The sequence below is a fragment of the Oreochromis niloticus genome, linkage group LG3 (genome assembly GCF_001858045.2).
Source record: "Oreochromis niloticus isolate F11D_XX linkage group LG3, O_niloticus_UMD_NMBU, whole genome shotgun sequence".
NCBI classification, from domain to species: Eukaryota; Metazoa; Chordata; class Actinopteri; order Cichliformes; family Cichlidae; genus Oreochromis; species Oreochromis niloticus.
In genome coordinates, this window is record NC_031967.2 from 8,701,739 (window position 1) to 8,773,827 (window position 72,089).

The following is a 72,089-nucleotide window of genomic DNA, read 5'->3' on the forward strand; positions in this document are numbered from 1 at the left end:
TATATACACATATATATATATATACATACATATACATATATATATATATATATATATATATATATATATATATATATATATATATAATATATATATACGTACGTAGGTATGTGTATACATATGTGTATATATATATATATGTATATACGTACGTACGTATGTGTATACATATGTGTATATATATAGATATAGAGATATGTGACTATTGACTAGCAAAGTTTGAGAGTCAGAGAAGAAAGCTAGATCATGCAGGGCTCGTCTTTACTATTTATATGGCTCATCATAAAACCTTTAGGCCAGAATTGTGCACATAGGTGGAAAGAATGTGTCATGAGTGACAGAGAGAGATGCCAGCTAGTTTCTTGTTAAGTAAGTTAGGGTAGGAAAAAAATTGAAATGATCTCCAATGGAGACTGACAGTTTGCAAGAACATTGTAAAGTGGGGTGAGCAGGCCTGCCCAAGAAAAAGGAGAAGGATCAAGTTAGAAAAAGAATGGGATAACATGGAGGCACGTGGGCCAGATGAGGTATGGGGACGCTGGGCGAGTGGCAGAGCTGCAGAGGAAGACAGTGATGTAGTGGAACCGTGTGGGGTGGGTGGGGGTGAGAGAAGAGTAGAGGAATAATGGATGAGGACAATAGAAGTGCATTAGAGAAGGAGGTGGTGCTCGTCTCTGTGGACACGAACACATGAAAACACTGGAATGGGACTGACAGATGCCTACAACTGTATATACATGCACTTGTTTTGTGTTTAGGTTTAACCTGTGATGATCGGGGTGATTTTTTCTTTCGAGCATGCACATCTTAGCTTTTAAACGGAAAAGCAGATGTTCTACATGGTTTATTGCAGTTTTCTATTAGTCTGTGGTTTTAAGACGTGAGCAAAAACAGTGTGTTTTTGGTTCAGCGAGGGAGCACCCACAGACCAGCCAGAAGATCTTAGAGTTGTTGTCTGCTAGTAAAAGACGTTTCCAGTAAGGAGTTTAGTCCGCGAAAGTTTAAAGAATGCTGGAAAACAGTACCGTCACCCACCCATCTTCCCCTGCAGATATTCTGTAGCCGTGGCCTCGCACGCATCCGCACACACGAGTCCGCGCAGCCGTACGTCCACACCCACACATGCTCTCATCTGGCCCTTGCAGAAGCCTGTCACTGTGAGTGGCCCTCTGCCATGGGAGGATAAACTACCTGTCATGACGACGACTTTCTGTGGAATTCATATCAGAGGCAAAACAAAGGAGGTGCCGAGGTCACGGGGCATCACTCTTAAATTATTCATCCTCTGCTTCCTCCTTCCGTCTCCTCTCTGCCTGTCGCCCACTTTGTTCTGCCAGCTCACAACAAGGGCAACTGTCAGCCTCTTTTCTCTCTCAAATTTTTGGGTATACAAAGTAAATAAATATTATGGTAAGTAAAGAAAATGCTGCTTGTGAAAAGTTACTCATTGAGTGTTTTTAAGCGCATGTTTATGTGTAAGTTAATCATATTGCAGGGTTTGGTTAGGGCACCGCTCGTCCCAAACTTCTGAATGTCAGCATCATGAAATTTTAAAATCTGCTTTCCCTCCCACTCCTTGTTTGGTCCCCTCGCGTGCATAATTGATTAGCGTCCTGGCAGCTGCACTTGCAGAGCGTGTTTATCTGCGATGGCACCGAGCTTTGAGAACTTGTTTGAGAACTTACTCAAGGCAGCCTGTAAAGTCTTATCATCTTTTTTTCCCTCCAATTGCAGAAACAGTTGGTTACTCTGGGTTTGACCGATGCCTGGGACCAGAAGTTGGCTGACTTCTCTGGGGTGTCAGCCAAGAGCAAAGGAAAGCTTCACCTTGGTGGCGTCCTCCACTGGGCTACCCTGGAGCTGGCTGCTCAGGCAGGGAAAGAAGACGCTGACCTACAGGAGGAGCACATTGATCGGCCTAAATTGTTCTACGCCGATCACCCCTTCATTCTCTTCGTCAGAGACAGCGCCACGGGAGCCCTGCTGCTGATGGGAGCTCTGGACCACGCGGAGGGAGAGCCCTTACACGATGAACTGTAGCACCCTCCTGTCGCGTTATCCTTCTTTTCTCATCTTCGGTGTTTCTTTTCTTTTCGCGTCCCCCTCTCAAAGACTGCACACTGGTTTCTGAGTGGAGACATTGTCATTCACTGTTGCACACAATCACATCAGACTACGTCTGGCTGTCAGACTCTGACACCGCGTAGTGTCACACTGACTGACACTGACACCGACACCGCCATACTCGACAGAGTCACACACGCACAGTATCACCAACATGGCATATAGAACAAAAATACTGTATGAGACATTACTAAAGTTGACGGATACACCAAAAACACTAACTTTGAGCGACTACTTGCCTCCCCCCCACACACACACACACACACGCACTCTCGCAATACAAGGACTCGATGATCAAGTCAACACAATACAAGATGACAAACCCCAACATGCTTGACAAGCACAAGTAGTTACACTGACACAACACAACCAACCGACAAAGAACTTTAACAAGCAGAAGCTCGCAGTGACACTTGAAACTCTGCTGTCAGGGCAGGTGCGCATTTGTGTGTTTGTGCGGTGACCGACACATCAAGGGTACCCCTGTGGCCAGTCTCTAGGCTGGCAGGGACCAATGGCGGGGTCCCCAGGGCTACGTCCAAGGAAGACTGATGGCTCAGCCAAGTGCTTATTGATGAGCCAGCTTAATGCTAATGACTGTAATGCGTTACAACGCTTGTCAACAACACGGAGAGGACGGGGAACCTTTTAATCTCTTAATGCCATCGGGGATCAATGACACCATTATGCTGTTGGAAACAAACGTAACTGACATGACTTGATGTAAATGTAACAAGTTTATATTTAGAAAGATTACAAAAACTCAATGACGTCTCCATGTTGAATATATTTTTGAAAATTTAGAACAATGTTGAATAAAGGGCTGTTTTGGGGGGGATTTTTTAAATTCTTTATTGTCAGTCTCACTTATCTGATCACTGATTCAAAACAAAAAGTGTCCTGTTGATATGTCAGATGTCTGTTACAGGTATTTTTTTCTCAACTTCCACCCTGAACTGAAAGGCCTTTCATGCGCTGCCAGGGTCTATGAAAGTAGATTTAAAGCCCCAAACTGAATCACTTACTGAATTTTAGTGGCAACACATGATAGACTTGCAGTGCATTGAAAGTGTAGCAGCGACTTTGTCAACACAGTCACAGAATGCTCCCCAACAACCTCAGGTAAAATGCGTTTCTTCCATTTCCACCGATAAATAATTGAGAAATCAAATCTATGGTTGAATAAAAGAAAAAGAAGGTCCCTGCTTGCCGTTCCTCTTAAAACATTGTTCGTGTTTTGGTGTCTTCGGTGTTTGAAGTGTTTTATTTAAAGCACACGAACATTTTAGGAGACTCTTGCGTTGCACCGGCCGCCCATCTGTCTGCACAAACAAAATACTTGATGTGTGATGGTTTTATCCCAGATGTGTTAAAAGCCTAGCGTCAAACACCGAAAATGTAAATGTGAGATGCATCTGTCTTGTTGCAGTGGTCTAGAGGCACACAGCTGGACTGTCTGATTCACAGCGTTCAACAAAATCCCTCTCAGGACCACTGTGCTATTCCATCCTTGTTCCTAAATTAGCCACCTGTACAGGTCTGCTCGGCAACAGTGCGCGGCGTGCATGTGTACTGTTCCTGTGAAGCCGTGCACCTATAACAATATCCTCTCTGCAGTGGCCGTCTGTGCAGCACAGATTTCTAAAGGGCACTATATAGCGGGTATACTTCATACTGAATAACCCGTGGACTCGATTCAGACAAGCCGATGATGGATCAGTGGTCGTCTGCTGTGAGCTCATCAATCCTGCTTATTCTAACACCGGCTCCCTGCTGGCTCACCTTCACATTTCATTCAGAGCACCTACAACCGCATGCATGTTCCACATCTGCTCACAGGTAGCCAGACATAATCAGATTTTTAAAGAAAAGGGTAAGAAAGCAGCTACTCGATGATGTGGAGCAGTAGCATTCAACCTAGCATAAATCAATGTAGTAATTCGTGATTTAAAGGGAGTTCTGCCAACTAATAATATTTATCCTCCCTTTATAAAGATGTTTTAGGATTTTCCATTTATTTAGTGTAGTTAGGACCTGATATTTACATCTCATTTAATGTAAATTTGGTGGTATGGCTCTATTTTGACTCACTCCTGTGTGTGAAATGCAGTAGGCAGGGACATGGAAAGTGGGAGGCATAAAGACCCCGATCATAGAAGTGATCCAGCATCAGTGACAATATATTGTACAACATGTGACACTGATTAATTCATACACGGGACGAAAGAAGCAGCTCAGGTGAAGGTGGGCTGCAGCGACTTGTAAAGGTGCAAGAACTGTGGGCAGGTAAAATCAGCTTAAATAGCACATATGCTCATACACAGTGGCCAAATGGATATGTAGAAGTGTGCTATCTAAACCATCACCTGGTGAGGGCTGGCAAGATGGAGTTAATGCTGTCTGAATTCATTCTGTGCCCCATTTCTGACTCGTTTTATTTTTCTAGCGCCCAATTATTATTTTTCTCAAAAGAATTTTCCAATGTTTTAAAGCAACAGTCCATGATAACTAGTTCAAGTTAAAAGCACCTGAAAGAAATGTTCAGTTGCCTCAAAGTAGTGTCTCTGGGAGCACTCTGGCAATACAGAGCAGCGATATTTTGGACAGGAAGTCAAGGCTAACTGCTTTATGAGCACTACTTGATAGCTTGACACCATTGCCGATGGTAGTCTCCTTTCAACCATTCCACCGTCACGTGACAGAAAAAGGTTTTGAGAACATTTAATGTTTAATCGCCTGTTTTTAAATAAAATATAATGTGCAAGAGCGGCACGAACTTCCTGTCTCCTCCACTGGCCTGCGCGATGGGTTCAACCGTCGGACAGTCCAAGTGGTAGAGAAGAGAGCGTTTAGAGCAAAAGAGCACTCACAGTAGAGCCATGCCAGTTATGGTGCAGTACTTACCCTTTAGAGAAAATCATAGAAGTGACTCTTTATAACTGTGGGTCAACTTTCTGATACCAATGTATCGCCTCGCTCTTGTTAAAAGCTTGAGATGGGTCATCAGTAAGAGGCAGGCATGTGCTACATGGAAAGAGGTTTATGTGGTGAGCTGGAAGGATGGCTTTCTGACATTCTGAAGAGACACACAGGTGGTCAACTTCACACCATTTATAGATTATTCACGTGGGGATTTAAAGGGAACTGATGGAATAAGTGATTGTGTATCAGTTTTAATAAAAGTTTACTTTGTTACACTTTGCTAGCACTGGGTTGGACTGAAGGTTGCCTTCAAAATGTCATTAGCTTCCTTAGCCCTAACCCCATGGGTTAGAGGTTTCTCTGCTCCGATTAAAGAATTAACTCTAAACTAGCACTGAACTTTAAGAACAAGTTATATATGACTTTCAGAAAAAAACAAAGGAGCTTATGGCATCTGGTATTCCAATTTTCGCATTCAAAATGACCAGAGCTTACCCTGCTTAACTTGGTGGTGAGGGTAATCTGGCCATAAGCTACTCTGTCGAGCAAAGACTGGCATGTTATTGACTCAAATGGTACACCGGGCCGTCTCTGCTCTCACTCAGAAACTCAACCCTCCCAATGTGCTCCAACCTTAACCCTAGCTGTAACCTCATGGCTCAGAGGATCCTCTGCTGTGAATAAAGAGTTAACTCTAAAGGCAACACTGAACTTTAAAAACAAGGCATGTATGACTTTCTTCATATATATATTAAAAAAAAAAGGACATCTGACAATCCGATTGGGGTCTCCCATCCAAGTACTAACCAGGCCCTACCCAGCTTAACTTTTAAGCTCTCAAGTCATCAGACATGGTCAGTGCTTCCTGCTATCAAGCAGCTCTTTAGGGTACAAACAGGCAATTAATGGATTCAGATAGTGAAAGTGGCTGTCTCTGTAAACCAGACCATTACCGTAACCCTAGCTGTAGGCTTAACCTAACGCTAACCCTGTCCCTTACACCATGGGTCAGAGGTTTCTCTGCTCTGACTAATAATTAACCCTATACCCAAAACTAAACTGTAGGAGCAAGACATGTATGACTTTCTAAAACAAAAAGAAACAATCAGAACAACTGTTTTTGGTCATCCATCAAAGCACTAACCAGGCCCTATCCAGCTTAGTTTCTGACATCAGATGAAATAGCGCATGCTCCAGGAGGTATGGCCATAAGCTGCTCCTTGCTTAACAGACTGGATATTTACAGATTCAAATGGCTGTCTCTGATCTCATTCAAAAGCCCAACCCACCCAACGTACTCCAACCCAAACACTAATTATGATGATCCAAGAACAACACCAGCAAAGGAATATCAGATGCACAAAGGGTGAGTAGGCAGGTGAGCTGATGCAGTCTGCTTTACAGGGAAGGATTCTAGGTCAAACGGATTAGCTTGAGAGAGACAGATAAGTAGATCTGACAAGAAACCCATGGAGGGAAGCTTCCTGTAAACACTTACTGTGCTGATTTTAACTCAAGAAGAGGTTTGGAAGTCTTTAGTCAACCCTCTGTGACTTTAGGCGGCTTGAGCTGAGCTGTTGAGGTTGCTAAACACTTCCACTTTCCAAAATTACCACTTACAGTTGACTGTGGAATATCTAGCAGGGAAAAATGACACGAACTGCCTTGTTGCAATTGTGGTTTTTACATTTGAAGTCAGAGAGCTCTATAGAACAGCCCATTCTTTCTCAACTGTTTGTGAAGACAGGCTGCATGGCTTGGAGCTTGATTTTTACACCTGTGCCATTGGGGCTAAAACACACTAATATGCCCTGACAGGCAGGTTGGAGTTTTACTGACCAATGGGGCTAAGCTAACCCGAACAGTCACTGCACTCTCCCTGCAGTATTCCAAGAGGAAGCTGTAAGTCAAGTCGAGCTTTTCTGTGTGTCAATATGTGAACTAGATGGTTTCATATAAAAATATGTCAAGTTTAAATATTGAAAAGTGGGATCTCCCTTTCAAATCACAAGCCTATAAAGTATTTTCAAGGCGAAATATAAAACAATAGCTTTACTCTGTCACTGTTGTCTGTTGTCTTTCTCACCAGGAGATAGTTAATCTGCCCGAAGCAGGCTGTCTGCGGCAGCCAATATTAATGTTATTGATCATTGTCAGCTCTTGTGTTTCTTCCAACCTCAGATCACACTGTGGCGTGCAGTTTCTTTGCTTTTTTCTTTCCAGTAAAAGCTTCTTTTTTCATTAGTCCCCTTCTCTGTTCTTCTCCCCAATAACCTGTCTACTTTATTGCACACAGTCCTTAGAAAGTGACAACTTGGGAAACTGAATCAAAGTTTCAATAAAGCCTGGACTGCGGCAGGCTTTGACAAGTAAGGTGGATGGAGTGGAGGAGTACAGAAAGAGACTGAAGAAGGACATATCGGTTCCAGAAAGATAAATAGTTCATGAAGCTGTTGACTCCACCATTTTATTACTTTTGTCTACGAATTTTCCGCCCGCCTGCAGCTCTTTCTGCCCACAAATTATTCATCGCACTTCCCACAGGCCTTAGCTGTCAATCCCAGGATTAGGGGTTTGTAGGGAAGATGGGAGCTGGAAGTTTGTCACGAGCTCAGGTGCACGCATACTCAGAAAGAGCTTGATAAAACTATAAAAGCTATTATAATACCATATAATCATTTCAGCTACACTCTGAAGTTAGACAAGACTACATTTTACTGTTTTTTTTAACCTGTTGAGGGAAAAGTTACGTTTCAGACAAACTCTAAAGGCACAATCAAAGAGAAACGCAAAATTAATAAATATATGGATAAGAGACTTCAATTCAATTCAATTTTATTTATATAGCACCAAACCACAACAACAGTCACCTCAAGGCTCTTTATATTGTAAGGTAGACCCTACAATAATACCTTGAGAGAAAAACCCAACAATCATATGACCCCCTATAAACAAGCACTTTGGCGACAGTGGGAAGGAAAAACTCCCTTTTAACAGGAAGAACCAGGCTCAGGGAGGAGCGGGGCCATCTGCTGCGACCGGTTGGGGTGAGAGAAGGAAGACAGGATAGAAGAAAAGCTGTGGAAGAGAGCCAGAGATTAATAACAAGTATGATTCAATGCAGAGAGGTCTATTTGCACAATTAAAAATGAAAGGGTTAAAGAATGCAATGGTGCATTTAATTGTATATTTTCTGAGTGATTTATTTGATTTTATTTTGTCATTTCAGGTGCTCCAGGACTTAACAGCATGACCGCAGTCACCAATAATTTGCTTCTGATGTGTTCCCCAGCAAATCTTTAAACAAGGATCACTCATAAAAAATGCATAAATATGGAACTCTGCGATAATGTTGGGAAGAAATGCATTTCTTATAGTTCATATTTTAGGAGTCAAAATGTTCATTTGTACAAAAGTAGCTCGCAGCTCAGTTTGAAAAGTTCGGACTGCTGTGACTGTTTTGACAGCGCGACTGTAATCTTTTTGCTGCATCTGTCATTGCATATTCAGTGCGTGCGTTTCCACTCACATGCTGTAAACCTCAGACAAATTGAAAGTGCAGAATGTTCACACTGGGTTGGTAAAGCCATCAACCTGGAAATGGAAACCTTGTCAGCGGTGAAGAATTGATGGTCATGGCTTCCCAGCCACCCACAGTGACTCTCTCTGCAGGATTAGAACAACATTATTCAGATTGCAGATGAACATTAGACTGGGATATCGCTCAAATCACGACATACCGTATGTGCTCTACCTCAATCCAGCCAGTGTTTGTGAACATGAACAGCTGTCATCCAAAGCCAGAAATAACAAACTTCCAGGACTTACCTGCTGCGTCGAGCAGACTCGCTGCCTCAGCGGTGCTTCATAACCAGTGAGTGGAAATCAGATTTTGTGAGCCGGCAGATGTTTGCTTTATGTTTTCTGTTAAAGCCAAAGGTGATTTTTGAATAGAGACAATACCAGTGTTCAACCAAACTTTTTTCCAGTATGTAAAAACGATTAATTTTTCCTTTTTCCCTTTCTCTGATGCACTGAGTATATGCAATATTGTAATATTGTATACAGTATATACAATAACTACTTCTTCCACATTATCACCCAACCTGTCAGTAATACAAATGCAAATCTCACTACAGAATAAAAAATAGAGATTTATTGTAGCTTTGTCCTGATTTGCAGTATACCAGCAGCTCATTGGGTCAAGACGGTGCGCACAGTATATACTTCTGTTTTTTTCTTCTTTTTTGTTTGTTTGTTTTTGGAGATGAAGGGAAAACAGGCAAAAAGTGTTTAGTACCCAATTCATCAAAGATTGCACTAATGTCTTTATGCAGAAGTAGTAAATCAAGGTACAGGCATCACCTTAGCATGACAAAAAACAACAACATTTAAATATTAACACAGAAAATTTCCTCTGCAACAAATATCATACCTAGCCCGAGTGCAGACCCCGACCTATGCTCTGACAACCCTCGCTAATATTTAACACAAGAAGGATGCAAATAGGGAGGGAATAGTATAGTATTTTCTATCTGGTCATTTTGTTTTCTCCACTCTTTTTAAATGTACTTTAGGAAGTTTGTAGTGCAATGGAAACATGTGCATCGTGCAGGCTTTTCTTATTTGCCCTGTTTGAAATCCATTTTATACTTTTAAATATAATTTTGAGTATAATTATTCTTTTTGATTTGGATTCATTCTCTCTTTTTTCACAATACTTTCTTTAAAATGTAACACATTTTACGCAGATGTAAAACATAAAAGTGAGATCAGAGGTCAAATGTGGCATGATAATTTTCTATATGCTGACAATACACAGCACACTTGTAAGAATCATAGTTTCTAAAGGATTTTAGTTTTCTAGCAATAAATCATTAAGTTGACCTTGAAGACCTTGGTGGATGTAAGCCTCACGATCATGAGCCCACTCTACGGTCTTATAAAGTTTTATCAGAATTATTTCAAAGATTTTTGAGCTCTTATAGTAGAATGATAACACACACACACACTACTAAACTTCCTTGGTGGAACCAATACCCTTTCTGTGACACCACAAGTAAAGATGTCACTGTTTTTCCGAGCTAAGCGAAGCTAATGCCAGCAAGGCTGATATGCATAGCTCTGTTCCTATTTAGGCTACATATAAGTGTAGGTTAATAATAGACATGGTCAGATAATTGGGTTTTTGTTCTAAATGTGCTCCATGCAAGAAGACTAGTGTAACTGTATCATACTTAACACATGAGACTATGTGAGTGTTTGACTCCACATCCTCAGTGTGATTTTCTTTTTCTGAAAAACCAGAATAAATGGCACAATCTATTTTTTAAGCAACAACTTGCACAGAAATGCCAGATGAAGCAAAAAGATACAAATTTAAAGTTATGTATGCAAATTTATTTTTATTATTATTATTCTTATTTTTTTGCCAGAAGGTAAAAAAAAAATGTTAAAAAAACTAATTTTGCCAGAAAAAAAATTCTGTCAATTATTTGATAGTTTAGGCTTTACAGAGTTAAGAAAACACTCTGACATCTTCTAATTTTCCTAATTTCACTCATATTTGTCCGTTTACAGCTTGGTCCTTTATTTTTTTAACCTAGCATAAATTATGCAAGCAATTTCAGTGAAGAGAAAGAGGCAGAGAAAAAAATGCCAGATTCGGAGAATATGGTGGCCAGGTTGAGATTGCAGGCATGTGCTCAGTGAACCTGCACAGTCACTGTTCTCTCATCAGTTGAATTAACAGAATTAATTATGACTCTCTGCCTGGGAACACTCTGCTGGCATTTACATGCGGTGACCCATAATCCCTTCTCTGCAGTGTTTATGCGTTTGTGTGTGTTCATGCACCTTACCCTTGAAAAGAACAGCTGCTAAGCATGGACAGTGATCACACACACACATACCTACAGTCACACAATGGCGCACGCACATTTTGCTGTACCTGCCTGTTAGCATTATTCGACAAGACAGCTCTCTGTGTAATTTGCATAGTGATATCATTTGGATAATATTGCAGCTAGCTTAGGCACCACCTGCTTCTGTGCTGAAATTGCTGGTGAAAAATGGAGGCCAGGTGGGAACAGGGGTGTGGGGCTTCACGGAGCTAGAATGCAACCTTCTCCAATTATGATATACATCGTTATAATTGGGGGATGCGTGTCTTTGGGTGTAATTGTGCAAATCCTTTTTTGCCATTTGACTGCAGTGTTTGCCCTTATGTGGTGACATCATAAACTGAATAAGCAGCTCTCTCACTCGTTCACTCGGCTCCATCGTGCATTCAGATTTTCTAAATTTGTACAGTTTCTGAAATAGTCCACTTTTTCTGCCCATAAAGTCCCATTGACTTTGACTGGAGAGCCAGTTGTCTCTCACCTCACTCTTAGGCAGAAATTGATAGACTGCTGAAACAACACCTACTAGCTCTGTAGCCGCCATTTTTACTTCCGTAAACAGAGCGCATTGTGTGTGACGTCTTCTTTTGCGCATGCGGGCCGCTTTGAGGGCCACGAACCGTTCACACTAGAGCGCGTTTGCTGTCACATTTTAATTGTAGTGTGAACAACCAGACAAAAAAAATCGGATTTGATCAAAAAATCAGAATTGAGCGTTAAGACCTGCAGTGTGAACGTAGCCGTAGTGGCCAGTGGCAGTATTACCACTTGCTCACCTCTCGCTTACATACTGTCGTGAGTTCAAGTATATCATGTACTTACATGATTTAGTTTTTGTACTGTAAACATTTTCCTGTGTACCAAATTATTCCATACTGCAGAGGAACAGCTTTACTATAACAGGTTAAATGTCCCTGAACTGTGGAAAAACTTGTATGACAGAAGTGATTACGACCACCGAGTGGTAGCACATTAGCTTCTATCTCAGGTACAGCACTCTTGTGGCCTGTTAAAGTAGCTGCCCAGTGTTTATGAGCCATCTCCCTTCAGCTTTCTTACCCAACATCTTTACCTCCAACTTTTTAGCTGTGCTAGAAACAAGCTAGAGCTCAAACTAACCCTAACCCTCAATTTCTTGCAGAAATGGCATAACTTAGCTGCTTTTGCTCTTTGCCGAACCGTTTCTGTAACTTCAGAGAGGAGGTCGCCATAACAAAACAGCAACTGGAAGAACCTCTTTGCCCTCACAGCTTTCACTGACCTCCCATCCCCCTCCTATCTAAATGTGGCTGCAGCGGAGTATGGAAACAACAGATAACAACTCAAGCCCTGTGAGATGTGTTATGGAGCTCTTAATGAAAGAGTTGTGCCCCATTGAGCCCTATAATGAATGTTCTGACATTGAAAATCCCAGGAGGAGCAGCTTAATTCCTGGGAGTAGGTTCAAGCAGCTAAACACACTTTCATAGAGAAAACAGTGACTAAATGATGCTTTAAAAAATTGGCATTGTGTAGTTAGTTTGGTATGCATGTATCTACGTGGCCCCATCAGAGAAAGGTGTTCCAACACTTTTGTTCCGGCTCTTTATGCAGCCTTGTCCAGCTTGTCTGATACCTGTTTAGCTTTTATCCTGACTAATGGAAATGTCAAAAACACTGTAGAAAAGCTGGACTGCCCATTCTCCTCAGAAGCCAAAAGATGTGAAGCCGAGATTGCTGCCAAGCCTCGTCAAAGACGCACGCACACCCTCACGCACACAGTCAGAGTGCTATGCGGTATTATAACTGATAAGAGCTTTTGTAGATTTTAGTAATGATGTCCCTGAATACCAAGTGAGCTGCATCTAAAGAGACCCACAGGAATTAATAAAAATGTCTCCAATTTCATGGCCGCAGTGGTTTCCTGCTTTTGAGAGATCACAAAAGAAAATCACTGAATGCCACAATTTAATTATGTATTTCAGGGTGTCTCTGGATGTATTGCTCCTTTTTGGAAATTCTGCATCCCCATTCTGGTCCCGCTCTTTGTCTTTCCCCATCTACCCTATTCTACGTCACGCTTTCATTTTTCTTTTACTTTCTCTCAGCGCTCATTTCCATTTCTTTTCCTCTTTTTTTTTCTTATTTCAAATTTCTCATTCAGCTCTCATCCCCTGTCCTTTCTGTCTTGCCTGCCCCCCTCCTTTTTTTGTACCCTTGTGTTCTCTTTTATATTGCCGCCTCTCTTCACCAGCGCTCTGATTCATTCCTCCTCTGCTTCACTTTTTTACATGGGCAGGTGGCAGAGCAGCTGGCCTACTATGGCCATGTGTCAGAGACAGTAATCACAGAGGAGATGTTTGACTCCGCTGTGCAATTTGGCAGAGTGCAGGGTGACCCCACCCAGAGCTGAGCAAGATGACCTGTTTGGATAGCCCCTCGGTTGCCCCAAGCACCGACTGGGAAAAGAGCATCAAGGACGGCTCACCTCACACCTCAACGGCCTCGCAGGTGGGCTCCTCAGTGGAAGAGACGGTTGGCTGTCAAATGACACGAGGCGGCAGATCTACAAAAGGTTGGCAGCTGTGTAAAATGAAAGAAGAAAATTTGTAGGTCACTTAAACCCTGCATTAATTGGAAACAGCACAAATACAACAAAAAGTTTTTGTATTGGACAGACTGAATCTTTCAAGATGCTTCTCTGAAAGGCTGTGTGGGCAGATGGTTCAGTTACTTCAGAATCTGCTTTTTCAGTCTATAATAGCAAAGTACTGAGAATTTAGTCATATGGTTTATATGAAATAATCATATGGTTGTTTAACGATTCAGAAAATCTAGACAGCTAGGAATAGATCCAGTATTTGGAAATCTGCATAATGCTTGTAATTTTCCTTTATACACCACCACAGAGGATTTGAAACCAAACTACAATTGCATTCTCAAAGTGCAGATTTTTAGTTTTTATTTAAGGCAGACCCGGGCTTTGTACAGCCAACAGGCCACATCAGGTCCTTCTTTTGTCCCTGACATCATGCAGTTTGCCCTCAGCTTCCTTGCTGGCTTACTGTTCTTTCTGATTTTGTGTGAAATCAAGTTCACTGTAAATGTTTTGCATCTTAAGTTTATAACCAACGTTAGATCGCGGGCGTCTTGCTATTTATTTACTAAAGTTCAAGGTAAAGCTGTGTTCTTAGTTTGCTGTCTTTACAATTTAAATTTAAAAGACTGAGCACACGGAGAAATACAAGAACTTGACTGAAGCAGAGCAGGAATGAATCTGAATGTTTGCTAGCAAAGCTCCAAAAGGAACAAGGACTTTTTTATTTACCGAGCTTTGCACATCCAGGGACGGAGCAGTCTAGACCAGCTTTGCGATTTCCCATAAAATCACAAAGAACAGTAAGCTATTCTCTGATGGGGAGTTTATCAAAGAGTGTCTGGTGGAATTATTTGAGAATGCATCCCTCAGTAACAAGATGGACCGAGCACATTGTTGTAAATCTGGAGTTTCAGTTAAAAAGTAAAGCGGAGAATTTTGGCTTTTTCTCCTTGGCTCTCGACGACACCTGTGATGACCATGACACACCTCAGTTACTCATCTGTATATGTAGGACAAGTTTGAGATGATGCAGGAGCTGGCAGCAATGCTCTGAATGAAAAGTATTACAACAGGAAGTGGTTCAATCACGGAGGCCGATTCCTTGGATGGGCTGGGGCTGAAATGGGACAAACTGGCAGCTGACGGCTGTCAAAATTTGACAGGGAGCATTTTTGGACTATATATAGCTCATACTTCATTGTTGTATTCCAAAGCTATTGTAACTTGCTGCTTCTAATGGCCTGGAGTGAATACATAATGCATACAGAAAAACTACACCACACTGCTTTGCATTGTAATTTCACTGTAATTGTAATTTTGACTTAAAATGAAAAAGGGGAAGTGATATTAGTCTTCAAAGCTTTGCTGGTGATAAGAAGATGAGACAAGAGTGAGAAAATACATGTAGACATAGACAGACTTCCAAAAGACCCCCTGCTTTGTTCTACCGCTGTGTTTGATGTTTCGACCAGAAGAGCTCACAAATTCTGCTTATAAGCAACAACTGAAACCAAACTTTGTGCCTACAAAAGAAATCAACACACCCTCAGGTAGTGAATGAAAATTGCTTTGAGAAGGGTGAAAGACAACAAATTTTGTAATGTAAGATGTTAATACGCTGCAATCAACTCTAATGCACTTCGGGTCAACTCCTCTTGGTCTGATTATTCTTGACAAAATAGACTAATAAATATGACAATATACAGTTTGTTCCAATACATAACGGCTGTCTCTCGAGTAAGTTCATCACTGTGAATAGACTCTAACTCTACCCTTATTTTGTGATGGTAGTTATTGTTCTGCACTACAGTCTCAGTGAGTTTGATGTAGCGACACTTGAACCTGTTCTCTACCTGCTGTAGTTTGTTTTTAAGAGTGCTTGAAGCTTGCAGCACATTTTCAGAGCAGGACAAGAACTACTGTCGCTGGCTGCAGGCCATGATGGAGAAGTTGGAGTCCATCCAACTGCTGAATTAGAGGTTCTTTGGGGATCACCACAATAGCAGCCTGGTCAGCCTAACACTGGGAAAAGTAAGACAGTCACTCACAGCTGGTCTAGTTAGTTGGAAGCAACTGAATGTTAAAAATAAGAGTGGGGAAATTGTCCACTAGTAAGTTAATTGCCTTCTACAATTATGATATGCATTGTTATATCTGGGGGATACTTGCCTTTGGGTGTAACTACGCAAACATTACTGCCATTTGACTTTAGTGTTTACACGTGCATGGTGAAATTATTATAACCAAATAATCAGCTTTCTCTTTTATCATTGTGCCAACCATGCAGGAGAAGATATTGGTTCTGTGGATCATTGCTTTTGTTAATTGTGCAAAAGTGCAATGACTCTGAGATAAAGGAAATAAATAAGGAGTTGTATGTGACGTGATACTTAGTCACTTGTGGGCTCTCCAGCACTGAATGCCAACACAGGTTGTGCAGTTCTCACACTTTTTTCTTTATGCACACACATGCAGCGTGTTAACGAAGATGCCCTGCTGTTCAGCTCGGCTCAGAGTACACTTTCAAGCCTTCTTACCTGGTTTCTACAGACTGACTTGTAATGCATTTCTCCTCCGACGAGCTACTGAAATAGGGCAAAAGAGTGATTAGCCAATGCACAACAGGTGTGCCACCCATCTGACATGATGCTGCCCCCTAAAACATCCAGCTCCACCTCTCCCATCTGCATCCAAGTAAAGGCTACACCCTGCCAACAGACTGTTTAATTTAGCAATAGCTATCACCAAAAAAGCAGCCTGGTCATAACTAACAAAAAGGGAAAAGCAAGACATACACGCGAGACCTAGCCAGTTAGCAGCATCAGATTAAAAAAAAAATACTCCCAGAGTAAATAAAGGTGGAATAAAGGTTAATATCCTGAACTCAAATCAGGGCTGTAGCACATGAAAAAGTGCAAACATGCTTATTTATTTCATATATTGTTGCTTATTGTCAGCAGTTTAGACTTGCAGCCATCCATTTTCCAGACAGCTGACAAAAGCTGGCTAAACAAAAACAACAACAGCTGATTATGAGCTAAGATTACGCCAGCTAATGTCAGGCTCAAATGTCCTTAAAATCACACTTTGCCTTTGATAAACAGTTAGATTACATTTTTTATATTGCATGAGAGTTTATTCACTAAGCATCAGAGCTGAACTGTAGATCCACTTCAAAGAAAGGTTTACTAATACCGGCTAACAGCAGCTAACAGTAGCTAGCAGAGGCTAGGGTGACCATATTTTGATTTCCAAAACAGAGGACACTTGGCTCGGTCATGAAGAACTTGCTTAAAGAAACATATTTAACATATTTAAACGATGCCTTCTCTGTGCAGTTAATGAATTGTGAAATAAAAAAAGTCATATAGGCTTTTACAAGTCAACAAGCGCAAAAAAAATAACTTCAAAGCCTCTGGAATTAAATAATGGTACAGAAATAATGCCTCATCTGCATAACAAAAACGACCAGTACTGGGTCGGTACGAGGGAAACTTCTTTTGCAGTTCGTCTGAAAAGATGCACTTGCGCTTTGGGATCTTTTAAACATCATTAGGTGCGTTGCTGCGCGCTGTCTGTCCCGTCTGTGAGCGCAGAACAAGTGCTCACAAAGCAGCAGCTCGGGGATGACGTCACACACATGGGTCCTCTGTCGGAAAACCCGGAGATTTTCATCAATCTCGAAATTCCCCCCGGACAGAATGTGAAAAGTGGACATGTCCGGGGAAAAGAGGACAGTTGGTCACCTTAGCAGAGGCTAACAGCGACACTAACAGCGACACTAACAGCAGAGCCAACAGAAAAGTTCAGGACACCCTGAAAACACAAGTGAGATTCACTGACTCATAGACTCCTTTTACAGCCTCTTGCCGAGTAAATAAAAGGTTGATGATTCGCACTCTGCATTGACAGCTGAGGTAAACGGTGGACAGTATGCACAGATATGCAAATTTGCCAAGGTGGATCCGTTATGCAGTCTAAATGGATTGTTTTTGATCTCTTTTGGCTGACTAAAACTTGTTTGACCTACAGCCACCATAGCTAGGAAGTATGCACCAGAACTGGGAAGATAACAAAACAGGAACTCAGTTCACTGCAATGTGCAATCTGCTGACACCTAGTGGTGAACATACTGTAACTTTAACAACGTCACTTTTAATCAGTTTCACTATAGCTACCTAAAAATTACCCGCTCATTCGTGCAAAACATTTCCTCTAGAAGAAGACAGAACATCACAATAATGGATATGGTGAAATCCTCTCTGACAAAGTGTCACATTGACAGCCAACAGTTGATCTGCCTCATGCGAAATGCCTATTTAGACTTTTTCTTTACATCGCAGCCAAAGAAACGCTCTGTGTTGTTCGCAAAGCTCGAAAGGTAAACGCTAACAGACAACTTGAATTGAAACACACGCAGAAGTAATCATACAGCGTACTGTTGCTTTGTGATGGTTCAATTCTCATGCTAATTATTTCAATCAGTGTGCAAAAATGCCACTGCTTTTCAAAGAAAAAACACACACTCAAAGCACAAATGCATGTTCATACAGAAACAGAAACTGCACACCCCCAATTACAACCTCCTCTACCTGACACCGCTCCATGTTTCCTGGATAATCAGACAAAGATTGGATAATCCTGACAGAAATCCTTTTCATTCCCTCAGCCCCCTGCAAATTCTCATTTTGCAATATCATTTTCAGTCAATACACCAACAATCAAATGCATTTCAAGGATTTAAAATTCCTAGACTGTCAAGTCTGGCCTGTGGGGGTAAACATTTTTTTTAAAGCTGTATTCTTAACTTTCCAGATTGACTAACAATGAAGTCACAATAATTTACTCTCTGTGACTGTGGAAAAGGAGAGTTAGAGCATAAATATGGATGTAAGTAGAGAACACAAGTTATACTATAGCTCCTGGGCATACAGCTTTCACTCCCATGCCAGAGTGAGTGGTAACAATCATGCAAAGCACTTTTGCTCTGAGCAGGGCTGAGCCTCAAACGCTGCTTACATCCCCTCATTTGAGGTTCCTAAAAAAGGTCAGCTGACCCACGAAAGCATGCGCATTGAAGCGCGCGCTAAAATCGTTTCGCGTACAGCACGATCAGGTTTGAGACGAAAACAGCGCCACAAGGTTTGAAGAATAACACGCAGGTTTCTTTGGCGCACACTTAACCTTCAGTGCTCTGAAACGGCTCATTATTTTACTGTTTTCCTCCATCGTTTTCTGTCCTTGTCTTGTTTATCTTCTCTGTTTAAAGGCTAATGGAGGGCTGCATGTTGCTGCCACTGGGTATGAAAGAGTGTTTTGATGATGGCCGGCTACCTGCTCTGTGCTGAGCCTGACTGTTCCTGCTGTTAGAACTGATAAATTTGAAGTGAACCGTGAAGCTGTTGTCTCACCAGTACGCTGGCCTTTAAAGTCCCTCATTATCCATTATGAGCTCCTACACCGTTCCCCTCTGCTTTCAACCACCTACTTGCTCTTGATTTATGACCGGTCGCTTTATACCTTTTCCTACATGAAGTTATTTCTCACCTTGCACACCTCTTTTTCAGATCCCAAGCGGCACATACTGAACATACACACACTTGTCCCGCTTAGGGATGCAGATTGAAATGTATTTAATCTCAGTGCAAAGAGCGGGTTATACATTTTATTCCAAGTGACTTAACAGCTGTTTTCCATGAGCTTTATAGACACAGAGAACCTATGAGTGCCACTCTCTCACTTTTTCTTGCCGTTCCCATTCTTGCACTTTGTAGGTACACAAACATCAGAGAGCAGTTCTCTCTCGAGATGAGATATATGATTTTACAGCATCTGCTGTGTTTTGAAAGGAAATCCTTTTTTCTGCATGATCTGCGTTATGTCACGCCTAAGCGTAATCCAGTGAAAGCCTCGATGCGGCTCTGTGATGTGGAATGTCTTGTATGTTATTTTTGAACAGATATTGTGTGTGCAAGTAGGTGGGCAACGTAGCGATGTATATCCCAATGGAAGGCCTACAGCACAGCCCTGAGGACGCCACAGAGGATAAGAAGCCAGTTCAGAGGATGTGTGTGTGGGTGCCTTTGTCTTTCCGTTCGCCTCCCTGGGGACGTTGTCTGAAAGGTCACACAGACTTTATCTTTTGATCTGTGATTCTCTGTTCAAAACACCATTGAAGCTCTAGCATCTGCTTCCTGACTCTGACTCTTGAGAGTTTTTATTTAATGAGGCACTGGGCTCGCCACCTCTCACCTTCAACTATCCACATTCTTCCTTTTCTTTTTCTTCTCTCCCTCTCTATGTACCTCCATCATCTCTTCAATTCCGTTTCTAAGCAATCTTTTTCAGTCCGTGCTTTTATTTTAACCTTCCATTGTGCGCCATTTCTAACGTCACTCCGGCCTTCTTCTTTACTGCCTTTGTCTCGACTTCTTACGTTTCCCTATTTTCACATTCCAAAGAAATACGCTTAATGGCCAGAAATTGATGAGGATGACGGACACATCTGTTTTTGTGCAAGAAGCGGCCTTCTGCTGTGCCAGTCTGTTGGATGAGCAGCTGCGGGAGCAAGAGGTAAAGTGTAGCCAGAGGTCGAGTACACTGCCAGTTTGATGCCGTATCAAAATTCTCCGAAGAGCTCCATGAACGGTGCAGCAAAGGGTGTAAAACATATTTAGTACATACCGATCTGGCATACCATTATGACCACTAACAGGTGAAGTGAATAACACTGATTATTTCTTCATCATAGCACCTGTTAGTGGATGGGATATATCAGGGAAAAAGTGAACATTTTGTCCTTAAAGTTGAAGCGTTAGAAGCAGGAAAAATGGGCAATTGTGAGTCTTCGTGCGAGTTTGACAAGGGCCAGATTGTGATGGCAAGATGACTGGGTCAGAACATCTCCAAAACTGCAGGGGTGTTCCCACTCTGCAGTGGTCATTATCTATCAAAGGTTGTCCAAGGAAGGAACGCTGGTGAACCAGTGACAGGGTCATGGGCAGGCAAGGTTCATTGTGGGAAATGAAGGCTAGCCCGTGTGTTCCTGTGTGTAGCTACTGTAGCTGAAATTGCCAAAAAATGTAACGTTGTTTCTGATGGAAAAGCGTCAGAATACACAGTGCATTGTAGTTTGTTGCATATGGAGCGTGGGTGGACAAAGAGCACATGAGCATCAGAACTGGATCACAGAGCAATGGAAGAAGGTGGTCTGGTCTAATGAATCATATTTTCTTTTACATTATGTGGATGTTTGGGTGCATTGCTTACCAGGGGAACACCTGGAACCAGGATGCACTGTTGAAAGAAGGCAAGTTGGCAAAGTCAGTGTGATGCTTTAAACAATGCTCTACTTGGAAACCTTGGCTCCTTCTATCCATGTGGATGTAACTTTGACATGCATCTACTGTAAGCATTGTTGGAGACCATAAACACCCTTTCATGGAAACAGTCTTCCCTGATGGCTGTGGCCTCTTTCAGCAGGATAATGGACCCTGCCACAAAGCTAAAATGGTTCAGGAATGATATGAGGAGCACAACAACAACCTCCAAATTCCCCAGATCTCAATCCAATCAAGCCTCATGAACAAACAGGTCCAATCCATGAGCAACTCACAACTTACAGCACTTAAAGGGTCTATTGCTAACATCTTGGTGCAGATACCACAGCACACCTTCAGGAGTCTACTAGAGTCCATGCCTCAGTGGGTTAGGGCTGTTTCAGCAGCAAAAGGAGGAACAACACAATATTAGACAGGAAATGCAAAAGGAAAGTCAGTTTGTAAGTTGCAGAAAACACTTCCCATCATCCTTAGTTTTGCAAATGATATGCAGCTTTAGCTGAGTTGAAGCTGCCTTCATTTTAACTTGTAGGTAAGCTATCACATTTCAGTGATAGGCTGCTTTAGACAGCTACCAAAGTGCATGCAGAGTGTGGCTTTCAGCTCGGGGCAGTGCGGCACAACACATGGCTTCGGCCAGCAAAGCATATTGGCTGGTGTAAAGCCACCACAGAAGCACAGTATGATGAATTATGGGCAAACTGAGAATATTGAGGCTTTATCCGCCGCGCTTTACAGCTCTGGGTTGGCTTAGCCAGCTAAACAGTCCATTTAACACTGTAGGGCCAACTCTGCCCAACAGCACCTGCTTGGATGTTGAATTTAGGCACTGCATGACTGATGACACTGGCTCACGGTCAAATCACATACACATGGCTCGGTGTCTACAGAATACCAGTGTATTCCTTACTTTTGGAACGTTTAGTGTGCATCAGTACAAAGATGCCAGGTAAAGTCTCAGGATGAGTACATAGAAGAAGCAGAAGCACCCTAGACTCTATCAGTGTGGTCGCTTTTATGTGAAGTGTAACGCAGAACTTGACATTTGGCATTTCTCAGACAGAAAACCTGTAGATTATTGTATATACAGGAACTTTATATAGGAACGAGTTTACAGAAAAGAGCGACGGATGGGGATGAATAAATCTTACTCTTTGCTGTTGACTTTACCGTCCAGTGCAGCGAGTGGGTAGGTCAACACTCTGTGTACTCACCTTTGAGGGATTTTGTGTGTGTGTGTGTGTGTGTGTGTGTGTGTGTGTGTGTGTGTGTGTGTGAGTGTGCTAATGGGATGGCCAGGACTGTCTTATGCTGGTTCAGTCAAACATGTCCTTGTTTATACTGTAGCAGCCCTCCAGTAAAGCATGTCCAGCTCAGCCCTGACCACTATGTGCCTTCCTTATTACCAGTTAACAATGCATTAAGTAACATTTAATTAAGCTTTTTATAGCCACCAAATCTGAACTGAGAACAATGTTTTCTTAAGATGATCTGGGATGTGTATTAAATAGGATTCCTCGCATTGTTTCTGCTTTTCATCCAGTAGCTGCAAACATTTAAAAAAAAAAGTGTTAATAATGTTAATAAATGCATTGTTATGTGATAATAAATGTTTATTGATGATATAACAGTTAAACATTTCATCATATAAATGCACATAAACACAATATGCCTTTACATGACATAGAAACACCTCATTATCTACTAAATAATGATGTTAGCAGGAAGTCTTACCTCTAGTTAAAGTTCTTTTTTAAGTTTCCATTTGCAAAACTTGATTGCAACATAAAAGCCAAAAGAATAAACATGGAAAAAATAGTGACAGCAGCACATCTTATAAAATGGAAAAATAACACAGCTTTTAAGCTTCCTTGTCCATTTAACCATCCTATTGCACTGGGACCATACGTGCACTTACGGCGAGCACTGCTAATCCTTGGTTGCCCATAGTGTGAACTGAAGGCATAACAGTGAACTCTGGATGCTAACAGCGATGCCTGTCACAGCGCTCAGTTTAAAACATGTCTGCCGCGCAGATCAGACAGACTTCTTTGCATATACATAGGCTTGTCCAACAATCCCCCCATGAATATTTCAAACATCTTTGTTGTAGAAAATTTGGAGATGTGATACTTCAAAGTTCTTTACTCGAGCAACCCTGTATTCGGCAGATAAGTCGGCGGTGCAATATTAGCAGATAACCTTTCGCTGTCAGAATGTCCTTTCCCCAGCTGATCAGCTCTCCATTTGGATTAGGGTTTTGTCTTGTTCTGATAAAGCAACACCACCACTGATGCTCCCTCCCGCTCATCCTGGGTGTTCAGACAGCAGAGATACAATACCCTGCGACTGAGTGCACCGAATAAAAGGCCCCATCACAACTTTCATTACCCCAGCTCTTTTCATTTCAATTGACAGCTCCGCAGTCCAGGGGAAAAATGTTTAACCTCAAATAATTATGTCCTGAACCCTCATTGTTACAATCATTTGCTGGCCTGTTGCATGACTTTTTTCCTTTTTTTCTTGAAGTCTTTTATGTGTGCCTTCATTTTGGCATCATCCTCATCATCTTCTTTTCTGCCCCCCCCCCCCCCCCCCTTCCTCTCTCTCTTATTCCTTTGATAATACATCAGGACTTGCCGGCTCAAACAAAACATTTGGTGTAATTATTTTCTAAGTGTGGATGTGGCTTCATTGATCTGACAGGGCCAGACTTCAAACCTTTCAAACCAAGGGATACGCACCTTTAAAGTACATCAGGGCAGAGCACTTTGCCGATTCTGCCACCTTGGACTAACCACAGGAGTTAAATGGCTCGCAGTTGGACTGTTTTACTCAAAAGGAGAAGGCCGAGAATAAGCACATTTGGCGTGATGGCTTTCTAACCTAGTCTATCAGAATCACAGCCTTGAGAGCATTGCATCCGTTTAGATTTTCATCATCTGACATAATGTTTTGACATTTTCTATAGCTCTTCAGTGATGCCACAAAAGGCATTACTGAGCCCTCCGAGTCCTTAAACTCACGTATGGTTGTTGATATCTGAAGAGGAGGAAATTTACAGCCACTTAGATGCCTTGCAGAGACTGTGCTTAAATGCAATAAAGTCGCCCTGCAGGGTCGCAGTATTTACTCCCGACCGCTGACCCAAAACTACGCATGTTGCATATTGAAGTATGCAGGTTAAAAAAAACAAAACCCACAGATCTTGAAGTACAACCACATGTGTATTTTTGCCAGGCGGCTCCCTCTGCACTGACGCATGCGATTATTTGTAATGCAGGGAATGGAAACCTGTGTGGCTCGCAGCTAAAATAGCGACAGCCTCTCCTGCAGCATTGCTTACTTTATGTTTTCCATCTCCTCGCGTGGACGGGAGGCTTTCTCTTCCCTCCAATTGTGTGACTGAAATGGATTATTTCCATTCCACGGCATCGGGCCCTCTTCATGTTTTCTGAAGAAGAACCAGATTGCTGATGTGGTTTTCATTTGTGTCTGATATACATGTATGTATGTATTTTGGCTAATTCTTTCTAATCAAGGTTGGTCATTTCTGCCCTGATAGCATGTGGATGTCTGCCTCTTTTTAAGTGTGTAATGCTTTCACTATGCGTGTTCTGTGTGTGGGTTTTTTCCTTTCTTTTTCAGGTCTGTAACTGTGCGAGTCGGCATTGTATCCCAAGATTTGTGTGTGTGTGTGTGTGACTTGCCACTGCCCCTCTCTCCCCTTCAGGCCCTCAACCATTTTCTTCATTTGTTGCAGCTTTGTGTTTCTTCTCTTTTTTCCCCTTCTCCTCTCTTTGCACTGGGGGAACACATTGTCTGGTTTAATATCATTTTCCAATCACCAAAGGCTGCAGGGCAAGGACTTTTGACTGGGCTGTTTCGTTCCAGCTAATACCAAAGAGAGGCGAGAGAAAATAATAACCCTACTGGTTGATAATAGCAGCGGCGATCATTCTATACTCATTTGCCTCTGGTACACTCTGTAGCTGCGGCTGATGTTGTCTTTCTTTTGCGACGCCCATCTACACGGAGCGACGCTACTTTTACAAGCTGCCTGACATCCTTCATCTCCTTCATGTCCGTCTGAGATGTATTCAACACCATCTGTTTCTGCAGAGAAAAACCAAAAAGGAGTGATGTCTGGTTTGAAGAGGAGGATGAACTAAAGGTCCAGTGGATATGTACTTTTTTTTTGTGAAATTCAAGACTCGGCTGTTGTAATGTCTTTCTGAAGAGGTGCAGATTCTGAGGAAACAGATTATACAAGAGCTTAGGGGGAAAATCCCTGGAGAGTTACGACTCAGGGACATATGTTGTCTTCATCTTGTCCCTCCTCTTCTTCCTACACATACTTTATTTCTTTCCTGAGAAAGAGAGAGAGATAGAGGGAGTCAGACCAAGAAGGAAAGGAGAAGGGGGGGGAGGAAAAGAAATCATTATTAACTCATAAGCTGGTTAATGCTGTAGCACTCTCAACCTTCAGCTCAAATGAGAATTTCTATCATTTACATATCAATTTAATTTCCTGCGTTTCCCTCTTCTCCCCCCCACCGCCCCTCCCTCATTAAAAGCAGCATTTGCTTGCCGCTGCAATCAGCCTGTGCAGCACATTTTTCAGGGCGGCGAGCGCTCTCACGCACACCGTTGCATCCCGGACACCTACACACACACATAAACAGAAAAACAGTGTTTGGTTTGACACAAGAAAAGGCAAAGCTATGCACGCCTACATATGCTTTGTGTCACCCTATCACATGCACGCTCACAGGTGTACCAGCACGCACACACACACATGCAAACACACACACACACAGGCAGCGTGCTGGAGCGCGAGCAGGTAGGCAGACAGAGCAGCTCCGTGGCCTGCTGCAGCTCTGTCAGGATTAAACCAGTGATCAGAGAAATGAAAGGGAAGCTGTCATTCTACATAGGCCTCTATACACATCATCCTCAATAATTACACCCTCTCCTTCCTTCGCCTCGCTTCCTCCACTCTCATAACCTCCTACCTGTGTGCGTGCGTGTGTGTGTGTGTGACACAGGCAACACGCTTGACTGACACCAGGCACATCAAATAGGGGCTTTTATGAAATGTGCGCCTGCTTGAATTATACTCACTTTAAGCCTTACCCTTTTTCCCTCTGTAGTTTAAAGCCACACCTGAAAGTGTGTGTGTGTGTGTGTGTGCACCGATATTAGCATGCATTTGCGAGCGTCTGAATTGAATCGATACAGATGTGCCTACCCCTGCGCAGCCCACATCTGGCGGTGCGACCGAGCCTGCAGGGGATATTTGCAGCTAACCGCTTCAATCTGGGCCTTGAGACTCATGAATACGATCAAATATTGAGTTCAAGCTAAGTGTTACACGGCAAGGCCTCAAGTGTAAAGCAAGTTTAAGGTCTGTCATTTTGAGTCAATGCCATATGTGACCTTTAGTGCGAAAGTCAAGAGGTACCAGATCCGAGCTGTCGAGCTAGCGTGATCCCTTTTATTTCTTACGGCTTAGATTTCTGCATTTGTATTTTCACTGTGCTGTTCTCAGCCTATTACACTTCTCAGACACACATGATTAGGGTGGCTGAGGAATGAAATGAATGCATCCTATTAAAGCGTGGCACATTTCTTTGACTTATTTTCAAAGTTTGTTTGTCATTTCGCTTTTTCATTTGTTAGATTTACTTCTTTGAATCTGTATTTTTTTATTTTTGGCAAATTGTTAGTTGCATTAGCGAGTAGAATTCAAAACAATCTCTTTTTCAAGCTTTTTTTGAGCCGTGTCGCTTTGTGATGTCACTTTTAGGAAACTTTTTCATTTTTGCCAACAGTAGGAACGCTGATCATTTACTAATTAACAGTGAGACTAAATGGAGGTAGACCTAACATTCGTACTGAGTTAGTCCAGTCTAACCGCGTAATAGTTCTGTCTCTTCAGCAAAGCTTTAGAAAAACCAAAGTGTGTGCTTTGGAGCGAGTAATGAATAAGCTAATACCTTGGTTTTGCTTGCTGTTTGTCCCCCTTTTTGCAGCTAATGACTTTGTACTGTAAGACTACTTCGTATCCAGGGTTTTGTATAACAGTGACTTGTTATTATAGCTCAGCACTTGAGCGTGTAATAAATGTAAATCTCAGTGTCTGTAACTTGGTCCCCCGAAGCTCATTATTTGTGACAAGTGTGTGAGACAGTGTTTGTTTTCTGCTATGTTGCAGGTGAGTAATGAGATCATTCGCCTGTGCTTCCAAAGCATCTCCCTGGACAAGATCTTTAAGGGCTATGTGATCCCCAGCAAGCAAAACCTCAGCAATTTCATCCAGCGATTCCACTCCCACGCCTCACAGGTTTACCGCAAGTGAGGAAATGATCAACGGTCACAGGATGTGACACGTTCGCAGTACTTTTACGTACTTTTACATTTTAACGGAGTAATTGTAGCGCTTGTTGAAGTGGTAATAAGGACAAACCAGTTTAAATCAGGACATAATAAAAATGATCCGCTCCGCATTTCTTTAATACAAGACGAAGGCATGAGGTGTTACACCGTGGCGTTGTTTATTTAACAAAATCTAGATGCATGGTGTGAAAATCTTACCGCTTCTGAAGGAATTAAGATGCTAACTAGCAGCCAGGTGCTGCTAATCAAATGCACTTGATTAACTGATCATGAGCGAGTGGGCGGGCCTCTAAAAAAAGCAGAGGTTTTAGCAGTTTGTTGTTCTGGAGCATTCAGGTGTTTGTTAACACAAAGCCAAGGAGGAGAGGTATCAGCAATGATCTTAGAGGCGCAATTGTAGCTGTCCATCAACCTAGGGAGGGTTATAGAGCCATAACAATCTGAAGCCCATCGTTCATAAGCGAGAAAGATTATTCACAGTAGAAAACATTCAGTTCTCAATCTTCCCACAAGTAGACGTCCCTGCAAATTTAGCACAAGGATCAAGGAGCTACAGTGACCCAGACCTCAGGCTGAGATTCCAAGGTGAGAGCTGTACATAAATTGTCCCGGGTCATGAGTGGCTGTCATGAGAAAGTCACAAAATGATTATTTCGAGATATTGCTGCTAAAGGTGGTTTTACAAGCTATTAAATCTGCCTTTAGTTTTTCACACACTGCTTCTGCTTTTTGGTGCAGTTTTTGTTAAATAAATAATGACACAGTGGAATCTGTCATGTTCTGCAGTTCATCTCTGGAAGTATTTACCTGATTTTAAGACCTGCTAAACACCAGATTAGTTTTATTATGTCTTGATATATAAAACCCTACAAATCACTGCATAGTAACACTTTATTTTCAACAGTTAAAAACTAAACATTACAAGTAAATGTAACCTGACATTACAGCTACAAACAACTCATCTAATTTATTACAACCTTATTTAGAAAACATATATTTTAAGTGCGCTGAAATATTGAAAATACTGTTTCTATATAGCAGTTTTACTCTGAGACAGCATGAAGGAGGACATGCAGAGGGTTGGTGTGACAGAGGAGGATGCTAGGGTGAGATGGCAAATGATCCACTGTGGTGACCCCTAAAGAGAGTAGCAAGAAGAAGAAGAAATTTACACTGAATACACTTTTGCCAAAAGAGGACTGGCATTTCTATTTGCTGTTATATATAGTTGGTAGGATTGTTCTGGGAACAAAGCAGCAGAGAGGCCCCAAGGCACAAAACAAAGCCGGTTTTAGATACAGCAGGAAGTCAGGTGGAGGTGGGTTGCAAAGCGGCTTGCAGTTGTACAGCAGCTGGCGTTAGGCTAAAGCAGCTGTGTGAAATAAATAATTGGATGTGTGGAAGGGTATCAGCTGAGCCATCAGAACTGAGATCAGCTGATCTGTTGGCTGGGCTTTTCCTCGTTCAGCTAAGTACAAGACAACATATTTTCATTCAGATGAATTCACTGGAAGTGTGTTTTTCTTATTGTGTGTGTGTGTGTTGGGGTGGTGGGGTTGTTTGACCCTCATTTGGGAGACAAAAGATTTGTGTTTGAATCTGAAGTCAGTGTTAATATGTGTTCGCTGTCCTTGGCCCTGTTTTGTGCAGGCTGCTGCAGACACGATAATCTAGAAAATCATAATTTGGGTTCCTTTGGGATTTGAAATAGTTTAGCGTGGTTCCATCTGCAGCTGCTTAACACATACGTCTAGTCCACGAGGCTAGACCTGCACAGACGGGGTTGAACATATGCAGAACCTTTCTTCTCCTGTTGTTTTATTATTTCAGTACTTTAATCAGCTGTGTTTATGCTTATATAATTTGATTATGTTTTTTTTCCATCGGATTCTCTGAAAGCATGGAAGCAATCACATCACCCATGAGATGTTCAGGGAGTGAACTTGTGTGTCTGATTAGCCAGCTTCAACAACTCATTCCAAAGGCTAATTTAATTTAATTAACAGTCATTTTTTTTCCTTATGGCAGAATAGAATACTTTTCCATCTGTGGGAAGTGCAAGAGAAGGGGGACTCTAAATTAGGAAGTCAGTTTTCAGCAGATAAAAATAAAACCTATCACAATAAAAATAGGTTGCAGCTAGAATATGCTATATAAAGGCAGCCTCTATGCTGCCTTTATATAGAAACCTATGTGATTTCAGTCAAGACACTCCATCGTAATTGAATCTCGCAGCTTTGCATTGGCTGTATTGACAGTTCTAAATATGCATGCATCTGCGGTTACTCGCCTTTTTGCGACATTCTCGAATTCATCATCTCATGTGGAAAATTGTCCCACCTCTGCCGCTGATAGTACTGATAGATACGGCACATTCTTTTCACTAAATGATGGCGTAAGAGAACAGTTGTGCACAGCGATATACGACGTGAAGGTCTGCTTACTTCAAAGTGATGTCAAATCCACTGCTGCAGTCCTGTCAGCTAGTTACTTTCCTCACTGTGTCTTTGCATTAATTTACATCGTCTCACTCGAGCTATCCTAGTAATGAAGAACAAAACTTTACGCCCGACATTATTAATTCAGAAACTCCCAACAAAAGTCAAATGCAAATGCAATGCAATACAAAAGAAATAGAGCATTTTTACCGGGTCAGTGGAAGACGACAACCAAGAAAGAGCACTTCAAGTTATTTGTTTCTTTCACTTGTCAGTTAATCAGCGGGTCAGTGGTTTTCTGAACTGCAGATTTTCACTTCATTACTATGATTGCCCTAAGAGAGAGTCTGAAGGGCTCGCAGTGTTTTCACTGGCTGACGCACACAGACACACTCACACAGACACACACACACTTTCCAGAATCTCCAATACCCCTTTGGGCCTCTCACTGTCTGCACGGGCAATCGACCTCGTCCAACCAATTAAAGACAGCGCTTAGTTCCTGATCGATGGCTGAGGTTGGTGTGGGGCAGGATGAGGACAGATGTGGGTGGGTATGTGAATGGGGGAGGGGGTAATTGGGGAGATCCGCTACATGGCCTAATAAGTTTTTATTTGGTGTCACTATGTAAAGCTTTTCACCCTAAAATCTCATTTAATGTACCAAATGCTTCACCTGCTCTCTCTGGAGGAATTATCTTAAACTAGTGAAACTGTGATTTCTTCACTTCTTATACACTCATTGAGTCAACGTGCAATAGGATTTTTACTATAACGATTGCAGCATGCAGGTTTATGTGCCTGTAAGTAACCCATCTCCTCTTCCTCCAAACATCATCACACATACATAATTAACCCTCTGACGTCTAAGTCATCGAGCGCTAACTCTAATGCTACCTCACACATTGGGAGAGCAGCACCAACCATTGCAAACAGTGCTTTGCAATATCAAAGTAAAACAAATACCTGAATCCCAACTACCTACTGAGATGATCTAAAATGAAACACTAAATGCAATTCAGATCATTTTTGCTTTTTATGTAGCATTAGCATGGCTATTTTGTTGGCTTCAATCTGTTTTTGTGGTGCAGGACTTACATGCATCAAGCTGGCAGTCTTAATTAAAAACTGGTAAAGGCGTCTGCACTTTGGCATAAGCTGAAACAGGCACTCGGTGAGGCTGGTTATTACTGTTAGGTCATCTTAACTCGGTCATGTGATTTGAACATGCCGGCCTGTCGGTTGGCTCCAGAGGGTTAACATCTACAGGTTTTTAACCTACTAGGACCCGATGTCCACATATGTGGACATCACATCTTGGGTTGTCTAGACCAAAATACAAAACGTTGCTCTACAAAGGTCTGATATCCACGTACGAGGACATTATATTGCCACTGCTCTATTGAAATTTAAAACGAAATGTCCTCATATGTGGATCTCATTTTTCTTAGAAACAAAAATCACGTAAAAAAAAAAAAAATCTGGTAATTCCTTGTTTTTACATTCATCAGGTCCCAATCAGCCCAAATAGCAAAGAGAAATTAAAAATGCATGCCATGAAAGAGTTTGGGTCTTAGGAGGTTAAAAAAAGATTCATTATACATTTATTATAAATTCCAGTTCTTTTGATTTACCTGTAAATAGAGTGTAGCGAAAAGAATCACCTGATTTCAAAAGGCTGTTTGTGAAACACACAAATCTCGTGTTTCTAACATTTCTAACGTGCTGCAAATGTAAGCATTTTGAAATGATTCTTCCATCATCCCTCCTGTGAATGTGAGTTCACGTTCTTTATTTGCTTTTGTTTCATGTGTAATGTTTAACGTAAGTAGAATTTGCATACTCGACTGAATTTTGTTTAACTCACTGCTAAATATGAAATGAAGAACTTCAAAATGCACTGCAGGCCTGACAAAACGAAATCCAAAATCCACTTGTACGGTGGGTTGTTGCCAGTGGTTTATTATGATGTCTAGGTTAAGTCGTCACAAGATGTCTGAGTCAGTGAACCCTGCAGACAGGAACACACTGCAAGGCTTTAATGAGTAAGAGTGGCCTGGTAATTTAGTTTTATTTTTGTACTCACTAGCAGAGGAATGCAAGTACAAGGTATGGAGTTAAATCACGGTGTCGGGTGTTGCGACTCAGTTTATGCATGGAAAAACCTGCTAGATGGTCTGTATAATGATGTGTAGGAGGGATTTATAAGGTTGAGAACACATCAGAAGTTCCAAACATTTCAAACTCAGAGTTGCTACCTTTTGCATCAGTTTTTTTCCCCCCTCACTGAAATTTAAGGAAACATTAAACTCAAAATGCTCTCCAAGACAGATAGCCACCGTTTGAAAAATAAATGAAAAACATTCCCTGCTATCTCCACTAAGTCCTTCCTCCATCAGCGGCTGGTGAAAGTGGAAGGGTGTTAAGTAAAGAGACGCTGATATGTTTTTCTCCCCTTCAGATATCACTCCAGCGAGCCTGTCACCCACACAGCCAATATCACAGTCAGTCCACACACTGGGTTCAGTCACAGGGCAGGGAGAGAAAGCAGAGAAGAGGGAGGGAGGATGAAATGACGAAGAAAAAGGGAAAGGAATCGGCAAGAGAAAGAAATGTGCCACTGTGGCGTGTCCCAGTAACTCGGAGCAACAGGACACATGCCCTGAGCTCGCAGTGCAGCGTGTTTCATCCCCGACCCGCGGCTTTCCAATCTCTACCCTTTATGTTATGTTGTAAATACATGCAAAAATAAATAAAGAGATAACACACTAACGCTGCCAGCAGAGTTCACGCATAAATAAGAGATGGGTGGTAGAGGAATGAAATGCAGGAAGAGGAAGGAGAGAAATTGTCTTGGAACGATAGAAGCGCTGGAATAGAGCTACAGACGACGGCAGTAAATGGATGCAGCGTTAATAATCAGTAAAAAGCACGATTCTAGGAAACAGGTGAAGTGACATCAGATGCAATGTCAACACAACAATACAGACAGCTCGGAAACCTATTTATCAGTCCCCAAAGGATTGCGCTATTTCTGAATTTGTCACAGAATTAGGGATACATCGGGGAATGCGGGCCTCCTCTGTGGCAAATGGAATGAGCTGCTTAATAAAGTCATAAATTGAACTGGCAAATTGTCCCCAGCACCGCAGTAGCCAGACTGTAGCATTTGCGTCCTTCTCACCTTCCTGCTCTTAAAGCACATCTCAGACACACACGATTTTTTCTCATGTTTCTGCGGCGATGAATTGGTCCCTCCCACGCAGTATTAAGTGCACATTAACACAGCAGAACAGGCTGTAATTGCAGTTAAGTAAATCTGTTATTTATTTATTTATTTATTTATTTATGAAGGTCTGTTTCTGAAGAAATGACATTTCAACTCACTTTAGTCAGTTTAACTCATGGACAGGGAGTCAGTTTGGTAATCTCATTGGTAATAGTCATATGTATAAATTAATGGGTACCAATATGTGTGTTTTCTTTTCTGTTTGTTTGGTTTGGGTTTATTTATCTATTACATTTTTTATAATTTCTTCAAGGAACTGTTATGAGATGTGGTTATTAAGGAGTTATGTTGATGATCTCTACTCTCAGACTCGTGCTGCGCTGGCTGGCTGTCTTTTGACATCATCACACAACACCTGCTCTTCATAAAGCAGGTGCATCCGGCTCGCACTATTTCTTCTCCTCATTTCCTCATTCGGACTTACTTCTGTCGCCTTTTTGCTTTTTGCTTTTGCCTTCTTCATCATGTTTAATCCTCCAATGTCTGCAAATTTTGGTATCAATCTGATGCTTTTGGTATTGCAGATAACAATACCATACCGATACTTTTAACCTATATAAGGGAGAGCAGCGTTTTATGACTTATGAGATGAATCGTTAGCAATCTGCAAATTGTGAACACATTTTGATAATCACTAAATCATTATGATTTTTATTTTGGGTCAACTTCGGTTGCCTGTTTAGACCAGGGGTGGGGAACTCCAGGCCTCGAGGGCCGCTGTTCTGCAGGTTTTAGATGTCAGCCTGGGTCAACACACCTGAGTCAAAGGATTAATTCATTACCAGGCCTCTGGAGAACTTCATGAGATGTTGAGGGGGTAATTTAGCCAATTAAATCAGCTGTGTTAGATTAAGGACACATCTAAATCCTGCAGGACACCGGCCCTTGAGTTCCCCCCTGGTTTAGGCAGTCAATACAAAAAGGTTCAGACATTTCTGTTGGTTTTTTCATTTCCAAAACAATATTTATTTAACACAATTGAGTGGGCTACGTACTAAACTTAGAGCATAGAAATAAAGTATCGGTCCTATCATGCTACAGTAGTATCGACCCGAACCAATACCAGCGTTGGTATCGATACTATCAGTGTTTGGATCGATCTGCCCACCTGGACTGGCTCCTTCACCTCTGCTTCTCCGTGCTCCACGGAGCGCACGGGGGTTCACTTTCCTGTAATCGCACCCCAAAGTTGAAGCTTCACTATAAAACAGTGATGAATCACAGTTGGGGTCTCTGTGATTGTTAAAACATGCCGTAGCTCTTTAAATGAGTTTATACCCTGTATTAGTTTGTTTAGTTTGAAGCTGGTAGTTGGCACGGTTAGCCTCGACACAGTGTGTGTGTATGCACTGTAGCAAGCATCCAAGGTGCTAGATTCATCTTGTATATGGATGTAAGTTTTGTGTGTGTGTGGCGTACTAACACATGATGAATGTGAGGCTGGCCACAGTCTCCCGTCCCTCCTCTCTGGCCTCCCGGTGGCCTCTCTTCTGCTTTCTCTCCCCCCGTCATTCTCAGCCTTTTTACTCTTTTGTTTCTTCTCCTCATAAACTGCTTTCGAGCATCGACTACTCGCTGCGGTCTTTGCACGTGCATCCATGCACGGCACGCAGGCAAATACAGTCATGCGCACACACCTCTCTGTCTTTATTTAATCATTGGCTCTGTTACAGAGGATATTTTCCCAGACAATGCCTGTGAAGGCGGCGAGCCAGGCAGGCCGAATGAGAGGGGGAGATCTCTCTATCCCTCATCACATGGAAGCCTCGGTACTGGCACTCCCACTGACTGAGATGAATGAATTTAATATATCTCCCTTTTGAAGCGCAGATGACCTCCCGATACGACTCTCTGTCTCTCTATCGCAGGAGGAGTTTTCTTTTTTTCTTCGCACCGCCTGTGAAATCAGGAAATGCACAGGAAGGCATCTGAAGGGATTTTGACAGAGACTAATTTGTTTTGTGGCATGACGTGACTCGTGTATATCTTTGTCCGCACAGAAACAGCCCCATTTTTGCCACAACCTTTTTATCATTGCTAGATAATGCTTATCGTGGGTCTTTATGTTTGTGGGGAACCTCAGCTGTTTATAGTGGAAGCAACAAGCTGAGCTTATGAGGAATATTGTGTTAAAGTCAGCTCTGTCAGGACCACTCGAGTCAAAATATTATTCTTAGTCCATCTGCAATAATTTATTTTTCTTTTGGGGCACATATGCAAAAACCCAAAATGCAGGGAGAGCAGTATTAACCCTCTCAGGGGGGCTAGAAGTGGGTTGCAAAGCAGCTTGCAACTGCATGCCAGCTAAATCAGCATCAGTAACACATGCCATTTGACATTTGTCATTTAGATATTTAATAGGGTGTCAGATGAGCCGTCAGATGAAGTGTGCTGGCTTTGAGATCATCTGATTCGCTGGGTTTGCTGGCTGAGCTCGACCCTCTACGCTAGGCTCAATTTAAACTGCTGCTGCAGCTCATGATTCAATCATCTAATGTGATACACAAATTAATCCATTTAGGTGTTCAGAAATATATACTCTGATCTTCTAAATCATGAGGGAAAAGTATTATTTTAACCTCTGCTCAGGGTTAAGTAGCAGCTATGATTCTCTGTAGTGAGGCAAAAGCATGGCAGGAAAAAACACTTAGTGCAGCTTTAATCCTGCATCTCTGATTCCCCTGAAGCTCTGTCAACATTTCTCTTTTCTTCGCCGAACGGCATAGCGTCTCGTCTTTGTGCTAGAGCCTGTGCAAGCACACCGCTGTGTTTGTCAGTCTATTCTGCTGATGTGCTTCCATACCAAAGTAAGCCACAGTGACCCCTCTCTTATTTCCATCCTTATTGGATCTAGTGCTCTCCTGAGACGGCACAGACGTTGATGCCTCCGGTCATTTTTCTGTCCCTTATAACAGACTGTCCCAGGGTGCTATGTAAGTCCTACTTAATTAGGCCTTAAATTGGATGGATTTATGCTTATCCAGACTCTAAAATGTCTTTTATTGGGTATTTATCCCATGAGGTTAGGACCACACCGATCAAATTACACCGATTCAGACTTAGCTGCATAGCTAACTACTCTGCTATGCACTGTCTGTGTTGCATGCATGGGTGAATTTATGTTGCACACACATACAGTGTTACGCATACATATTAGTCTGTCATATGGTAGACATTGGAAATGTGTTTTTGATTCCCAAGCATCAGCAAGAGCCTTGACATCCCAATAGAGACCCCTAGAGGCCGGGCTTCTCTCTGCAGCCAACCACACACAAGTGCCTGAGAGTAAATTAGTATATTTTCCTATACTCTGAGCTATATTCCATGTTTCGTGCAATTAATGGGTTTGCAAACTTTTTCCTGAATAGTGGAGAAGTGAATTTGTAGCTGGCAGAATTTGAATGCTTGCTCTGTTGAACTCAGTTACACTGAGTGTCATAGCGAGAGACGGGGATCACATCGATCATACTGTATGTAATTTATTGACATGCTTTAATTTAATATGAGAAAAAACCCCATGGGTCAAGTTGATGGCAATGATGCCTTCGAAAAGCCTAAAACATACCTTAATAACACAAATACAACTGTACAAGCATTAATAAAATATATCCTTATTTAAATACACAACACTTTATCTTTAGTTCTGTTCTTACGACCCCTCCGCTACGATGAAATGTAGTTTTAGACCTTCATCACTTGGAGATTTGGCTTGTAGAAAGAGCTTTTTTTATTTTTCCTGTGAAAGCTGTTCCCCGTCTAGGCTCAATATCACTGTGTGTGCTTTCAAAATGGCAACACAAAGTAAAGTACATGAGACTGTCTCGTGGCAAATGAATACACGAGCCTCTATTTACTCTCAGCAAAGAAGAATTCAGTCCACCACCTCTACTTTCAGCATCCGCGTTCTTTTCTTTCTTTCTTTCTTTCTTTTGCAGCATTGCTGTGTTGTCTAGCTTGAAGGTACAGTGGAGCTGTGCCCTTCTATTGAGTTTTCTGTGTGCACGGGCTGCATGTCACTGTGCACTCCACAGCTACAACTACTCGGCCCTAAATTCTTTCTGAGAACCTAAATTGACAGGCAGGCTGAGATTGAATTTGCGACCGCGTGGCCTTCTCTTACACGTTGGCTCTAAACTCTAGTTTTTAATCTCAAAATGACGGTGAGAATGTCAGCACAAGCGCACCGTCTTTACATTCTTTTCTTTTTAGCTAGCGCCTCTTCCCGCGCACACTAATTTTCTCTGAGCATATCATCATTAAAATTTGTCTGAAGGATCATCTGTCATTTAAATTATAATCAACCTGGTAAATAAATGATTCATCATAATGTTTTAATGGCATAGTTTAAGAGTCTCGACCTCCTCCGGTAAATGAGTTTGATGAGGCTGACGCGGGGACGCAGTTTAAAAAAATCATAATCCTATGTTCCTTGAATTTAAATTAGCTGTAACGCAGAGTCTGCATTTCTTTGTGTACGAGCCGAACTGTGCATTATTGTGCTCGTGTACATATATGTGTGTGTGTGTGTGTGTGTGAATGAGAGAGTTGTCTTTATGCGCACACACAGGGCACCAGAGTGCTGTTAATTTCCGCCTGAGCATGGGAGCGGCCACTAAAAGTATCATTGAAGTGATGAATGCGCCGCTCCGAATGGGCATTAGTGTTTAATCTGAGTCATCTGAGAAATAGCACCACATCAACTTCAAACGACTTCCTTTCATCTGCAGTTAGAGACGCAGAGTCACAGATGTGGACCCTTCCCCCCCTTCTTGTTTCTTTTCCCCTGCACGTTCTCTTCAGATCACATGAATTCTTCAGCGTGATTGAAATGAATGCGAGACATCCTTCACACTTTGCTGTTAAATATACTGTAAGTGCAGCCACAGCACTGAGTCCACTGGCCCGGTGAAGTGAATGACACTGATTATCTTGTTACGATGGCACCTGACGAGAGATTAGATATATTAGGAAGCAATTGAACACCCAGAAAATAAGCCCAAGGTTGTGAGTGACGCTGATATGAGCTGTTGAGATGTGGTTTACATTACTTCATTTTAGTGTGTTTGTGTTTATTCTGCGATCCTCGAGGTTACTCGCACTTGGACTTGAGTAGAAGGCTCCACCCCTCATCAGGAACTAATCGTTTCAAATATACCGCTGGACTCCCATCACAAGAAATCCAATCAAAGGCGATAAAATAAAACAGCCAGAGGTCTGTGGTCACTCCTCGCATTGTAGGTGGATAATGGAAAAGATTACAGTGACAACAATGAGGTTGGTGACCATGACAACAATCGTGGTCTCAATGACACCACAGACTGGAGCGGGGGGGATTGCAGGCTGGAAGTCAGAAAAGGAGGTGATAACAATGTATGAATCAGGCTGTGAAAAGACAAAAACATTAGCTCCTCGGTCTTTTCCTGGTACCTTTCCTTCACAATGATGGAAACAGTGTGTAGGTCAGAGGGAAGATGTGAAGGGGGATAAGGATCTAAATAAGGCTCTAAAGAAGAATCTTAATAAGGATCTAAAGAAACCTTAGAGAGTCGAGCTTTATCCAAATAACGGGACAGTTAACCACATTTTCTGCTTTTTAAAAATTTATTTATTTGTTTTTTGCAGGTTAAAATGGGGCTACAGCTTAGTCGTCACAATAGTAAATAAAATGAAATGGTACCGTTAAGAAATGATGCTTGCCCCGCTGTCCACTCACTTCCTCGCCACATTGGAAAGATGATCCACTTTGATTGATATTGCAGCATAGGGCTGCACGGTGCTAACGCGTTAACAAGCTAACCACGGTAACGCATTGATGCCATGCAGCCCCACGCACGGGGGGATCCGCGCTAACTCGCTAACGGATATTTTATGGCGTTAACGTCACTTTAACAAGATTAACGCTGACAGCACTAGTACATAGTAACCTCACTTTGATTATTTGAACATTGTCCTTATTCATAAAGTTAAACTTCTAAACCTACATCACAGCTTCATGTCAAGTTGACTTTTCAGAACACATCTATATGTTAACAAGTTGTGGCAAAAGCTAGATGGTTATGTTAACCATTTTTTTCAGATAGTGTGTCGCTATGAATTTTGGGATACCATCACTTCCTTCCAGATAGGATGGTTTGGTGTATCTTTTGGAAAAGGAGGTAAGAAAGGAGGTGTTGAAGCACCTTTCCACAGTGTTTAAATCTTTTTATGGCCACCACTCGGATACTTCCTTCACCCATTTAAGCCACAGTCACACGGGCCTGGCAATAGCTATCGCCTGGCAACCACCGTTGCTAGGTAAAAATGTTTATTCCCTGACTGGTAAGCAAATGGTAGCTGGAGGGTGCCTGCTGTCGCTAGGCTAGGTGAAATTTGTTACAAAGTGATAAATGGTGCTACAGTTTTTACAAGTTAAGTCATCTCTTTCCATGTAAGGCATGGTTGACTGTGGCAAGTAATCACGGGAGAATTTCAGCGCAGCACCCTCTGTGTGACCGATTTCCCCCACTGACAGCCAACAACCTCCAGCAACCATTTGCCTACCATTTAGGGAATACAATTTTTCCACAATTGACTGGAGACTGACTGTGTGACTGAGGCCACAAATCGGTCATAGGAACCAAGACTGTTCAAGAATTTCATTAAACAGTTGAAAATGAAATATTTTTAACTAGCCACACCAAAATAGGGTTTACATAGCGTACCACCATGTGCAGCTATAGGCTGAGCTAAACACATTTTATTGATTTGCCCTTGCTAATCCTAGTCATCTGTTTTTATTTCGATGAATTTTGATTCTGTGGTTCTCTTTCAGGTCACAGGTTGTTGTAACCTACTCTGTGTCACCCTGGATTCACCGAAGTCCGTCTCTCTCTCTTTCAGCCTCCCATTTCCACTGTGAGCAGCAACTATAAACTTTTGTGTCTTCAGGATTACCTTTCCATCACGGGATGAATGAAGTGTGAAAAGCAATCTGAGAATCGCCAGGCCACTGATACACAACTTCTGCGGATGCAATTATGCCAATGACAGATCATTTTCTGACCTTTATCCTCCAGCCAGTGTTGATGGCAGTTTGCTACTGTGACAGACTGCTTTTTGTTTTCATGTATTTTACAGTTGTGTGACAGCTGAAAACCTGGCTCTTAAAGGCTGAGGTGCTCATCTGAAAAGACAGCCTGACCTTTTGTGCTGCTCTTTTTCTTTCGCTCTCTATTTACTTATGTTGTGTATGTCCCTGTCAGTGTAACATTCTCATTATTTCTTTACTGCCACTTCTGTCTCTTCCTCTCTCTCTCTTCCTCGGTATCTTTTGTCCCATTTCTCTCTTTCTGTCTCCGTATTACGTGTATTTCTATCAGGTATTTTCCAAAGTCTGTGTCCAGGACCAAACCAGTGTTTTTGTTCTGGCTGATGCCTTCATTCAAAGGTTCACGGTCCTGCTTCAGGTAAATTGCTCCTTCTGACAAACAACCACGAGCGCAGATACAGACACACACCTTTGAACGTAGTGTTGCAGTCCAGTTTCTCAATTCTGCAGGTTTGTGCTTTTGAAATGGATTCCATCCATTTCATCTTGTTGTCAAGCTGGTTTTGTCACGTGTTGTATTTTTGCATGCATTTGCACATATTCCTGTTTACCTGTGCTCATATGTTTTTGCTATTTTGCAAACTGGTGAGCTGTCACCTCTCATGGAATACATAGTCTGTCTCACTTGTGAGGACTTCCTGCATTAATTTTTTAAAATTCCTATTTCCCTTTTCCCCCTCAATTAAAATCAAAATACAAAATACATTTCTCCTAAAAAAATGATTGATTAATTTGCAGTTCTGTGACATAAGTACATTTCACACTGCTTTCCAAATTGACATGTCTATGAACTCCCCATTCTACTTGTATATTTTACTTTCTCACTCTTATCACTGCTACTGTTGACCAATTATCTCTCTGGACTTTGGCTGCAGGTCTACTTTGATGTTGATTTCACCTTTTAGAAAACGGGATGTGACCTTGAATATGTTTATCTTCAGACTTTCTCACTTTTTATGATGTGCATACATACATCATACATACATAGCAAATACTTACTTTTTTGCAGTGCTTTTGTTTTCTATTCAATTTTATTTACAGTACATACAGCCAAATGACAACAGTCACCTCAAGTTGCTTTATATTGTAATGTAAAGACCCTACAAAAATACAGAGATAACCCAAACAATCGAACCACCCCCTGTGAGCAATACTTGGTGACGGTGGGAAGGAAAAAATCCCTTTTAACGGGAAGAACCTTTCGACAGAACCAGGCTCAAGGACGGGCACCCTTGTGGTGCAACTGGGAGCGAGTGCTGTGAAAGAGAGCCAGTATGGAAGCCCATTTCCACCACAAAAAAAAAAAGTATCCATAATTCGAAATTTCGAGTTATTAACTCAAAATTTCAACTTATTTTCTCGAAAAAGTTTGAGTTAATAAGTCAAAGTAACTTGAAATTTCGAGTTAATTCTGCCAATCAGTAATCTACGTGGAAAGCGCATTCAAAACCGGATCGCAACAAATTGGCGCTTTCGAGAGGATGTTTGCTGATAGTAACGCCATGTGATTCAGCTAATAACACAAGGATTTCATCATTTCTGAAGCCACGCTGAAAATAATCAGCAATTTGTGCATTCATGACTGGCTGTAGTACTGGTAGCTTAGCTGTAGTATTTGTAGCTGAGGGCTTCAGCTTCCGGGTAACAAGGAAATTACGTCATTCACGTAGATTACTGACAGGCAGCGCTAACTTGAAATTTTGAGTTATTAACTCAAAATTTTGAGAAAAGTAAGTCAAAATCAAAATTTCGAGTTATGGATACTTTTTTTTTTGTGGCAGAAACACGCTTCCATAAGCCAGTGATTAATGGCAATTTTATAATAATTTTTTCTTCATCTAATTCCACCCTGCCTTTTCTCCCTCCTGCTTCTTCTCTGACCCACCCGATGCTATTTTCCATGTAGAGCAGTGTTGCTACTTTACATCTTATTCGTACTTGTCTTTACCTTAACCTGCTTCTCCATAACAGCTTTGCTATGTGGGATATAATTTGCTATGACCATAGCAGCTTGGCCAATAGAAACAGGGTCAGCACAGGGCCCTGCCTGCATCTCTTGGTGAGTCCCAGAGGCCAAAGCTCACTCTCTGCCAGCTGGAGGTACTTCCACCCTTGTCTACAGATTCTGCAGCTCGCTGGCACAGGAATCCTGGACGTCAAAATGCCACCTGGTGCAATAATTACAACAGGTAGTGCTGTTTATCCTGAAAGGGCAATGACATTTTTTTCCTGTTTTCTATTCCTTTGTTGTATCCTCACATATGGGTAGCCTCTTCGGCCTTGTAAGTGTCAGCATGATTATTACACTGGTCGAAGGTGGAACCTTCTTAGACCAAAGCAGTGGTGTTGCGTGTTATTGAATTTCAATAAAGACATTTACCACACTGAGTAATGACATTTACAACAATCTACAAGGAGCAGCATTTGCACCAACATGTGACAGCTACTTTATTTCCCTGGCGCTGCAAAAAATTCTCTTAGAGACTTAAAAAGTGAGGCTATTGTATTTGATGACACAGAAGCTGCTGTTTTAAGATTCTCTTATCTGTACAGAATCTTTTCTTTTTCAAAAAAAGTTTAGAACTGCGTCAGCAAACTCCTTCACAATGAGTCTCTTGAGCCTCGTAGAAAATGTCTTACCAATAATGTTGTTACGAAGGACTTGATGACAATAAAAACGCGCAAGAGAAGTCATACACACATCCACCCTTAATCATCCTACTGAGGCTGCAGTATGCTCACTGTGTTAGGTACAATGTAACACAAGACCATCTTTCTAATTAGTGTCAATCTGGTGTTGCAATCTTGTAGCCATATCTAGAATGCACTACAACTGACACAATTACTGTTGGGTCAATTGATTATCACCATCTTGCCTGGTAAAAACATGACAACTCTAATTATATAGAGTTTGTTTTTCTCCTTTGACCTCAGAGATTCAGTACCTCGAATCAAGAGATGTAGTCTCATGTTAAACCCAAAGACTTATAAAAGGTGGCTGTTTCCACTGTGGTGTCACCCATTTTTTTGGCTGCAGCCATGTTGGTTTTTGTGAGCCAAGGATGGAGTGCAGAGTTCAGTTCAAATACATTTTATTTATATAGTGCGGAAACACAATAGCAGTCACCCCTATATCAAGATTCTTTATATTGTAAGGTCAGGACGTACAAAAATACAGAGAAAACTCCAACTACCAGACAACCCTCATAGAGGAAGCACTTTGGCGACAGTGGGAAGGAAAAACTCCAGATCCAGGTTCAGGAAGGAGCAGCCATTTGATGGGAGAGAGGCAGGACAAAAAACATACTTTTGGATGAGAGCCAGAGAATAATAATAGCTAAAAATTAAATACAGAGAGGTGTATAAAAACATGGAGAGTGAAAAAGGTGAATGAAGAAGAAACACTCACGGGAAGCCCCCAACATCCTAGGCCTATCCGGTCTTTAAGTCTGACGTCATTAGCTGTGTCTGGGCCTAAACTCCGCCGCAGGTCCCTAAGTCAAATGATCACTGCAGCATTACTGAGAGTTGAAAAACTGTCTAAATTCTTTCATCTGTAATAAAATGATCAGTGTTCTGCTCTACCAGGTGTAACAATTAAGTTTAACATCCAGGCATCCATGAAAACAGAATTTCTGATATTTAACAGAGTTAGAAGTTAGCAGGGAGTTAGCTCGCTAGTTTTCATCTAAATATAATATTTTGACTGAGGGATTTATGAAACAAATTAAAACGTACAGCTCTGTTATCACTTCCAACATAAATGAAGACAGAAAAGTAAACGTTTGTAGGGTTACTGAAGTTGGGCTAGTTGGTATATAATGATGTGCTACGATCGCTAGCACGACAAAGCTATGTTAGCATAACATAAACAGTAAAGCTGGAGGAGGAACACTAACGAACGGAGGACTTTTTTACACTCAATAAAAGTTAACATAAGGGTTCCCGATGGTTAGGGGCAAATGCAATCGCATGGCAGGATGTTGTAAACGGACCAAACGTCAGTCAAGAGAACCACCAAGATAATCCATCCACAATATATTAGTCATTAATATACTGCTGCATGGGCTGGGCTGTAGTTACATCGTAAGGTTTTGAAAACTGAGCTTTAAAGTGATTAGCGGTAATAAAAACCGAGAGAAGCCGACAGTGATCACTGACTGTTTTTAGGGGCTTGTTGAGATTAAATAGAACAAGATACAAAGCACTAAAACATGTTAAAAACACATCAGCCTTAATAAATGCAGACTAATTTGGCCCGGAAGCAGGATTCGTCACGTCATCACTTAAAGACCGGACTGCAACTAATGGAGGATTCAGTGTCACCTGATCCAAGCCTAACCATATACTTTATCAAAAAGGAAAGTTTTAAGCCTGTCTCCCTAATCCAAGCTGGGACAATATCCCTGGAACACAAGTAAGGTGAGCGCACTATTGGGGTGATAAGGTACGATGAGATCTTTAAGATAAGATGGGGCATGATTATTCAAGACCTTTTATATGAGAAGAAGGATTTTAAATTGAATTCTGGATTTAAGTGGGAGCCAGTCAAGAGAAGCCAATATAGGAGAAATATGCTCTCTCTTTCTAGGCCCTGTCAGTATTCTCTTTTCAGGGAGTTTTTAGGACAACCTGATAATAATGAATTACAGTTGTCCAGCCTAGAAGTAATAAATGTATTAACTAGTTTTTCACCATCACTCTGACAACGGGATGTTTCTACTTTTAGAGATACTACAAATGCAAGAAAGCAGTCCTACAAATTTGTCTAATATGAACTTTGAAGGGCATATCTAAGATTCCTCACAGTGTTACTGGAGGCCAAGGTAATGCCATCCAGAGTAAGTTACTGGTTAGACCCCAAATCCACGAGATGGACTTTCAGAGTCAAGTTCTTTTCCAAGTTACCCTACTCGATGACTGATCCCAAATTATCCACTCCCTTTCCAACTTACCATCTCCATGTGTGCTATTGACCTTCAATTCCTATTCCCGTTTCATATTTAATGCATTAACTCCATCCATACAAATCCTGAAAATCCCATAAGTTCTTCTTGATTTTACCTATTTCTTTTTACGCCTGTGTTATTTTAATGCCGTATCGTACTGGACCTGAAGAGGAGAGACTTTTTGAACATTCATCAAACAATTGATTTGCTGTCATCGGGCTTTTCTCTGCCCACTTAATAATACGTTAAATTTTGGCCGACAACAAATTCACATATAGAAGCTTTTTTTTGTTCCCTTTGATTACAACATGAGTCACTAAAGATAGTGTGTGATTTACCCATTTAGTTTGTGTCTGAAGTATCCTCTAAACTATTTCTTTTAGAAAGGGGAGAGCAGAAATTGATATGTTCCCACGTCTTGTTCTATCTGAAGCTATTTTATTTCCATATCTTTCTATAATGCATGAGACCAGCATTCTGTGGTTGTGAGTTGTGATTCCCTGTAGTCATTTCTGAAAGGAAGCAAGCGGCCTATCTCTTTGTAGGAGCAAAGAATTTTGACTCTCACTCTGGGCCCTTGTTTTGCCATATGAATTTGGATACAAATCTGTCCAGAAACTTGTACAGTTACTGGAAGATAGCAAATGAGAGAAGGCACCTATGCAGTACATTAATTCAGGTAGTTTCCACCTTTCGTACTAAAAACAGTGGATCCTTCCAAATCTCCTTTTCCAGAGTAACAAGTTTAACGTACTTGTCAATGTATATTTGGGAAGAGTTATTAGTCAAAGTGCCTCCTGAGTTTTTGGAGTCCAGTTTTTTTAATGTATTTAACTTTCCCTTCTGGTTGTTTGTGTCAAATGTTCTTGAATAAGTTATACCCTGATATATTTACTCAGACACTGCAGAGCAGGTATAAAGATTAATACATTTGTTAGAAATGGAAGGATGTCGTCTGTAATTTGTGCAAATCATTCTGTAAGTATTATTCCAACGAATAAATTATGAATTAAAATCTTTTTGGTCTTTACTTTCTCTGTGTGCCGACCAAAAAAACATCTAAGAGTGGATAGTCTCGTACCACTAATTTTAATATATTACTTCCTGGAGTAAGTCCAGTCAGGGTTTATTTTTTCACTAGATAAGTCTGCTTTCTATTGGCTATTTCTAAGAATCTTGGGTTCTTTCCCAAGCAGGTCTAAAGGATCCCACTCTATAGCTAATATTGTACCCTCTGACCAGTCTTTATTTCTAAGGCATGAGATTCTTCACAAAAGATGCACAAAATTCACAGATGAACCCATTTGTTTTTTTATGGATTTCATGTTTTCAGACTTTTTGGAATTGGAGCTGCTCTGCTTCTCCTTGAGTAAAATAGACTAAATGATGATGATCTTTAAAGACTTGTTTATTTTTGTCACTGTTTTTGCCTCCTGTGCATCATGAAGTTTTTTTTTAACAAAAGATTTTAAATGCCACTCACAGAAACTTTGTCCCAGGATGTGGGGCACATTTTATTCAAAGAACTGTTTGCCTTAGATTTAAAGGGAAGGTGACAACTCGCTTGATTTGCCTATCTCTTGATATTTTCGACTTGTGTATCTGAGAACTCCTTCATCTTTATGAGTTACTAATTAATCCAATGACTCTACATTACTGGAGTCATGTCAGTGTGTCATCAAACCTTGTTTTATGTGCGTGCCCTGATCTTTTTATATCAGCTTCAGTTGTTTCTGGAGGCCCTTTGTTGGCTGTCATAGATATGCTGTCTCTGTTTTTTTGTTTTGGAGGGTTTTTTTGTTGTTTTTTTGTTTTTGTTTATTTTGTTTGAGTGGGGGGGGGGATTCATATGATGTCACTATACTAATTTAGAGACCCCTAAACTATAGATTACAGCACTATGGGTCCATATACTTACTTTTTGGTTTTAAAGTAACATCTACATCTTAACCTAACTCTCACATTTTTGTATCTTTAGTTCTTTAATCTCAGCTGAAACCAGGAGCAGATGTAATGGCAGAGACTTGAATGGCAATACTAAGATGAGTGTCGAAGCTACAGGAGCTCAGTTTGTGTCTCAAGATTGTTACCTCTGCCAAGGAGGTTCTGTTTTTACTAGTGTTTGTGTGTCAATCTGTCTGTAATCACGATAGCTCGAAAAGTTCTGAATGAATTCTGATAAAACTTTGTGGGCGTGTGAGTGTGGTCATTGCCTTCAAGGTCAACTTGATGATTTCCATCCATCCATTCTCTTCTGCTTATCCTTATCAGGGTCGCAGGGGGCAGCCTATCCCAGCTACCATAGAGCGAGTGGTAGGGCACACCCTGGATGGGTAGGGCTAACACAGAGAGACAGACAACCATTAAAAAATTAAAGAAAATAGAAATATATAAATAATAACATATGAAATATAATATAAATGTTTAAATTATCATGTCATATTTCACTTCCAACCTCACGTTTAAATTTCACATCTGCCTTTCTTTTAAACTGATCCCAAAATGCATTATATTTTCAAAGAAAGTATTGTCAAGAAAAAGAGAACGAGTGACCTAGTTAGTGAAAAATATACTGTAGTATACTGTTATATAATAATCTCACATTATTTAGAAATCAATCCCTATTATCCATTTTCTACTTAATGTCTATATAATCAAGGAAAAACATCTGTTGTGCTCCCCTTATCTGGCTTTTATTGCAGTACACACTTCTTAACGTACATTTAAAAAGAACAAAGAAAAGATAATGAATACATACCACGTTCAATACGACTAAAAGTAACTACCACCCAGAGAGTGAGCTGCCGTGGTGGAAGTTTGTGCTCTCAGAGTGCTTCTTGTTTCAAGAGTCAACTTTGTGATGTAGCACTGGTAAAGGTTTCAAACACAGAGATGTAGCTGCGTCCTTCATTGGGTCACATTCATGTGAACAGAATGAGAGAGTGGCTTTAGCAGGATTTAGCTAAGTTTAAAGCCTCTGTCTTACTAATGCACTTGGTTCAGAGTTGCTGAGGACTGATGTTGAGAGGTTTGAACATGCACCACTTCCAAAATTAGGAGTAAATAATGCTGCCTAGTCTGCAATTACTTAAGGTTTGAGGACCATCCTCTCCATTCTGTTTATTCTCCTGAAAAAAAATCTAACTTTGAGACAAGCAGAGTATTAAACATTTGATATGAGAGGATTGCGCCTATAACTGGTATAAAATCCCTGGGCTGTCATCAGTAGAATTTAGATGCCTGGTGTTGCTGGAAGTAATAGAGATAAATGTGCTATGGCTGAAAATCTATCTTGTTTCTTCCCTCAGAGTCAGTGCCTTGCCCCGTGAGCCAAGATAAAATATCTCCTGTTATGCTAGTTCACACACAAATCCAGACAAGGGCGTTTTGTCATCTTTTTCACCATTTTTCAGTTAATAATGAGAAGCTGTGCACAGTTGTCAGGCAGGACAAGACTCAGGCTTTCTTCCCTTGTACAAACACAAAAAAACTACCAGTCCGGTCACATAAGATTTGCAAAATCCTTCGTTTTTTTTACAGGTGAATTGGTCATAGTTCCTTTAGTTTCCTGGAATAATTATTTATCTTCTATGCCAGTCCACATGTTGTCAAAGATGGGATAAAAAGATATCTGAAATATCTTCTAATAATGAAAATAAGATTGAATAAATTCCAAAAAGCAGTGAGAAACATGCAGAGCTGGGCCGTTACGTGTGGAGCTCTTCCATTTGGACTAATGGCTTTTGTCCACTGCTCACAACCAAAGCTCAGCAAATTAGTGCTGCCTCTAGATAGGCTGTCCACGAGGATGCGCGTGTCTATAAATTTGACATTAAATCCATGGTTGGTGTGTGTCTCCCAGATAAATGAGCTTGCATTTCAATTCTTTTATGTTTCTGTGCATGTGTAATTTATCTTTTTTGGGGTCTACGGTCTCCCGATGGAGCGCAACATGAAGAAACGCCCCCTCATTGTCATTCAGAGCTGCCAAGACGTGCACCCCATTTGACTTCTTATCTGAATAACACGATCAAAGATGGCCAATTTGCAGATGTATTACGTGTGTGACATGTGCATGTGCATTTCCAGGGTGAAGTCATGAACAAAGACCCTGATCCTCCAAGGAAGGGCTCGTGCTCGCCCTGTCCTTTGCCTGCTCGTTCGACGCTTCACTAAGGGTCTCGGGAAAAGGCGTCCTTGTGTGTACGTATATGTGCGTGTTGTTTGTGTGCAACACGGGTGATGGATTGGGGTCATTTCGGGTTACAGGGTTGTGATTTTGCTGCCAAGACAAACAGCTGCGCTCATGTCTGGGGCAGGTGTTTCATAGCGACTGCAGACACAGTGAAATAAGTCAAATCAATAGACCCCCTCTCTGCATATTTGTGTGTTTGATTGTATGTGTAAACTGCTGTCTAGGTGTGTTTCTCCTCCTCTACTTAATGACCTCCTTACTCAGCTAATACTCAGCTAATCATTTTGTTTCTGTGTTTTCACATGCACATAAATGTATGGGATTTTTTTTATATATGTATATATTATTAATAGTACCAGAGGCGCTTCGCATTTGCCTCACACTTTACAACCTCTCTCCCTATATTGTGTTTACACTTACCTGGCCATAAGCTGTAGAATGCCTTATATCTTTGTAGCTTGCTATGGCTCACCTACACCATAGTCCATTTTCTCCCCATAAATGGACCATAGAGAAGTGCCCATTCTATCACTTTAATACACTGAGAGCAAAGGCACTTTTCCCACAATAGTTTTGGTGTATAGATTATCCACCCTTCGTTGATTTCTGAGCTTTCTGAGAGCCCTAAGGTCTGCTTCAGTTTCCCAGTGTGTGCTGCGTTCACTGTTAGCCTCTTTCTCACGCTCAGCCAACTTTATGTATTCAGCCATAGATATAAACACTGCTCCCCTGAGTAAAGACTCTCTCTTTCTATTGTCTTGCTCTTTTATTTTCTATATTCTCATCCTTAGCATTCGCTCTTACTCTTCGTGTGCTGTTTTGTTTGCTGGCCCACACTGTCCTACATCATTTCTACGAATTCTACACGAGTCGTCATTTTATTCTGGTCCATCAAAAGTTCCTCATGAGTGCACACCAAAGAGAGAAGTGGTAGGGGATGTACAGCATCATTAATAGCTTTAGACTAGACTGCTCACAAAATTAAAGGAAGACTTTGAAAACACATCAGATCTCAATGGCAAGATGGATCTCTATACTGATGTGTAATGTGTTAGGAAGGAAAGGATGCCACATCAGTTGATGGAACTGAAAATTAATAACCTACAGAAGCTGAATCCAAAGACAAAGTGAAAAAATGATGCGCCAAGATAGTCGATTTTGCAGAAATTTCATTGCATCAACTCAAAATGATACTCAGTAGTTTGTATGGTCCTGATATGCTTGTATGAATAACAACTTTGGGGCAGGCTACTAATGAGAGGATGGGGAATTCTATACCAGATCTGGAACAGGGCATCACTGAGCTCCTGGACAGTCTGAGGTGCAACCTGGCAACGTCACATGGACCGAAACATAAAGTTCCAGAGGTGTTTTATTTGATTTAGGTCAGGTAAGCATCGGGGCCAGTCAATAGTATCACTTCCTTTATCCTCCTGCAACTGCGTGCATACGCTCATCACATCAGGCCGGAAATTGTTGTGCACCAGGAGGAACCCAGCACCCACTGCACCAGCGTTGGGTCTGTCAACTGCTCTGAGGATTTCATCCCAATATGTATGTGTGCTTTCATGTTAAAAAGCACAGGGTGCCATTGCTATGGAAAAAACAATTGGGCTCCACAGTACAAACAATAAAAACAGAACGCACTAGAGCAGCGGTCCCCGACTTTTTTTGCGCCACGGACATGTCAGACAATATTTTCACGGACCGGCCTTTAAGGTGTCGCAGATAAATACAATGAAATAAAATGATATGACCAAGACAACAACTGTGGTATTTTGTAAATATAATAATAAACGCAAATTCACTGTGTAATTGTTTAACTTTATTAGCAGCGTCCTCCAGAAATGCACCAACAACACTGAGAGTAACATCCTCCTCTCTGCCTCTTAATGCTCTCTGGTCACTATGGTAACACATAAATATTTCTTTCAAAATAAGACACACAACTACAACACGGGAAAAGACCCAGGGGAACCAAGTTAACGATCAAAACCCTGAAAACCATAAATTTCACACCCGAACCTTAACTCACGCGGCCTGGTACAAAACGACTTACGGACCAGCCCCCCGTGGCCCGGGGGTTGGGGACCGCTGCACTAGAGGAGGCCACCGTCATGAAGTCTGTTTCTGATTGTTTGGTCAGAAACATTCCCGCTTCAGGTCATTTTGTAGTTCTTTGCAGTGCTCATCCTGTTCCTCTCTACACAAAGGAGCAGATACCAGACCTTCTGCACCACTGTCCAGCTCTGTTAGAGTAAATGCCTGTCTCCCGAAGTCTCCTCCTCCTCCTCCATGCTCTTGAGACTGTGCTGGGAGATCATCATTAAAATAAAGGTAGCACCGAAATAATGTCCAAAAATCACTAAAACAGAAATTAAGTCATGACATACATTTCAAAAAGGATCGGCAGATACTTCTTGTATGAAACAGCAATCAGAAGTACATCAGCTGCATGTGTATTGGCCTAATATCTGAAGAAAATATATAACCTAAGGCTGGTAAGTTAAGTTACCCATTGGTAATCTGTTCATATGGATAAAGCCGCAAAACTCCATTTTTAATTGAGGCTTAATCTGTGTCAAGAGGAAGTAAACCAGGTTCAGAAGAGTATTTTATCTAATACATTTGAGCACCTGGATGTCCAAAACAATTCACATCATCAAGGTTTCCGGGGCAACATATGAACCACGGTGCTTTGTTAATAATTCCACAGCCACAGGCCGATCAGCGTTATCACCTCATTTGCTAGGTGAACTTTTCACATCGTGTGCTTTTAACCGGTGCATGTGTCACATATTGACATCGCAGTGGATGCATAGCTGGTATTTTTACTGACAGTGTAAGCAGACATCGGTTCCATCAAGCCATTTAATGCAACATCACATTCCTATCCAAAGCTGTGGCTACTAAAACATGTCTAGGCAAAAAGAAATGTATCATGTCAGTCCTCAAATAATTGTGAAAACCTCCGCTGTCACTCAGCTCCACAACATTGCAACAAGGGAGCTGTCATGCTGTGTCCCACACTAAATTGACTATTTTTTCTAGCAAAGTTTGTGCTGTGTTGTGGCTGAAATGCACGCCGCATATAAATCTTGTTTTTCCTCCTCACTTTGAATTGTTCTTTGGTATTATGGTGAAAATCCATTCAAATCAGCAGGCTTCCCTTTGGTTTAGTCTTGGTACTGTTTGATAACGTAATAGACTGTGTTTACTGCTTTATACCAGAAAGAACACTTTACAAAAATTTTTTAAAAACCCCAAAAACTTCAATCTGCACTTAAATGCAAACTGGAAAAGCTCAGGATGGACTCATGTCCAAAACTTCTAATGAATGAATTTTATTATTTTATTTTCCACAGTCTGCCTCTTTCTTTAGTCTCACCTGCTCGTTGCATAAATAGTGACAGTGAATCAGCAGTGAGAGGTCAGCACAGAGAGAAATCTTGTTACGCACAGAGCAGACAATGAAGCCTTTCAACGTGAGCGTTCAACTTGAAAAGAACATTAAAGCCACATCACTGTACTTAGTAGCTCTGGAAGGGCAAATGTCTTTACTCACACATAATCACTGAATGTGATTTCTAGTTTGTCGTTATTCAGTGTGTGGAAGAGTGCGTTCGTGTTCAAAAAGCCAACAGTAAATGGGTTAGGCCACATTTCACTGCTCTGTGAACCAGACAAACCTAGACCTCTTTTGGGCTTAAACCTGGTGCCTACCCACGCTAAACCAGTCTTAGCTGGTCCAGTCCAAACCTTTCCACCAGCACAGCTCACAGTCTGTTCAGTTTCCCATCCTGAGATACAACAACAATGAAAAATAACAGACAAGCTTTTTTGTACACAAATATATGGAAAAATAGGGTTTTTTGTTTAGCTGGAAATATGAGGTGTAGCTGTTATTCTGAACAGTATAATATATACAAATGAATAATGTATTCTGTTGTTTGGGGCTCAAGTTAATATACAAAACATTTCATGGGTGCAAAATCAACCAACCTTCTCGTAATTAAGAGCTATGACCCTTGACCCTGAGTTTCTTTTGTCAGAACTCTGACGATTATTATACGGTACAAAGCAGATTCTCTTTTTAGCATTAAAACAACAGTTTACATGCAGAAATAGCAGAATCTGAATATATTCTACACATTACATGGGTTCATATTGACTATCATTAGGCAAATGGCTGTGCAAAGCATTTAAACCTCTATTTGGAGCTTTTGCTGGTATTAGAGTCTGAATATAGTACATTCTATAGAGTTGATTGATGAAAGTCTTCCCATTATCAGTAATATTGTTTTGGTTTTTGGCTCAGCACGTTCTTTACAACCAGTTTCACTTAACAACAGCGACCTCCTACAGTCACATTTGTCCCTACCAACCAGTGGTTACCATGGACTCGATGGCCAGTCAGTAGACCTACTATTAATCAGTTTAACAGCGACTGCTCACAACTGGCTGAATACAAATTTTTCTTTAGCAACTGGTGATCATCAGGTGGTTACATACTGCTCTCTAGGCCGGTGTGCTACACATGTAAGGCCAGGGAGGAGAGGCAATGTGTGACTTTGCGAAAAATGAAGTTCAACCAGAGCAAGCTTGAAGACATGTAAACCAAGACGTAGCTCAGTCATTCCTCCACTCAGGTCTCGTGCTCATCACACCAAATCTGGGGGTGGCTACAAATAAAGGCTCAAGCGTCCTTCTGAAAATGACAAACTACTTTAAACTTAAATGTGCCGTGCTTTGCTAAAAAAAGAAGCCAAGCAGCGAGCGCGTGCTTTGAGGCACCTGCTTTTCATTTTCTTTGCGGCTTTTTCATATTTACTTTAACGTAATAAACAACAGTTTGATGAATTCATAATACTGTGAACGGGCTTTGTTTGTAGCTCTGAAACTGTTACTGTTTATGGTCTTTAACTGAATCCCTTTTTCTTTGACCTTCTAATCTCTAAACCCTCTTCTTCCCCTGCAGGTGATTTGGAAAGCACATGTTTTGCCTATGACATAAAAGTCACGAGCAGCAGCTGCTTCTAGCTGGGTGTTCGATGTTTTGGATGAGGTGGTGCCGAGGCCCAGGCTGAATTCCTGGAGCAGCCACTCAAGGTGGTATCAGCGATTGCTTGAAACACAACATACCAAGAAGTGAAATGCTTGACTGCTGTTTGCTATATCCTGAGTAGATTTACAGACCAGTAAATAATTACAGGACACTGAAGGCAAATAATGTGTTTACACAAAAGCACACTCGTGGTGCTATATCCTTTTCAAGAATCAGCCATGTCCGTGGGTTGTACACATCATATGAGCTCATCTGACTTTGTCAAGTCCTTGCTCAGTATTAAATAAGACATTATGCATCCTCCCCCAGTCTCATGGGAGAGCAGGAGAGTGGACCAAGGGCTAACTCACTAACACCCTTATCATGTAAAGGTAATAGTGCTGTAGCTGCACAGTGGAAGCGACATCAGAGTGCTCATACTCTATGTATACAGCTGGTACCCCTTGCCATGTACACTCATCTGAAAATTAAACCTCCATTTGCAGAGTGAAAATGAATTTCAGTGCTGCCCTGCAAGTGAGTCAGCACAAATCAAGCTAGCCATGCATGCCGCGAATGTTCATAACCCAAGAAGATCCCCAGTCTGAGGTCAAGTGGATGCACTAACACGACTCATACTGACAAGCTTGTGCCTGACATTTCCCAACAAATGAAACAGGAAACCTTCGAGACTCTATTCAAATATGCTTATATTTACAACGAGAAGAAAAAATGCTTTTTATGTGCGTATGTGAGAAAATGCTAGATTTCATTTTGTGATGTTGTTCATTCAAATGCATTCAAAATGCTCTAGTACTAAACTTAGCTGTGTGTTTTATTTGTGTGGTTGCAAATAAGTAAACAGATCATTGGTGTGCTGTGGCCTGACTAGTTGGACCTGTTTCAGGTGCAATACATTAGGAGATTTAGCAACATTTATAGTTAAAAGAATAGATTTTGCACTTCTCCTTATTTTCTGTTGCAGTGGTGGATGCTCTTATTAAGCATGGCCGAGCCAAACGCTGAGGCTTCAGACTGGTCTCAAAGCTTCATTCCTGACAGTTTATTCCCTTCTTAGTGTATCATATGTATAATATGAGTATGAGTGAGTATCTCCATCACAGTCATCTTGTGCACACAGCCCTGGCTATTAGCTTAAAAGTGAGGATCTACAATGACTTGCTTCAGACAGTGGATTAACTGTGGAGCTGTATAAAGGGACAGTATAAGATAAATAAGGATTTTTTTGTGTGCCGTGATTCATGGAAAGTCACTCTAGTCGAGTCCAAGAATGAGAAATATGGAGTCCAAAATGAGCACAATAATTCCTCTTTAACCTTCCATGAATACACGAAAAGGATTTCTCATAAAAATGCTTTGCCATCCTTGCAAAACAAAAAACAGAAGTCTGGATCATTTCAAGTGCCTGGACTAAATTTATAGTACTGGCCCCCTTAAGAATAGCAAAGCAAAGCTGTGCGTGAAGCAGCATCTGCTTGTGCTCGTGTTCGATAAACAAGTGGGACAACTTGATTAGGTCTAGTTTATTGTGAAGACGTGGGCCTAATGAGGAATATTGGTTTCAGTGTGCTAAACAGAAACAATGGCATTATAAAATGAGAGCCAAGCGTTATATACAAGGAAAGATCATTTGGTAAAGATCACACTGAATTATACGTTTAGCATACTACATTAGCATTTATCATCGTGGCTCTCAACTTTGCGAGCACTTTGTGGCACAGATGAAATCCAAACAGATTTTGAAGTATACGGTATTCAGGTCAAGTCATCATGCTTTGAACTGCATGTAGGTTATGGATTTATCAGGAAATGTGTAAAGTGGCTCTGACCTTGCTGCGCTGTTTTCCAGCCCAGCTGGGGACGCGAGCGGCTGAGACTCCTGGAGAACGAATGAGATCCAGTTGCAGTGCCTTGTCCTCCATCGCTCCGTTTCACATAATATTTCTGTCTTCCCCACCTGAGAATTTACATTCTCTTTCCCATCTCCTCATTTCAAATGATCCCTTTCACTTAGTCACTCTCTCACACTCTCCGGTATTTGTTCTGGCTGCTTAGCTGTCATCATTTTGTCATCTGCATATTTGACCCTATGCTGGAAAGAAATCAGAGCAGGCAGAAAAAATGAAAAAATAAAAGCAGAGCAGCAGTGGAGGCAGATTGGCTCGAGTCCAAGCTGTGATGCATAGGCTGTTTGGGGTGAATCAAGTGTCAGACCTCACAAAGGTCATAAAATGGAAAGATGGATGCAGTGCTGACTTTCAGCACAGTGCTCAGTTATGACCAGAGGGGAAATACGTGGTTGCGTGTACAGTATGTGTACATGTCAGTTAGAGCATGTGTGCTTAAGTGCAAGTATGTCAATATGTTTGTCTTTTCCTCTACGCTCGTTTAACGGTTCATCAGGGAGCAACGGGCTTTAACTGTTAGAACGGCAAATATATTGGAGACGACAGGCGCACAAACGCACGCTGAAACACACCTACACACACACACTACACGAATGGCATGCACACTGTAGAGCTTCCTTACATGGGTTGATGTTGGCCTGTAGTTCAAAAACAATAATAAAAGCCTCGGGATGAGTTGCCAGGGGGGCAGCTGGAGCTGCAGCAGGTTGAGCATGCCTAATGAAAACTTAATGCTCATTGGCAGGGATTGCCACTGCGCTCCTCTCCAAGGATTTAAGATCAGGCCGACATCAAGCCAATGTCAAGATCCGTGGAGCCCAAAGTCAAAAGCCTGGCGTGGTATCTCTGCATTTCTAGGTACATGGACAGAGAGGGAGAGCGTGAGAGAGAGGGAAAAAGCAAACAAGATCTAAACTGGCACGGGATAGTTGCCCTCCTTCCTGACCAACAAAATTCCTTTCAGGGGCTTATTCTGCACGCAGCGCCTTATCCCCACAAAAGCTATAAAATCCAGAGATTGGCACATGGATCTGGAATTTCAAGTGAGAGGAAAATTACTTTCTCCTCAGGAATTAGGTGCAACAGTGTAGCAAGAGAGGGAGATAGGGAGGTTGGAAACATACTGTCTAGAGACACGGCTGGAATAGAAGAGCTGGTGAAGGGAGCTCTGTGGGAAGCTCGCTCTCTGGGTTCCCGTAGCCTAAGTAGGAGAATGGTGGACGTATGTGGTGTGATCCCGTCTGGATAAGTCCTGCAGGCAGTAATTCAAACCAGAGTGTGAGACACAAGATATGAAGTACTTTTGTTATATTTGAGACGTTAGAGTCATAATCTCCCGACGGAATGAGCTCCTTCTGATCTCCACAACTGTAACAAGATGCAAATAGGGAAGGAGAAGGGGACTAGGGAATAGAGAAGGAGAGAAAAATGAAGCACCGTCAAAGTCTCAGGAATTCCTTGTGCTTTCCAATATCCTCTCCTGTTCTTCTTCCCCGTTCACACACGCTGACAGAAGGTCACGATAATAGTTGATTATTACAGTATGTCTGCCTGGATTTTGAGCCAGATCAGTGAAAACTTGCTCACGGATGGCAATATTGTGCTGATATACAATGTTATACTTAAAAAGCATATAGTTAGGTGACCCTAAATCCTCTCTTTGTTATGCTGCAATAGGTCTAGGCTCCTGGGAGATTCCCATGATGCCCTGAATGTTTCTTCTTCATTCCATGTGTTTCCACATCACTCTGCATTTAGTCATTAGTTACTATTAATCTCTGGCTCTCCTCCACAGCGTGTCTTTTGTACCGTCTCCCTGAGCCTACATCTGCTGGAGGTTTCTTCCTGTTAAAAGAGAGTTTTTCCTTTCCACTGTCGCCAAGTGCTTGCTCATAAGGGGCCATTTAATTGTGTGGTTTTCTCTGTATTATTGTAGGGTCTTCAAAATATAAAGGGCCTCGAGGCGACTGTTGTTGTGATTTGGTGCTATATAAATGAAACTGAATTACTACAATAGTTGTATGAACGTGCAGGTTTTCTATTGCTAACAATATTATTTAAAACATACATTTACTGAAACACCTTCCATGCACATGCATTTAGCTTACCCTTTGTTGTGCAGTCATGTCTGCAGCTGTAGTCGGCAGAACTGCAGTTACCAAACTGGCACAGCTCAATAAAGTAAAGGAAGACAGATTAAGATGGCAAGATATTAAGTATTAGAAAAGTGTGTGCATGTGTGCATTGTTGGATGTAATCGTACACTCCACTGAACAATCTGACTGCTTTGAGGAATGACAGGGATGAGCACTTCCACAGATGTATTCCAAGAATGAGGCTTCTACCAGCTGTGCAGAGCGCCGTCCAAAAAAAATCAGGATGATGCCGATAATACATTTTCCGAGTGTCATTAAGGATTCTGTGTCTTTTCTCTGCTACTCCAAGAGGTCTGTAAGAGGCTGAGCCAACTAAGTCTGTGGCCGTATCTAATGAGTTGGCTCTTTCTCTCTTTCCCTCACCGCTTGAGTAATCTTCCGGGGCGATGGGTGAGCCTCGCAGAGAAAATGGACTATGTGTCTTTTAGGCCCGATCCTATAGCACTGAATTAGAAATCTGCTCAGACCACAGCAAAAGCTCATAGAATTATATTCACACTGTATTGTAGTGAAGAAACACAACCTTTTATTTGTTTTTTATTGGCAGTGGGTATCTGCTGCTAGACTCAACACAAACTCCAAAAACACAGTTTGGTTGTTTTTTCAGTGATAGACTTTGTGAAGTCCTGCTTTGAGGTCTCAACTTTAGCTTTATTGCTGTCGCTATAATGATTTGGTTGGAGCCTGAAGTGACAATATTTGGATGAGACGGTGGCGCGCTAATCAGCTAAAGTTAGCAAACTTGGTTAGCAAGCAGCATCCAAATTTCACTCGCCAAAAGTGGGTGCAGATTTCTTGGATGAGCTGTTAGTACAATTAACCACGAAGCGAGCCAATTTATCCATCCTCATAAAAGCATTTCAGTAAGGCGAGATCATTTGAAAGAACTGAATTTAATTTGTTGAAGTACAGAATTTCAGTAAGAAATTATTTGGCAGTTAGACTCTGCTTACGCTCCCTAGCAGAGCGGAGTCCAACTATAGAGAGGAAGCCGGTAGTGGCAGAGATCAAGCAGAAGTTGGGCAAAGAAATGACACAGCGAAGAAGAAAGAACCGAGTTTGACACAATGAGAAAGAGGAAGTGATGTAAAGAGTAAAACAGCAGGAATGATTGAATACAGATCTTCCTCAGTGAGTTCCTGAGCCTCATTAAAGAAGTTGTCAGCACCACAAATACGGGGAACAAGATCAGTTTGATTGTCTTGAATTAGCTGAGCTGACACACAGTCACATCCAGCTGTTGGTCAAGTGGCCAAGCCCATAACTATGCAATCTTTAATCCACAATAAAGAGTAAAAACATCTTTAAATCTGCTCTGAACTTGTGCATGTTGACATGGGAGTGTATGGAGATTGCCTTTCCATCATCTGGATCGAGTTTTAGTAAAACGTTTTGCCATCCAACTCTTTTTTATACTATATTAACTTTAAAGAATGATTTATCAATCCGTCTATTTTCAACTTTTCCAAGCTTTGCAGGAGGGGCTGGAGCCAATCCCAGCTGCTATAGGAGGGGCACACCCTGGATAGGTGTCCAGTGTGTCGCAGGGCTAACACAGAGAGGCAGATCACCATTCACATGCACACCTACGGGCAGTTTATTATAACCCGGAGCCAGAGTCCCCAGAGAGAATCTACACAGACACAGGCAGAACATGCAAACTTCACACAGAAATAAAATGAAACCAAAGTGATGCGCAATCATTATGAAGCTGTAAACGGATGGATAATTATTATCAAGATATATATATTTTTATTCTGGAGCACTTTAATAAGCAGAGTTACTCCAGATCCTCCCCAGCGTGCTCGAATTACCGTACAGCTTTCACCTTGCACTTGAAAGGGACTCGGAAAATGTTGAATTAGTCTAATTGAACTTATAATTATGCTATTTTTTTTCACCAAACAAAGATGGTTTAATGACACGTTTCATGATGTCAAGGAGATATCAAGAAGCGTGGATGACGAAAGGGGGCGTGGCCATCTATCCTTTAAATACTTAACTCAGGAAAGCAGGAAATCATTTGCTTCCTGGTTTGTAAGATTATTATATACCGAGTTTTTGATAGAGGGCAGACACACACAGACAGTCTGACACAACATGTGCACTGTCGTATTTTGAACTGTAGATATGATGCCAGACATGCTGACACATTATCATACACATAGTCCCCGCCGCAGGAAGGTTTTGCATAAGGAATGCAATATAACAATAGGCAATAAAGGCTTGTGGGGAAATCTTTATTTATCTTGCTCTGACATTTACTTCAGACGGGGGAGTTCTACCAATATTATTCTTTCTCAGACACAAACACGTACACATATACAAAGGGGAGAATTTCATATTTTCAGGCTGAACAAAGTCATCTATCTTCCCTGTGTGATGCCCCAGCTTTCTTACAGATTCAAGGTCTGAGTCACATTGAGAATCCCGTGCAGACAGGGCAACACCTTGCACATAGCATGACAGGATAGGAGAATAGCCATTTTGTCCTTGTCAAACAGATCAGAACACACACAGGCAAAAGAATGCACGCAGCAACTGGATTCAAATGGAGAATATCTTTTAAGTAAACACGTAAACAGACAGCGCACAGCAATACTTAATAAAGTGAGACAGCATTAGAGGTGACAGGAAGCTTCCTGTGCAGGCCACGGCCAGGTATAAATCAAGACTGACGTGTGAGTCACGGCTTACTCGTGTTGTGTGATTGTAGCTTGCATTAAATAGAGACGCCACAGCACAGATCAGCGTGCAGCAATCTGGACAGGATAGGATAACCTCAGCGTGGAGCAGAAGGAACTTTACCTGGAAAAATATGTATATATATCAATGATGTTGGCGATGGGATTGGCTGCTTTACTTGGTTTTACCTGTATAGAAAAAGAAGCACAGGCTGAAAACACAGATGGAGGTTAATGTTAACCTCCATGTTATTAATAACTTTTCTGTCTGTGGGCTCTGTGATGTGATTGAATCTGGTTTGGTGTTTTAAAGCCATCATGTCGACTTCATGTTGACCTTTTCACCATATTTTTTGTAAGTTTTGTATAAGAACTTTTCCTCGGGGGTTTATGAGTAAGCGACAGTGTGCAGATCTAGGTTTGTCTGACTTTAGTATGACAGGAGTGGGGCAGTTTGTTTAATAGATCCAGACCCCTCTGCCTGCTTTTCCAGTGTTTTGATCACCACAGTCTTCATCATGCAAATCAACTTGTACAATTACAGTAAATGCTCGGTAGCTTGAAATATATTTGTTACAATTTTAATCAAACCATCCAGACATTTTTTTCTCCAGACCCCAAATTAGCTTGTCTTCTCGGTTTTAAAAACAAACCCGCACTACTAAAATATCTTTGTCTTCACTAGTTTTCATGAGCCGGGAGGTTGGAATTAAAATAAAATAGCTCATAACTGTCAATACCATTTTTCCTAGATATAAACATTCCTCTGTGGCTTCTAGAAACCTTTGAACGAAATCCAAGAAGAGAAATGTCTGTTTGTGTTTGCTTGACTGTTTTTAATGTGTTAGTTGAACGGGAACCAAACAGGTGACAAAGTACCGAAAGACGAAAAATGGATCGTATCCAGGCAGCTGCAATTATTTTAATGCTTGGAACACATGTTTGATCAATCATATCATATGATACCCCCTTTTCAGGGCTCAAACCATTTCTCTTTCCCCGTTTTATAGCTCCCTGGTGTACTAATGAAAAAATGCCTCATGATATTATTTCTGCATCTATACATCTATATGGTTTCTGTTTAAGCAGCGCTCTGACTGTTTCACAGCGGCCAATCAGTGAGAACATTCAGGTAATTCGGCTGATCTTTCAGAAACATGCTAATTTTTCTCTGGTTGTCTCCAGTGGCCTCCATTCCTCCTCATCTCTCTATCTTTGGGAGATTTCAAGAATAACAACTAAGCATCTACGCCGTTGTAGCTACATTTTTAGTAGTGCAGAGTACTTAAAGAAACAGTCAACAAGTGTGACTGTTATTCTTTTTTTATTAGAGTATTGTCATTGTAGCTACCTCCGCTGAGACAACAAATGTGACTACTGAGTTTGTGTATTTCTCTTAGCCTGTGTTTACATTATGAAGAGTCAATTCAAACAGCTATTTTCTACTATGACGGGCTGGGAATTCAGGTTAAATCATGGACGGTTTGATCAAATCTGGGGAATTGAAGAGAGTAAGCAAATGTGCTGCGCTCACAAATTGCATGTATTCGCATGAATGTGAAAATATGGTCCGAAAATTTCATGAGGCTGTATCCAGACAATCTAATCTGCAGTCTTTTCTGACAGTTCTCCACTTTTTTCCCTTCAAAATATTCAATCAGTGACCTCTACGACCCGAGCAAAGCCTTTTTTTTTCCAACTCTCATATGCTCTCATCTAAAAGCTTGGGCGTTACCCTTCTTTTTGTGCCACTTTCTTTTTTCTCTTTTCATGGCTCGTTCACATATCCTCCTATCCATTTTAACCAGTCCGTCTGTGCCTGTGTATAAGAGGGTAGAAACCTACATGACCAAACTGAGCTCTGTGTGTTTGACAGACAGCGGGAGCCAAGAGCTCCCACAGTCTGTCTTAATGAAAATGAAAGAAAATGTTTAAGCTTGGGAAAAAGAAGCGATGCTGCTAATACATTTTCTTTGGACACTGGCTGCTTTTACGCTCAGTTTCAACCCATGATTGAATCCAATCCAAATTGCTATACATCAATACAATACAATACAATACAACTTTATTTGTATAGCACATTTAAAACCAGCAGTACACCAAAGTGCTTTACAGTAATGCAATAATTTAGAGAAAGAAACATTAACAGGGAATAAATACACCAACAGGTGGAGAGCACTAATTAGCCGCAGCGCAGTGAAAATATGTAAAAGAAAATACAAACACAACTCGACTAAGAGATTATTCAGCAATAAAATGATTAAAACTACATAAAAAAACATTTGCAGGATACAGACACTAACTAGGGATGGCTAGATTGAATAAATGGGTTTTCAACCTTGATTTAAAAGATTAAACCGATTCAGATGCACGAATAGCAGTAGGAAGATTATTCCAGAGTTTGGGTGCAGCTATGGCAAAAGCGCGATCACCTCTGGTCTTCAACAGTGACCTAGGTTGCACTAAGAGCAGTTGGCCCATTGATCTCAGTGTTCTCCTAGGAGTGTACAAGCTGAGAAGTTCAACAAGATAGCTGGGAGCAATGTTAATAATTTTACAGGTAAGCAATAGAATTACAGCAATAGAAATCCCAAATTTTAATAATATGTATGCATTAAGTCCATAGTAACTACATAAATTGCAAAAAAAAGTGCAATAAACTACAGAAAAATAGAAAAATGTTTTTGGTTTTTTTTACACAAATTGGAGTTAGAGAAATTTCAGAGGGATATCCCTCAAAACTGTAAATGCAAAAAAGTTGCACAAAATAGTTTCCCAGCACAGGAAGTTTATTTTGAGATACATCAATTTTTATATACTGCAGGAAAAACAAAAATAAATATTATAGTGCAAATTTGTAAAAAAAACCCAAAAACAGCATGTGCATCAAAATAAATTATTTCCAACAGTGTAATTTGAGTTCTAAGCATCCCAGAAACTACACAGAAAAGCATAAACTCAAACAATTTTAAAAACACCAGCATATCTTTATAAATGCCCTATAGGAAAAAAAAATACATTTTCCGCAAAAATGACATCACTTCCAGTTTTGTGCAGGTAATGGCGGACATGCGATAGTTTATGTGATTGCAATTCTACCTGGCTTTAAAAATAGTTACGAAAAACGGAGCGTGCCCGCTCCGACCGGTCATAAAGGGTTAATAGTTTCAGAGAAGTGTTTTGTCTGTTTGTTAAGCCACTTAATGCTAACCTAAGTTCAATTAGATTAGCAATAGCATTAGCAGCCTGTGTTGCAAAAATGTAATTTCCTATTTCTTTGGTAAATCTACAAAACAAAAAGATCGACTATAAACAGGTAAGGTTTAAAGGGCGTTATGTTTAGGCACCAACAAGATGATTCCCAAAGAGCAATTCCCAAGTTAGCCCAAAAGTGTCACTAACAGCAGCTAATGGCAGCAAAAAGAGCAATAGAAACAACAACTCACTTCATCAAGTCATATGCGACTCCTTTCACAAAGTTTCAAAGCCTCATCCAGACTGAAATAGATGCTATCTTACTACACACTCATTGACACCGCTGTCTTATTAACAGCTGAGGTAAGCAGCGGACTGATAGCCTCCACTGGCTAAAGTTGTTTGTCCTACAGCAGCGACCATAGGTAAGATTATGCAGTTGAAGTGGGACGAGTAAGAAAACATAATTAAGTTGACCACATCTACTGATGAGATTTTATAGACTGTACCTTTAAGAAATAGGAAAGAAATCCAGTAAAGTCTTGACAATGAGCGACGCCCCTTCTTTTCATCCGTCTGTGGTTCACTGAAGCATCACCAGAAATGGTCTCAACTGAACGTTGGTCTCAAGAAATCATTCTTTAAAAAGGTAAACACAATAGCAGGACTAAAAATCACAGTCAACAAATCCACATGAATCCAAATGTGATAATGAATGGAGGAGGGTGAGAGAGGTAAGACTGTGAATGTCTACAGCATCTGTAAAGCATGATGGAGCCTCTGTCATGATTTGGGACAACATTTTAGCCAGTGATGTTTGGAATGCTGTCAAAATTTATGGAATTACAAGCGCAGAAAGGTACAGTCAGGTTTCGATCCACCTTGCGGTACCATCTGGAAAGTCCATGATTAGCAACAATTACATTTTTCAGCATGATAATGATCCCACACACACTGCCAATGCAATAAAAGCATACCTGGTTAGAAAAACCCACAGTGGAGCACCATCATTCATTAGTTGGCTTCTCCAGAGCCCAGACTTCAACTTAACAGAAAGAATGTGGGATCATCTTAGCACAGAACAGAAGACAGCCAATATCTAAAAAAGAGCTTTGAATGTCCTTAAAGAAGCCTGAAGAACTATTCCTCAAGACTACATAAAGAAATCACAAGAGAGCTCTCCTAAGAGAGTTCAGGCTGTGCTGATAACCTGATATCATGTCAAAGCCTGTAATAGACACACCCGGGTGTGAAATAAACACGGTGGACTGACGTGTCTATTGCGCATAGTGGGATGGTTTTGAAGAGTCGAGTATCACAAATATTATACATACAAATGTCAATAATAAGTCAGATTTAAGAGGAACAAGTTAAACTAATTTCAAGCTAAATGCAGTCCACATCACTTTAGTTTATCAAAGTGAATGTCTAATAATTAAACAAAGAAAACTGTGACTATGAATGGCCAAAATTTTAAAAAGTATTTGTACAAAAATATTTACTGAGACGGCGATCACAGATTTTATTATATTTCTCTCCCCCGTACGCCACACAGTTAGGTTGAGTACACAGTCAGTATCAGAGTAACACAAATACTAGAAAACACACATTTCTACACCAATTAAAGTCCAAAAACAACTAGTGAAGTAATGATCAAACTGCAACTATATTATGGATTTCAGGTTAAACACTAAAACTCTTTGAATCTTTGCACTCATCACTAAAGAAGTTTTCTTGTACTTAAATGAGCAAATTGAAATTATTAAATGAAACACGTTTTCACAGCTACACTTATCAGTGTGTGGACAGACAAACCTAAAGACAACTCCATGGTGTGAAGTGCTCTAATATAAATTAAGTCAAATGTAAATGCATAAATGTGTCGTTTGTCTTTTTGGTGTGATTTTAATTCATCCCTCAAAGACGTGATGATTTTGTTTTCCACTAACCAAAGTCAGACCTTTCTGTTCTCAGCTACTTACATTAGATATACGAGTAGGGATTTTCCATGTTCTCTTAATTTTTCAAGGAGTGTATATGATTTATACATTATACATTAAAATACATTCATTTCTGTGCACATCCAAAAGTCTGTTTTCTAACCCTGATTCCCCGTGTTTTGTTTTGTCTCAGTTTACTGTAATCCTCACAGAGGAGGAGATAAATCACTGCAGTGACCGGTAGGGATGACAACCAATGCAGGACACCTGCAGCTACATCTTAAGACCTGCAAGTAACAAGAAACACACTTTTCAGTGTTTTTCTCAGGGCATGCGCTCATGACAGTCACGTACTGTCGAATGACACCTACTAACTTTCTTTAACGAACTCGTCTCTTAATTTTAAAAAAGTGGAGGAAAAATAAATATACAATTAATAAATAAAAGTAAATCATTTAGGTTACATATACATACATGCACACCTACGACGAATAACAAATGAAGATACTGGGAAAGCGACTGGAAAATTCTGTCCACGTGTGTCCTTCATGAGCTGCATGTGTCAGAGCGAAACAGGATGATCGGCCATGGTGGCGAGGTCAGTGTTGGCCAGTCCAGCAGTATTTTTGTTTTCTGTTCAATAAATTGAACTTTAATCTATTCTTATGTACAATGACAGGTATTTTCAAAGGCTTGTTTAAAATGGAAAAACCAAATAGGAGTTGGAGAACACATAGGGCACAAACAGACAACCTAACCATGGAAAAGACTAAGACTGGACTATATATGTGCAAGGGTTCAAGCAATGAGCGAGGTGGACAATCACAAAGAAGGAAAAGGAACCAAGGCAGGAGGAAAAACCAAAGCAAGGAAGCACGAGAAAACTAGAGCACTAAGTAACAGTGAGATATGAAGACTAACACTAAACCTGATGGAGGAAACCCAACAAGACCAACAAATAACAGCACCATGCCAATGACTGTACTGTTCTGTACTGTTAAGTCTCCACTCTGCTGGCTATTTGAGGGCAGGGTCTTTTGAAATTTGATCAATTTCAACAGAAGCACACCGTTCATGCGGACCTCTGTGAGGATAGATCGTCTAATTTAGGGAGGGCAAGCATACTTAGCTGGGTTTCAGGTCCTCTGAAGGGCACCTGATTGTGGGCTGCTTTGAAGCTTCCAGTCCCTGAAACAGAAACACAGCTGCTGTTCCAAATTTAAGGAAAAAGGAAAAGGGAAGAAAAAACCCACAAGAGTACAGCACATTGGTCCTGTAATCAAAGGATGCTGGATGTTTTCTTTTCTGTTTTGTCTTTTAAAAAGAAAAAGTCTGCTCAATTAAAGGAACAAAGTTAATGGAATAATTTTTGCCTGTTGTACAAATCCCAATGGCAATGTGCTACATCAGGATCTGAAATAACAAAAGTGCAGCATGACAAACGCATAAATAAGGCCTTATTGAGACTGAAGGCTTTTCATTGATAACACACAAACTGTTTCGTGCAAAAAAAACATATTGTTACATTGTGTTTTTTGTCACAGTCGGAATGTGAAAGAAATCTCTAAAATGTCAGTTCCGCTTTCGCTCATTCGGTATCGATTGCTATGAACACTAGCGGTGGAAGTTGAAACCTGAGAAGTTAGAGAGTGACAGAGATTTGAATGAAAAAGAACTCTCACTGCGTCAGCGTACGGAGCTATTCGTGGAAAACAGTGGAGCGGTCAGAACGAATGACGGAGGGGACGTGTGAAGAAAGAGGCGAATGGTGTTTGTGAGCACTTACGGCCCTGCCTGGATTAGCTGTGCTGAATTTGCATACTATAGATCTCTGGATCTTAGTTTAAGGACAATACAAAAAAAAAAAATCAGAGGAGAGCTTTCCACCAATATGGACTACTACATTAAAGATATCAGTGGATACAACACATTTGCTTTCCTCTTGGTATCTTGACAAGCGTGCGGCAGCCTGGGCGATTCAGAGAAAAGAGAAAGTGCGAGAAAAGTAAAGAGCGAATGATGAGTTAGGCAGAGAGGTGACAGGTAAGCTAAAGCAAAGAACGCCGTCCTTGTGACCTCAGAGGAATCTATACACTCGGGTCTAGTCACACAGTCCCTGCAAACATCAGAGCTCAGGAATAAACACACACACTCGCACACACAGGCATACTGTACATCCGCATTGCCGTATGGATTTGCGAAAGGCGTTATGTAAATTGTTGTTGTGTCAACAGAGTTCTGTGTATGTGTGTGTGTACACACGGCAGCCTGCCTCAGCACTTTGGGTTTCACACCGATGTCGATAATACTCTTTCATCGATAAAACTAATCTGATTTCTCCCATTGCACAAATGAAGTTTGCATTGTATTCCTCCTTGTTGTGCTTTGTGGTATTGATGCTATTATACACAACTGCGAGATGGCACCAGCGCCAGTGTTTATCGCTTGTTTCTTTTCTAAATTTGGTTTTCTTGAATTTCTATTGCTAAACACTCTCTGGCTGGAGGTGAGTGCTTGTGATAAAAGTATAAATAGGTGTTTGAATACACACAGCTAGTGCAGGCTAACAAAACCAGTGCTGTCTTTAATGGACGGGGTGTTGTCCAAAATAACAATCAATTTTAAATCAGCGCAGCTGATGATTAGACATAAACATTCATTAATAAGTATGGACTACTACATTAAAGATATCAGTGGATACAACACATTTGCTTTCCTCTTGGTATCTTGACACCCAATAAAGTTAAAGTACAGCGTTCCCCCCCTATAACGCGGTTCACCTTTCTTTTTTGTTGTTTTTTTTAAACAGCACATTTTTTTCTGCGTCCTGATTGGCTTTAGATCATTGTCAATTAATCTCGTGCCATGTCAGAATGCGTTCAGCTTGTCAAATGTACATAAATCTTCGATCACTAGCAGTCTGACTCTGAAGTGCTGTACGGTATGCTTGTAAGTTTTTTCCCCAACAAACACAACAATGTCAACGAAACGTTTTGCACCGTCAAATGCACCTGCGGTAGCACCCAAAAGGGAGAGGAAGATGCTAACCATTGCACAAAAAGTTGGACTTCTGGACATGCTAAAGGAAGGTAGAAGTTACCGTATTTTTCGGATTATAAGGCGCATTAAGCAAAACAAAAATGTCAGATAAGTCAAATTTTACTCAACTACTTCTTCTTGCTTCCTCTACTTCCGTACAATTGATTGATTCATTAATGTTGAATTCTCTGGCAGCTGCTCTATTCCCATGTTCTGGACCTGAAAACAGGGTTTTGATCTTTGGTTTCATTCTATAATACTGGACTTATTTTTCTATGAAGGTTTGAGCTTTGAGAGTGTTTAAACAAGAGAGAAACGTGTGAAAAAGTTCATGCCTGTCTGAGAAAAGTGTATAACGTGTGTAGTGAGGGGTTTTACAGCCTTTAATCATCTATAATAATTGTAAAAAATAAAGTTGGCGACTTCACTGATTTCACCTATCGCGGGTTATTTTTAGAACGTAACTCCCGCAATAAACGAGGGGCCACTGTATTACATTAACACAGCTAATTTTTTACTTGCATTAGCAGATGCAAATAAAAATTTAACAAGCCAATATGAAGACATAATAGTAGCTAAAATTTAATATAGAGCTGTTCACTAATACCTGTGTGGGGGTTGGATTGGTGACCCCTTGGCATTCCTAACTGGGCTATGGCATGACTCTGACCACCAAAGTTCTCCTAATGGCAGGCAAACAGCTTGCATGCTATTTCTGCCCCTGTGTGTGTGTGTGTGTGTGTGTGTGGACAGGTGAATGAGAAACACATTTTAAAGTGCATTGTGAATCTCTTAAGGTTCAAAGGTGTAATATAACTGCGGAGCATTTACCATTTAGAGCTGTTTTCAACATATTCCATGTAACAGTAACTTCGGCCTCTGGAAAAGGTCAAGATGTTCATTTATACTTGGGTGACTTGTGCCTTTCAAGCCACAGATCCAGAGCGAGTGTGACTGTGTGAGGCATTTGTCACCACCTCTAATGTCTAAAGCTGTGGTCATTGTTCTGTGCAGTTACCGCCACACGTCCAGATATGGCCCGACCATGGCATAAGCAAGTGCTCAGCTACTGTGCTGTCTCCCTCCGCCTTCTTTCTTACTTGAATTCAGTTCCAATATAAGGGACAAACTAATAAAAATTGTTGTCTTATACAGCTTTATAGCAAAAAACCCCCCAAAACATTCTGATTACAGTTCAGAACGTAGGCAGTTCACAGCAACCTGTATTCAGAAGCCTGAATTTGACAGCTACTGCTGGTTGGATAAAACTAAAAATTCAGATATACTATAAAAGCAAAAAAATGAATTTTTAACTTTTGTTCTTGCACATGTGTCTGTAAGTCTTACCTGGCCTGTTTCAAAGGCCTGAACATCAACTCAACAGTTGTATAAAAATTTCTCAGAAATTCCAAGTAAAGGCTACACGTCCACACTGCCTAGCTTTCTGCCGTGGCTACTGGCCACACATAAAAATGAAACCTTTACAGCTCCATCACTCTGAGATGTTCTTTGAGACCCGACTCAAAGAACATTATTGTGCTGTAATTGCATGTCTCTTTTCAGTTCAGTGACTTTCTGAAGCTTCTGTTCCCCATCTGCATCTCCATATCATGGGTGGTGTGTGGATCACAAATCAAAATAATGATCCAAATTATGTTCTTTGAAAACAGAAATAGTCTCGTAGCTAACAGATACACGGGCTTCTCTTTACTCTCGTTAACGACTTAGGCTGCTCGGTCTCCAGCCTCAGCTGAGACGGTATTAAATTTGTGTTACATCCTGTCTGCTACCTTGTTAACTCGCAGGTGCTACAGACATGCACCTGCCTGTTTAGTTTGGCGTTTGCAGCTACAACTCGGTGGGCCAAAATTTACCAAGATCTACTGAAATCTGCAAATGGCCAGATTTGGCACATGGACCTTGATCTTGACACACGTGGGCCATACACTATATAGAGAAACACTCAGATCTGTGGTAATTGTAGCTGACATTAGAAAATAGTGTTTTTTATTTTGTTGCAATCATTCCTGTTTAAAAAGAGAGAAATTCCCTCATGTTTTCTGTTACAAGAGAAAAAGTCAGGGTCTTAAATAACCTCACGAGATAAAAATCATTTAGTTGTAAAATCTGAATTAAAGAGGTTTTGTTGGCCTCTATTACTGCTGAAATCCATTGGCAAACCCCTGTGTTCTAATACTTTTAATTTCTGTAATTATTAGTTGTGTGAGTTCCTGCTGTGAGCCCTTTTCCTTCTTCCTTTAAACCACTCTCCAGGTGCACATGCACAGAAAAGGCTAACAGTCTTCAACGTAATGGCACCCAGTTTAACGTGACTGTTTATTACTCCTTTGGTGCAGAACTGCAGTGGGAGATGGCAACCTTATGTAGTTTCCTAGCAGACAACTTATAAGATCACATTAACATGTGAGGACGGAAGTAATAATTAATGCCATGCATATGATGTTAAGTACAGGTCTGTCTAGTGTGAGTTTAAACTATGTAGATGAGTAAAGTCAGCTGTGTTTGCTATAACGCAAACTAGTTAAAATGAAAGGAAGACTTTATAATCAGAGCTCAGCATCAAGCCAGTCAAACCTCTGAGATATTAATCTGGTCAGTTATGTAGCGAGGAGGTTGTTAATCAGTTTCAGCTGCTTTAGTGTTAATGAAATTAACCTCAGATGCACTAAAAGGGCAACAATGAGACAGCCTCCAAAAACAGGAATGGTCTTCTTTCACTAGTTTTGCAGGGTCAAAACTGTTTGGCTAGGGTCAGTGTCACTACTAGTAGCATGAGGTCATACCTGAGAGAAGTTGTACAGGTAGTCCAACTCCTCCAGGATGGCATATCAATGTGTGCCATTGCCAGAATGTATGTT

General features: G+C 41.1%; 1 protein-coding gene and 1 long non-coding RNA gene across 2 annotated transcripts in view; both read left to right on the forward strand.

The window, feature by feature from the left end:
• The window catches only part of serpinh2 (serine (or cysteine) peptidase inhibitor, clade H, member 2), a gene marked incomplete at its 5' end in the record, with an annotated part of 19,736 nt that extends 16,411 nt beyond the window's left edge, over positions 1–3,325 (forward strand). Inside the window, one exon of the mRNA XM_019347122.2 lies at positions 1,735–3,325. Within this exon, the coding sequence (XP_019202667.1) occupies positions 1,735–2,040 (306 nt within the window). The remainder of the gene's footprint in view (positions 1–1,734) is intronic.
• A 24,251-nt stretch (positions 3,326–27,576) lies between these two features.
• Positions 27,577–41,290, forward strand: LOC109195881 (uncharacterized). The gene is made up of 3 exons (XR_002057349.2): positions 27,577–27,851; positions 39,070–39,148; positions 39,873–41,290. It is a non-coding gene; the product is annotated as an uncharacterized LOC109195881 (long non-coding RNA).
• Positions 41,291–72,089: the final 30,799 nt, after the last annotated feature.